The sequence below is a fragment of the Lagopus leucura genome, unplaced genomic scaffold, assembly GCF_019238085.1.
Source record: "Lagopus leucura isolate 7727_CA_CO unplaced genomic scaffold, USGS_WTPT01 Super-Scaffold_100002, whole genome shotgun sequence".
Taxonomy (NCBI): Eukaryota; Metazoa; Chordata; class Aves; order Galliformes; family Phasianidae; genus Lagopus; species Lagopus leucura.
This window is the reverse complement of record NW_024962263.1, coordinates 29130476-29195793: the sequence shown is the minus strand read 5'-3', so window position 1 is coordinate 29195793 and position 65318 is coordinate 29130476. Positions and strand designations below refer to the sequence as shown.

The window sequence follows — 65318 nt, the reverse complement described above, 5'->3', positions numbered from 1 at the left end:
CCCTGTTTAAACTCACTTAAATACATATATAACCCCAACAGATATGAAGTAAAGTGATTCCACTGGCCTTGTAAGTCAGTGGAGGCTTCATAGTTTTGTTTATTTTTTTTATTGTGAATATAAACTTGTGAATCATCATTCCATTCACTTTCCCACAGAATATGCTAACTACTGAAGCATCTTCTTCTTTCTCTGCAAGAGGTATGCTGTTAAATGTTCAGACAGAAAGGATGGAGAACAAAAGGGATTATAAAATTTACAATTATAAGCATTATCTACTTACCCTTACAACTAGTTTAGAACATCTTGTAAATGGACAGGAATCAAAGGTCCCTTCACCTTTTCAATGGCCCTATGATGGTCAGAAGGAAAAGAGAAACACTGGCTAATGAATATCACAGATACCGCTTGGGTTCCTCATCCTCTCAGTACAATCATAACAACACAGCTCTGTTCTTCACTATTATCAGTAGGTAAGTAGTTGCTTCAGAAAATACATGCAATATCTAACATGGTTTATGTCGTGAGAATTTTGTCAGCTAAGACCTACAGGGTGATCAATATAAAGAACTAGAAGGGATCTTCTATGTCCAGTCCCTTCCAAAGCAAACAAATACACCCCCTTGCAACATGTCGATTAAAATTGATTTTAATCCCTGTTACTTAAAGACTGATCTAGAATTTCAGCATTCTTATGCCTGCTTTCTGCTTTAAAGAAGTGAACTTGTCTCTATTTCTTTTTTTGATAAAAAAACTAATTTCCAGTCATATTACATATGAGTCCAGCTCCTTTTCATTTGTACTTATGACAGCCATAGGTCAGCACAGAGCTGATTCCTGCATTTGAACATCCTCAGTTTTACTTTTGCTAGGCTATATATAGCAAGGTGATTAGTTTCTTATGTGCAAAAGGGTTCTCCATTGTATCTCAAATAGAGAAATCACAAAAAAAAATCTTCATTCTTGACATGAAAAAGTAAAACCATATACAGCAGCCCAGGATTTTTCCTGTGCCTTGTAATCAGACACAAGTATTTCCTTACCTTTACTTGAAATATCTCTATAATCTTCCTAGTGATATCATTTGCCTTTTTCATGACTTCGTCAGTTTTGCAGATTATCTGTCTCCTGATTACCATTGGATCAAAGCTTTTCTTCTCCTTATGTGGTTCCTAACCTGCAGCAGAATACCTTTTTCTAAGTTACCCAAATATATTTTGAATTTAGCCCACTTCATGCAACTCCAGTACACTGAGTTCTGCCTGAATGATACTCCACTTTTTCCAGTATTTTTGGTACTTCTGAGCTTGTGTCATGGACATTTCACTAACATGCTACTACTCTTGTCCTTGGTCATTAGTAGAAGAGTGACAAAAGGTCTGTTTCTCAGCTTGAGCAAATGCACCAGTAACGTTCCCCTAGGCCATCATTTCTGCTTTTGGCCATCATCAGATTTACTCCTTTCTTTATTCACTTTATATCTCCAATTTAGTTCAGCTAATACACAGCTGTGGTAAAGTGGCAACTGCTTCACAGATATCCAAAACAACTATCTTTACTGTGCTTCCCTTGTGCAGAAGAAGTAATTTTCACTTAAAAGTGAGAATAGAGAACTTCCAAACTGCAGTACCTGTATTTCCAGACTCAGAGAAGAACACTGACCTTTTGGAAAAGGAGTAAGAAACTGCATGCTCATCCTGGGTTATTATTCCGCTCGAATCAGAAGGAGGTGATCCCAGGATTCACACTGTAGGAAATAAGAGACAGTAATAAACAATAGACAAAAGCAGTCAGGAAAAGCAAACATCTCCTGATTTATATTTCTAATTTCTCTGGCTTGTAGCATTTAGTTCTAGACTTTGTGAAGTCATACATAGAACCTTTTTCAGTATCTGAATCTGGTTATGATAATATGGTGTCCAAACAATTTCTATCATAGCTACATGTTAATGATGCTATATAATCATAAATCCTTGGTAATCGAGATTCTGTATGGAATTTATTAATGCTAAAATACCATAGTTCTCCTTCAGTGCCATGCAAGCTGATATAGGTTGTTAAGCACTGAAATAGGCCCCCTAGGGAGGTGGTTGAGTCACTATCCCTGGATGTGTTTAAAAAACATTTGGATGTGGTGCTCAGGGACATGATTTAGCAGAGGGTTGTTAGGGTTAGGGTAGTATGGTTAGGTTGTGGTTGAACTCAATGATCTTTAAGGTCTTTTCCGACCTGAGCGATTCTATGATTATATGAATATATGATAGCAGGAATAATCTTATCTTCCATTGGGAACCAAATTACTGGAGGGTTAACTGACATGATATGAAATAAATGACGTGGAATGTTCAGGTGATATGCAAATTTCTCTCTAAGTTTCAATTTGCATCAGGATCCAAGAATACATTTCAGAGTTTCTCTTACTTTGGTAATGCCAGGCTCCAGCGGCTTTTAAGTTGTTATACATGTGCAGAAGCAGATCTGCTGGTACAGCACCTAGCTCGACTTTATTGATGCACAGCTAATGGTGTGTCTCGGCAGCACTGTGCCTCTGCGCAGGACCTGCAGCAGCACTGCCACCAGCTGCGGCTGGCCAAGGGGCTGCCTACATTGCCACCCTGTGGATTGGAGCAAACAACGTACCGTGCATCGAATGCACTTGCAGCAATGGCTTATTCCCCGGAGTGTTGTAGGACAAGCTTTTCTCAACTCACACTGACTGCAGCACCAGGCTGTGCACTGCCGCACAGAGCCAGAGACACACAGTTATTTGCTTATTCAACAGGGCCTTTTCTTTCGCTCTGCAATTAACTTCTCCTTAGAGTTATGCAGGACTTTTCTTAGATCATAGAATTGCAGAATATCCAAAGTTGAAAGGAACCCACAAGAATCACCGAGTCCAACTCCTGGCTCCCCACAGCACTACCCAAAAATGAGACCAGATAGCTGAGAGCGTTCTCCATATACTTCAGAAATCCAGCAACATGTGGCCGTGACCACTGCCCTGGCGGCCTGTGCCATGCCACCATCCTCTGGTGAAGAACTTCTTCCTGATACCCAGCTTGAATATGTCTTTCACCTTGCAGGACAATGAAGACCTCAGGAAAATGTAAGAGAGGAAAGTAGAAGAATGATACCAGGGATAGAGATGAGTAAAACAGTAAGGAAGGGGTGGCCTGCTTCCTTCTGTGGGGACAGGTCCAGGCATGATGTACAGGGCTCCTGGCAGCACTCAACATGTTCAGCTCCTTTGGTTAACCTGGCAAGGGCCGGTGTGTCTGGTGAAGGCATAGGGCTATTTTCAGTAGGCATAGCCCAAGACGGTTTTGGTTGGCCTCCTTCATTCTGAGATGCAGATACATCCTGATACTCCTCCCAGGTTGACCACCTGCCAGCTTCTCCTGCTTCTGACCTTGCTCAGGTCTCACTTGGTGTTGGCACTCCTGGGACAGCGCAACTCACTAATCCTGCAGAAAACCATTCCCACTGAGAGGACACTGTCATCACTTCTGCGAATGAATTGAATCCATCAACTGAAGAAACTGCTGGCGCCAGCCAGGGCACCTTCTGGATGGGTGCAGTGAGTGGACGACAAGGATAACCAGGAAAAGAAAGCGAGTGTGCTCTTTAAAAATGAAATATTCCTTTACTTCAAAGCCACTGAGAGAAAGAGAGGGCAGTGTAAGAGGTTTGCATTCAGACATAGTTTCAGGAATGAAATTCAGAATGTTCATTTCTTTGTGATTCTATTGTCCTTGATATGATACAGGATGTCTGTAACTCTTCAAATATTTTGAGAGTGATGATTACAGAGCATTGCAGCTAAAAATCATAAACACCAGGTTTGCTCTCTAATTTTGCTTTACAATATTCAATACTATCAGAATGCATTTCATCTTCTGACCTTTCTTATTACTGTAGCAAATACTGGTATGAATCATAAAATCCTGGAATCATTAAGGTTGGAAAAGACCTCTAAGACCATCTTGTCCAACCATCCACCTACCAGCAATATTACCCATTAACCATGTCCATCCGTGCTACATCCACCCTTTCCTTTAAGCACCTCCAGGGAAGGTGACTCCACCACCTTGCTGGGCAGCCTGTTCCAGGGCCTGACCACTTTTCCTAGAAGAAATTCTTCCTAATCTCCAACCTGAAATCACTTCATGATTCTATAGCATTATCCACCAGTATTAATTAAACTCTTTTCAGTCAGCTTGTACTTCCCAAAGCAACATATACATTACACATTACTTTTTGTGTAGTTTTGGTCATTTAACTGTTGGTGACATCAATCTATATGTGTCATGGAAAGAATATGCAGATCTGTGCATGCCTGTGAAGAGGTGAAGAGTCATAGACTGCTGATGGGTTACATGTTACAGATTGAAGTTGCATTACTGTGAAGATTGTATTTTAGAGACAATCAAGAATATGGTAGATTCCTGTATGGGAACTGCTGAGTCACGGCCTGCACCTCTGATTGATCACCTGAGGCAAGCCATGAGTCAGCTACAGGAGCACAGGTGAAGGCAATTCTCCTGTGCTCCTAGACCTATTTAAGAGCTGGCTACCAGTGGGGAAGGGTCTCTTCTGGAGATTGCTTCTGCTGGTGTTTTGTGAGTGAGCCCAGGATAGGGGTAAGCTTTCTATTTATTCTCTTTTATTATCATAGTCTACTTTGCCTCACTCTCTTGTTTGTTTTGTGATTATAACATCCTAATATTCTTTGATTATACAATTCCTCACTTAATGCTTCCTTCCGTTCTTCCAGTGGTAAATCATGGTATTAGCTCTGGAGCTCCAGAGCTCTGAAAATATCCTGTAGGTATCCACTGTTAGCAATATGTTTTCCTTCTCTCTTTCAAAGTGCCCCAATTCATGAACAGATGGGAAGTTTCTAGAAGATATCCTTGGCAGGTCTTAGGAAAGAGATTGCCAGCAGTACAATTTCTCCCAAGACCCTACTGATACTGTCTCATCTCCTTTGAACATGCTTGTGCATGTTCACCATCTTCCCTTCAAAACAACACAATACTTACTCCTCCTGCACAGAAACCTTCAAGATGGAGAAACATCATTTATGAAGAGCTTTCTTCCACATCTAGATATTCCTGTGGTGGCAAGTATCCAAAATGAGAGCCAAGGCATGGTGGCTTAGCATCTGCTCCTCCTTCTCTTTCTGCTGCCATCACCTGGGGCAAAAATAAAACCTGACTCAGATATTGAGGGTAATAAAGTGGAAGATTGTGCAAAGCAGAGGTTGTGTGGTGAGCCTCAAACAGGAAAAGACAGAGATATAAAGAGAGAGGTAACTGTACTGCAGGATGCCTAGGGCATAGAATTCTTATTTGAAAGAGTGAGATGGAGAAGATGCAAGTGATGAAGAACATTTGGAAGTTAAACAAAATGCTCTCTGACAGTCTGTCCCTGGCAAAGTCTGGACCTTCTGTAAAAAATATTCAGAGAAATTAAGGAATACTTTTGTGAGCTAACAGGGGGCAAAATCCTTCACCAGATGTACATAGATGGAGCACTGATCCCCAAGTTGAGGATACTCAAAATCCTGAGCATAAGGGACTGTAACAATCCCATCAGAACACAAGATACACAGGCAAAATGTTTCAGTCGCTTAGTTTTAGGGGTAATATTCAACAGCAGGTAGTTATAGAGTTTGCCACACCAAGAGATATTCTGTAGATCTTTAACTTGGTCTAAGTTTTATGCTCTGTTGTTCTCCAACTCTAGGTGGTAAGCAGACAAAAGCACAGCTCCTCAGCTGTCAGGGCTGAATTCCTGTGTGTGTGCTCACACACACTGCCATCATCAGTACTACAGAAGTTCACACAGGGATACCTTGAAGGTTTTGGAGAAATTCAATATGTTTTGGAGACTAAATCTCTTCTAATGCATTTGTAAACTTTTCTGGATGGAAGAGAAGTAATTTTGTATAACCACAGAGGAGAAACATCAGATTGCTCACTGAAACTGCGTTTCAGGCTGTTGGGAACATAACAGAGGTAGGGTGTTATGTTAATTGTGTTAATTATGTTAATGATGATTTCCACAGGCAGCCCATTCAGGAAACTTTAGTGATGCCGGTGCTGTGGTATGCAATGAGATACTAGGATGCTGCTGTCATCTTTACACAAAGGTCTGTGATAAAACCTGGTTTGGTGTAGAAAAATTCATTCTGTCTTGGTCAACAAAAACCACATTGCTTCTTATCTTTCTTATTATTGTGCTCCAAGTGCACCTGGAGCAGAAAGATCTGCCCACAAAGTGAGAGTTTATAAAAACAGGAGGTTGCAGCTCAGGCTGCTGACAAGAAGTGTGATTAGCCACGTGAGGGGGTCAGCACTTAATAACATGAAGCACCAACTGCTTTAGCTGAGGATTTTGTTTGTGCTGTGTAAATCCTGTTCAGAAGTCAGGCGTCTAGGAAAAACAAACCTGCAGGAGTACTTGTAAGATGGGGGAAAGGAGAGGTTTTGCAGCAGTTGGCCAGTTCTGGTGGAATCAGCCCAGAGCATGAGCTGTTCAGGGTGTGTGACAATGAGTTGCAACCACAGTGCATCTCGTGGTCTCTCTGCACTCCTCAGTCTCTTCCTCAGGTTCAGTTTTTAGAGGCAGCATTTGCTTTCAGGTGATTGACAGCTCCCATTACTATCCATTACAGTAGCTAGCACTTCTGGGGTACTTATAAGTAATGCTTTTCTTTGCAAAGTAATGCTCATGGGGGAAATTGATTTCTAGACCAGGCTTGCTGTGTGCATACTGATGTTGCAAACATCCCTGCAATGGTGTCTTCAGCTAGATGGACTAAGACTCCCCAGATCTGTTCTGGTGAATACTTGCAATCCAATTGGCATGTGGACCTATGTCATGCTACAGTGCCTGCACATCAGTTATGTTATCTTAAAGTACATAGGCATCACATCTTACATATTAAACACAACTATGAACAAAAGGCAGTCCTATGTCTATCATAGGCTGGAACAGTTTCTATCGACAATTTAGAATAATGCATGGTTTGCTCAATTTCCTTGATCTTCCCCCATGAACTGCTCAAGGAAATCCCTAGTAGTGCACTAGATCCTTCACACCAGGTGTTAGGCAATGTATCTAAACATCTAGACAGCATCTGTTCATTTTCACACAGTGTGGTGGTCATCTGTAATCACTTCACACACCTGCAGAAAGCTTTCTGCATTTACACAGCCTTAAGATTGTGAAGTGTTAGAAAGTTGACATAAAATAGCAAAATCCTCTCTTCCCACCTACCTCACCCAAGTAATAAAACAGTGAAGAAAGGTGTAAGCATTTCTTTTATTTGTTTATCCTTGTTTGCTTGTTTAACATGAATGGTATTTTCATAAAATAAAAATAAAAAACAACACCCTTCATTAAATATTTGAAAACAAATTCTTCTTTCATTCTACATATATGTAATGGGCATTTTCAAACAAATAGCTAATCCAGAACAATAGTTGCTGAGCGACAGTTCACAATAGATCTCTCAAAATAACAGTTTACAACAGGGGAATGTTTCAAAAAAAAAAAACCACAACAAACTAAGAAACATGACTGATGCTTCTAAACTAGTTACACACATGGAAAAATGTTCCTGAAATAAACTCCTTGATCTTAATACACTGATCTGTAAAGTATCCGCGAACAGCAGTTCCCCACTTAGTTGTAGAAATAGCTGATAACTTCCAAAGAAGTGAGAGTGAATATCCAACATCACATGGTTGAAGATCAAACATATGAAGTTTCCTTTCATTCATTTATACTGAAATGAAAAAAAGTATTTTACCCTCTTGATTTCATTTTTTAATTTTGAGTTGATGTCAAGGACATGAACTGTGAAAAAACTGAAAAAAGCATAGCATCTCAACTTTTAATATTTAAAACTAGTGAAGATGTACAAAGTCAAGATATGAGGCTTGAATGTATGGCATCAATTCACTGTCTACTGTTTGCTAGCTGTGTTGCTGTAACTGCTTGGATGTACACATGAAACACGACTGCTGTGTGGTCACACTTTACACATCCTGAAGGAATTATACACAAGATAAGTTGTTTAATCAGATCTGTTCTACTGGGCACTTAGGGCATTCACATGTGGTCAGCTACAACAGCTACGCAAAAGTACTAACTCACATTTTCATGGTGGAACCTGCATAAGCTTGGCATCCAGATAACCTCTGGCCTTTCTGGTGACTGTGATTGTATGTATTTTTTCCCCATGATTAATCATTTAAACTTTATTTAAAAATAAAATAAAAAAGAACAGCCCATAAGAAGCTAACAAATTAGTACAACAAAATGAGTAACACCACAACAGTGAGCAAAAAGACAGATGGAAAATAGAGTACTTGGGAAACAAACGTGTTTAAGAATTTTGTTCCATGTTATTTTTGCTGAGAAACTGAATTAGGTTGTATACATTACTTCAGAAGATTTATCTTCTGTCCTTTGTTCCTGACTAAAATGCAACTGAGAGGCAGTAGTAAGAGAAAACTGCATCTGCTGGAGGTCTCTGTTAAATTTGGATGGGTATTCACTGAGCTGGACTGGTTTTGGGCTATGTGACAGCTAATTGCCTAGAGCAAACGTTTGGCAGTTAATAAAGAAATGCTAAAGAACCAACAACTTAACGCTAATTGAAGGCAAGTAAAGGCAAGTAACAAAGAAGATCGGCATTATACAAAAAGGTAAACACTTCCTATTTGGGCTCTCAGGCTGGATTAGAAAGGAGAAAGAAAAAGAGGTACACTATAACATACCTGGCACTTTTGAAAATGAAGGTGGTTCCAGTTTTCTCCATTGGCTAAAGAACAAAGCTTTAAGGGATTTCAAGCATGGAAATGTAATGTTTTATTTTTTTAATCTAGATCTGTGTATTGTGATAATAAAAGTAAAATGCCTTCTTTTTAAATCTTTACAAGGTTTGTACATCTGTAGGCTTTCACAGCCATGTGGACATGAAGGGTTACCTGTAAGCTCAAAATTTAAGAGCTGTGGAACAGTGCACTTCAGGTCTGGGAGCACAGAGACAGTCAGGAAGGGAATGGGTGGCTACCAGTGCATGGCTGCATTTAGACTCCTAACTGGGAACACTTGTACAAGAAGTACAGCCAGGTGCAATGACTATCATGGTTCCTGAAAGCTAAAAATGTACCAAGTGCACTGGGATGCAGAGGCAGCAGCAGAGCAATGTCTATAATGGAGACACACTGCTGAGTTACAACTAAAACTTTGAGGAAAAGAAAAAACATAAGTATTCTTAATGTGAATAATGTACGGTGAGAATATAACTGCAAGTCTACATACTATTTAATGTTCAAGCATGTCTCCCCAACTCCAATGTGACTTTAATCATTTCTTTACATGTTATTCTAATTGCCATCTTTTGGATGTTCATGAAGTCCTGTTTGTGTTTTAAGTCTGGAAGACAATGCAAGACTGGTTAATATGAAACATAATTATACTATTCCTTTCTTATATACACAAACATACATACATATTTTTATAAATGTATGTACATATGCACACTCATTATGTGACAGGCACCTTACTCAATTATGGCTTCTTCCAAAGTCTGCTGAAAAGTGAAAGATAGTGTTGAGACACTGTGCAGAACATCAGGAATAAGGAGCATGACATTATCATCTACTTAAGGAAGAAAAATTCCACTTCTTTGTTGATGGACTATGACCTGGGTAAATTACTCTAAATCAAATTCTTTTGCTGCTTCTGAGACCTACTGAAGCTTGTACTGCAGACTGCAGTGTAACACAGAGATACACAAACACAGTTTTAGAGCATGCACAGCTCACTGGAGCATCTATTGTTAAACAACACTGCACATCCCATGCAGATACAAATGCAACGAAGAGCAGAAACTGCAATGCAGAAAGAGAACTTATCAGCTTCAGACTACAGCTGTGGTTGTCCCTCATCTTCATAGTAGATTGTATAAATCACCATTATTTCCCCTAGCGTTTTCCTAACATTACATTTTCTACCCTTTTGAACTTCTGTAATTCAATAGCTAGTTCCCAATATCTCAAATACAGCCACATCAGCCTTCCGTTCTGACTTCTGCTTTTGTTCATCAGATTTCCACAATAGTTATCATGTTTGAAAATATCTTTTAAGCCACTTTCCATATGTAAAGCCATAGCAACCGGATCAGTTGCTGCTTTAACTAGTAGATTTTTCTCTATTTCTAGTCTCTGGCTTTTAGGGACTACAAAACTGCAGTAGATTTCCTGTCTTTCTTTAAGCCCATCTTCAAATTCTTTTAGTAAAGTGTTGGCTCTCTTCTGCCACTCCTCTTCCTTTGCCAGACAGCTTTGGTACAAGGTTCCTGCTGCTCCCGAGTGCAAAAGAACTTCTTTTTCTCTCTCTAACTTCTCTTGCTCCTGCTCTAGGATCCTTCTTTCTTCCACTAGTTTGCGACTCTGGGACACGAGGGCTTCACGGTAACTCAGGGTCCTATTGCGTTCCTTTTCAAGCTCCAGCTCCAAATGTGCAACTGCACGACGATTTTCTGTGATTATATCCCGGTATTTGGCTTCCAGGCCTTTCTGTAAAGACGACTGCTTTTTATAATATTCTCTTTTTTCTCTTTCTATTTCTTTCTGACATTCTCTGGTCCAGATCCAGCCTAAAACACATAAACGAGACTACAATGATCAGCACTGATGGGTATGGATAATTAATTTTGCCCCTAAAGAAACCTCTTTAGGTTTCAATGGTAAAAACATTCCTTCCTCCCCCCTCCCGCTCCATTTGGCAACACTGAGGAGTGGCCAGCAGGGTGATGGAAGTGATTGTTCCTCTCTGCTTTGTCCTTGTGAGGGCCCACTTGTAATACTGCTTCCAAATCTGGGGCTCCCAGCTCAGGAAAGATGTGAAGCTACTGGAGCAGGTCCAGAAGAGGCCACATAAATGATCAGAGGGCTGGAGCACCTCTACTATGAATACAGGCTGAGGGAGCTGGGCTTGTTCAGCTTGATGAAGGCTCAAGAGAAATGTGACAGTAGTCTTCCAATATGTAAATGGAGTTTACAAGCATAAGGGCAATCAAGTTTTTGCATGGGTAGATATTGATAGGACAGGAGGGAATGGGTTTAAAACTAAAAGAGGGGAGATTCAGATTAGATGTCAAGGGAGTATTTTTTACAGAGAGGGTGGTGAAGTAAGGAACAGGCTCCCCAGGTAGCTGTGGATGTCCCATCCCTGCAGGAGTTCAAGGCCAGGATGGATGGGACCCTGGGCAACCTGATCTAGTGCACAATTCAGTGGTTGTCAACTCTGCCTGCGTCAGAGGGGTTAGATCTAATTGATCTCTGAGTTCCCTCACTATTTATTTATTTATTATATGGTTCTATGATATTCACTTATGTTCACATATCCCACAAAATGTATTTCTGTAGGTCCACATTTCACAGCAGGTCTCTTTCAAGGATCATGTTTTGTTTGAACATATCCATTAGCCTTCTTTTTTTCCAAGTACATATACTTACTTGAGAAGGAAAAAGGAATTATTGGTAAACAGGATGGAAGTTTTTCATGCATAAACTGCACTGAGAAATTTTCAGGTCCAGTAAGCAGATATACATCATGACCTCTCTGGGGTTGTTATGCTGGGGCTCTCTAACATATTAGTTATGAGAGATCTTTCTGAAGTTTATTAAAAGTGATTGAACTCCATGCGTCAAAAACGGCCACTGCCCCAATGTTATAAGCGCTGTTACAGTGACATTCCCAAACACGGGCAGGTTCCGGGGACAGCGAACAGAGCAGAAGTCCCCAGCTGGGGCACTGCTTTGTTGCTGAGATTCGCTCCCGTTCAGAGCTTTCACTGCGGTCAGACGCCCAAACGCAACAACGCCCCAGTAGGGCGGATTTGTGCTACTTACGGAAGGCAGCCAAACCCAGCATGGGGACCAGCAAGGCATAATTCCACCTGCTGCCTTCATCCCTGGGCTCTCTGTGATGCGGCAGGATGTTCCAGTTGGGAGGATCATTTAAGTTATTCATGAAGACACCCTGGGTGAACAGGAGAGAAACACCACGTTAGCGCTACGCCCAGGGACACCGACAGCTCCCACGGCCACCGCCAGCGGTGATTCGCGGCCAGCTATTTCCGCCCCACACCCTGAGTCACACCAGACCGCTTCCAGAGGAACGAAACCCTCACGCACGCCGTCCCACACACGGGGAACGGCGCTGCCAGCCCCTCAGGCCTCACCGGCCACCTCTGTCCCCGCCTGGCCCTGCCACGGCCGGCTGCGGGAACAGCGCACGCCGCCAGCACCCCTGAGGCCTCCGCGCTGCCGGCGGGCACGATCAGGCAGACGACCGCAGAGCCGGAGCCTCACAGGGTCACCACGTACCGGCCCGGGGCCGCCGCCGGTGTCACTTACTGCCCGTCCCGCCCCTGCCGGGCCGGCCCATTAGTGTAGAGAAACGGGGGGTGTTGATGTGAGGGGACGGTCTGAAGGTAAGGCCGCCCAGGCACACCCTGGTCCGCCGGTTGGTCTGTCCCGCCAGGGCCTCCAGAGCAACGGCGCCGGTAGCGGCGGCCTTGCGCATGCGCGCTGCGGGCTCCTCCGGCGCTGCGCGAAATGGCGGCGGCGGTGGTGGGGGCGTCGCGCAGCCTGGCTAAGTGCTGGCTGCGGCCGGCGGCGCGGGCGGTAAGTGGCGACCTCACCCTGCCGGGCTCGACTGACTCCGATCTTCCTTCTCTTTCTTTCCTTTTCCCGCAGGCGGCCCGGCTGAGCGGGAAGCCTCCGGCCTCGGGGCTGGCGCGAAGATCCCCTCGGGCGGGGCCCGGGCACTGCGGGCACGGGGCGCTGCGTGTGCTGCCGCTGCCGGAGCAGCGCGCCCGGCCCCGTCCCGCCGCGCGCGGGGCGTCCCCTGTGCCGCGTCCCCACGGTGACCTTGGCGGGGGAACCGGCTCCGGGGCGCGGGACGAGGCCGAGAGCCGGGGCCGCGGGCTCTCCCCGGGCTGGGGGCTCTGTCTGCAGTTCTTTATTTTGGAGCGAGGCCCTGCGCCTTCGGGGGCTGCTCAGCGCGGCCCCGTTGCTGCTTCTGGCTGGGAGCCTGCGGGCGCGGCTGCGGTTGAAGGGTGTGCTGCGAAGGTCTGTTCCCTGCAGCAAGCTGGCTGATCTAAGTGCCTTCTGCCCTGGCCTCTGGGTAGAAACCGTGCTGCGCACTCCTATGAGCTCTTCGTGGAAAGCTGGACAGAATCCATGTTACTGGAGCTTGGCTGTGCAGGCAGTGTGTCTCAAACATCTGACAGCTTTACTTCAGCTCATCTGTAAGGATCATCAGTGAAGGCTGAGAATAGAACGGTTGGAAGGGACCTGTGAAGATCATGAAGATCCAACAGCTTGTTTTTTATCTTGAGAAATGGGAGCTTTCTGTTTGTTCTTGTTTCTGTGGGAACCTTGTGATGATAGAAGAGGCACAGGGAAGGAACGCTCACAGCACACCTATAGTTGACCCCATCTTGTAAGGTGGCAGTTGGCCTCTTCTCTCAGGTAGCAACAGTCAGATGAGGGATAATGGCCTCAAGTTGTACCAGGAGAGGTTCAGTTTGGGTATTTGAAGTTTCTTCTCAGAGTGGTGAGGCAGTGTCACAGGCTGCCCGGGGAGGTGGTGGAGTCACTGTCCTTGGAGATATTCAGGAAATGTGTGGATGTAGCACTGGGGGACATGCTTAGTGGGCATGGTGAGGATGGGTTGGCAGTCAGACTAGATGAGCTGAGTGGTCTTTTCTAACCTTAATGACATGTGCAGGAGAGAGACTTCTAATTGGAGAAAGAGGCTTAAAGAGTATATTTACATTCTGAATGCCAGTGAAATAGCTCTGATTGGACCTTTGATTTTTTTTTTTTTTTTTTTTTTCTTCCCCTAAGGCTCACAGTGTACCTGGTAGCATAAACAGCTCAGGGTTAATATGATCAATATGTTCTTTAAATTTGGTACTTTTTTTTTTTTTTTCTGGAGTTCTGTTCTTCACTTTGAGAAAAGCTTAATAGCAGCATCTGTGTAGATTTAACAAAATAGTGTGTGTGAATAGGAATAGCAGTTCTGAAAGCTTTTGTTTTAACAGAAGTTAAGATGTGAGAAGGAGTCCGCTAGACATGTGTGGTTTTTCTTTTTGCTTTTTTTAATGTTTCCAGATGGAAAATCATACTCCCAAAGTTAACAGCCCCAGGACTATGGAAGTGTGGTATAGCCACTTCAGAAAACAGATTTTTTTGAACAAGAAATTATTTTTAAGGCATGGCTGAAAGCCTTCAGAAATGACTCCCATTTTTGAGGGAGAAAATATGGGTCAATATCTTTTTATGCTTCAGGGCATAAAGACTGTTCACAGCTATTTTTTTTTCTTCCCTGTCACTTATGGTTTCTTTAAGCAACTGTAAGTATGTGCAAATCTACTTCTTGTGTGCTATCTTTATATGCAGCAAAGATCTTCTTTTGAATTGCTTTGTACAACAAACAGAACCGTAGAATTATTAAAGTTCGAAAAGACCTCTAAGATTATCTTGTCCAACCATCCACCTACCACCAATATTGCCCACTAAATAACATTCCTTAAGACCACATCTGTGTGTTTCTTGAACACCTCTGAGGATGGTAACTCAACCAGCTCCCAGGGCAGCTGATTCCAGTGCCTCTTTTTTTTTGTTTTTGTTTTTGGAGTATTCTTTACCTAAAAGAAATCAATTATTGTAGTAATTGGAGCTGTGCTGTTGTCAGAACAACATTTTGGAGATGAGCAATAGTAATAGGGCGTGCTATAAAATGCATGGCTGCCACGTTTAAAGCATGCAGCCCATCATGGCAATTACTTCTGCTTGTCTTACTTTGGTTGATCTTAGGCCTTTGAAGTACTTTCTGTATGGTGAGGGCATCCAGTTTTAACTTGGTGTGACATTGGTGGGTGAACTGTTCTGCAGATAAATAACTTCTGCTACTTCAGTTTCATTTGGTTGCCAGTCAATCACATAATCTGTTTCTGTATCTGCAATGTTAATGAAGATGACTTAATGTGGAAAGTCAGACGGGTATGGAATTGTCCCAGAGTGTGGTAACAGAGCAAGGTAGAAGCGGAAGAGTCATTTCTTTAGGAAGTGCAAATAGAATTAATTAGTAATAGCTGTTAATACTAATCTTGTTTAATTAGGTAAGAACCTAATTCCCTTGGCTATAAAAAAAAAAAAAAACAAAAACAGAAGTGTGTCAGCAAGTTTGATGACGCATCAGATTCAGCGTTGCGCAAGATCATTTGAAGGAACAGAAAAAGAGATGATAAAGCTGGGTCAACTAAAGGCTAATGTACTTTACTTAGAAAGTGGTCACTGGGAAGTGATGGAGAAGCAGGACCTGCTTCTTAGGGTTTGCAACTGCCAGGTGATTAGGCCATGGCTGTAACAATTGCTGGGAAAAGTCAGTTAAAAATGCTCCAGGGTGATGCCTCAAATAGAGAAGTGCTGATATTGTGTTACCAATCACTGTTATTACTGTGTTGCTGTTCTAATCAAACATATGTGCTCAGTTAGATACATTTTTTTTAACAATGTATGGTAGGAATAGTAGATGCTAATAAATTGGTGATCTATACTGTGAGCACTAAAAACTCTGATTCCTTTAACTTATTAAAGCAAAAGTGGATACTGGGTGGATTGAGGTATTAGGTTTGGTTGTTGTCTTTGTTTTGCTGGTTTTGAATGTGGTAGGAAAGAGGGAATAACATTACAGGAAGGGGTAAGTGCCTCTGTGCTTCATTCAGATATGAACAAATTCTTCTAAATCAGTCACTGATTGTAGAGAATGCAAACAAAAAGAACTGACTTGGCTTTTGAAGCAATGATAATCAGGAACAGCCTTCCCCACCACTGTTCATTTAAACTCATTACTTTTAAGCACCTGAAATAATTCAAATTCTCAGTGTTGTTTGTTGAGAAGTATTTTACAGTAATTTGTGTGATTGTCATAAAGCTGTCTTCATCTTTGCTTACATAAGAGAAAATTGGAATAATATACCATGTTGACTTTTATCACTGCAGCCACAGGTAGGTCTGAGAGACTGGTTAGTGATCTGATAGTTACATCCTTTTATTTGCAGGTTGGTCTTTCATCTGTTCAAAACTTTGAATGCTTTCATGAGTGTAAGAGAGCCCAAACTTCATTGCATTTATTCTGAAATACATTGATACAGTGCACAGCCCGATCTTGTGGGTGGCAAGGGCCGTGGACTTGGACCTGTGTGGGCTTTAAGGTCCCTTCCAACCCAAACTGTTCAATGATGGTTCTATGATTCTTAAATCAGTGATGAATAAATGGTTACTGTAACACTGAATAGTTGGGTATGCTGAAATTCTTCCTCATGAAAAGATTTGTTTCATAATAGTTGTCTTGATATTTTTTTTTTCTGCAGTGGCCAGCAGCATGCCAGACTCTTGCACGCAACTTTCACTTCACGGTCGATGGAAAGAGAAGTGCTTCTGCCAAAGTTTCTGATTCGGTAGGTTCATGCTTCTCTCTTGTCTCAAGTAACAGAGTAGTTAACACCTAATGTATCAGAGACACAGAAGAAAACAGCTTGCTGTGTTGCGTCCAGTGCTTGTGTTGGTGGCGTGCTCAAGTACATAGTGAGATTGAGTTGCTGAAATACATTGCATATGTATGAATAACTTCAAATTAGCTTGAAATACTTTTGATAATAAACACATTATTATTTTTTTTCCAGATTTCTACGCAATATCCAGTTGTGGACCATGAGTTTGATGCAGTTGTTGTGGGTGCAGGAGGAGCAGGCCTGCGGGCTGCATTTGGTTTATCTGAGGCTGGGTTTAATACAGCGTGTGTTACAAAGCTGTTTCCCACCAGGTCTCATACTGTTGCTGCGCAGGTGAGAAATGAGGTGGAACATATGCTTAGAGATACCTACTGTAAGAAAGGTGATAGGGATGTGCACAGGAGCATTGCATATCACTGTGGCCTCTCTCTCCAAAATAATTTCAATTAAATTTATACATGTAGCTTCTATTTAGTTCTTTTTTTTGTTGCCTTCCATGTAGCTTTGCAGTTTGTTTTGTTCCTCTAAACAGAGCAAAATAAATGTGGCTCTGGGCTGCCTGGTCTAGTGGTAGGCAACCCTGCCCATGGGAGGGGGGTTGAAACTGAATGATCTTTGAAGTTCTTTTCAACCCAGGCCTTTCTACGATAAAGAGCCATTGCAAAAATGATAACTTGCATGCATTTTTTTCACAGCCTCTTTAAATCTGTACTTGTATGTAGAGGCGTAAATGACATGAAATTCTAACGGAAACCAGGGAAATCTAATAAAGCTGTACTTCACAGATTTAATTCCAGGAAAATGTGTTTTTACTTTCAGGGAGGGATCAATGCGGCTTTGGGAAACATGGAAGATGACAACTGGAGGTGGCATTTCTATGATACAGTGAAAGGATCTGACTGGCTGGGTGACCAGGATGCCATACACTATATGACTGAGCAAGCCCCAGCTGCAGTGATAGAGGTGAGCTTTGCTGGCATTGATGGTAACTATTTACAACAGACTAGTGCTTTTCACTAGAAACACATTGAAGTAACTTGCTGCTTATTATGCACAACTGATTCTTGTATTTGATTTAACAGCTGGAAAACTATGGGATGCCATTCAGTAGAACAGAGGAAGGAAAAATCTACCAGCGTGCATTTGGAGGACAGAGTCTGCAGTTTGGAAAAGGAGGACAGGCTCACAGATGCTGTTGTGTTGCAGACAGGACAGGACACTCACTCTTACATACTCTGTATGGCAGGGTAAGGAGCTATGAAGTAAAACTTGAGTTGTTTGTTTTTTTGTAAGTTTTGGTGGTATTTTAATTCCTTTTTTTGAATGGTATTTTCTGGTGTTGGATGTACACAAAGAAACTTGCATGCCTATCAGTGAGGAATATGGGAAAACTTCCTTTTTTGTGCCTTCATGGTGCCATGGCAAGGCTCCATAGAAGGGTATAGGCTACGTGATGCTTGCTTTTTTTTGTCAGGAGGACACAGAAATTAGAATATATTGAAAGATTGTATTTGTTATGGATGTCTGTTGAGGAGACAGTGGATGTTAAGTAGCTGTTAGTTTTGTGGTTTGAAGTAGTTCTTTGTTTTTTACTGCTTCTCTATCTGTTCACTAGATCCAGATAGAGTTTATCTGAGCCTTCCTCAAAATCTCTTTTTTCCTCCAAAAAAGCTGATGCAGTGGCATGGGGGAACTCTGATAAAGGATACCAGGCAGCATTTTTTTCCCTTATTAGACGGAGCAGGGAGAAATTAAGCATAAATGCATAAAGGGCAACATGGTCTTCCAGAGTTTTCTCTATGGAAATAAATGAGTGGACTTGTAGTTGATTCTACAAACTGCAACTGTGAAATAATGTCATTCTTAACTGGTATTAAAGTACTTGAAACCTGAAGTTCATACCTAGTAACTAATTATTATTTACTTAGTGGTTAGCTAATTCCTGTCCTTCAGGTTACACATGCTGCTGCAGTAAAAACGCTCAGCAGTTCTGATCCTTGAGGGCATGAAAAAATGTCTTTTAGCTTGGTGATGCCTGCTGGCTGTTAATGGCTTCTGGAGGTGTATTCTGCTCTTCTGAGAGATCTCATAATACGTGCTTGTACAAGCAACAAGCACTGCAGCTGACTGAAGTGCTGCCAAACACAGTGAAAATTCATCCTGCTGACTAGCTATGAATTCTCAGAATTGAGTGGTTTGGTAACTATATGCATTTGAGCTACGTTAGACTTGTTAGTAGATGTTTATGGAGATTTCTAGAGGAAACTGGCTTCTCTGATGGTCGGTGGAAGGTTTTTTCCATTGTGATACAGTCTGTTTGCAGTTTTATAGTTTTGAGAAGAGGCTACTTAGGTGTGTGGGGTTGTTGTTGTTAAAATTCCTTTTTTTTTTTATTCTTTTTCTCCAGTCTCTAAGATATGATACCAGCTACTTTGTTGAATATTTTGCCTTGGACCTGCTGATGGAAAATGGAGAATGTCGTGGTGTTATTGCTCTTTGCATAGAAGATGGCACTATACATCGTTTTAGAGCAAAGAACACTGTCATTGCCACTGGGTAATGTAACATTTGTGGTAATCTTGAGAGTGCTGCTATTTAGAAGGCTGCGTGTCTTGTACGTGTGTCTGACTCCACAGTATGGACATGACATACTGACTTGAAGGGGAAAAAAAAAAAAGCAGTTATGTTTTTCCCCTTCAATCAAAATCAGCATTACTGTGAACTTCATCACTTCCTCGGGGAAAAAAGCATTATTACGTTTGTAATGAGGTATAAATTTAATAAGAAGCCTAACTGTAAATTCTAGAATAATGACATAAAATTGAAACGTGTAAGAGCATTATGTATGGTCCAAATGATCTTAAATTTCTAGAAAATGTGCTTTAGAAAGGAGAGACACTGTGATGTTGCCAAAGTATGTGTATGTATGTATATAAGATTCTGAGTTTCTAGTAGTAAACAGTTTTTTCAAGGTTCTTGAGAATCTGTTGTATTAAGATGACAAAACTGTTAGTCTGATCACTGTGGGATGAAACTGTCAGAAGATAAGTGTAACTTTACATCACTGGTTGCAGGAATTTGTGTATGTGTACTGGAGCACTATTTGGATCAGAGTTGTGCTGCTCATTGTTTCTTATCTGTTTCAGTATGATAGATAGGTTTATAAACATCTTGCATAGAAAAATGAGCTTGCTGGTTGAAATTTGGCTTAATTAAAATAACAGTGGCTTTAATACTGAGGTAATTTGAGCTACTTACAATAAGTAGTTTAATATTTCTTGTGAGATTTTATCCTGAAACTAGGGAGTATTGGCAGTGCTCAGAAACGTTGGAAGCGAATATCTTTGCTGTATGCATGAGAATTTACTGTTAGTGAATTTCAGGGAAGCAACTTTTCAGATCTAAGCATGTCAAGTCAGGGCCATACGTATACATATGTAAGTCATTTTGCTAAAACTGCTAGTAATAGTTTAAATGGAGACTAATCTTTCTCAAGTAACTGTCACTAGCCATTTTTCAGATGAGGCTGACTGTAACAGGACTACATCAGTTTTCTTTTGTTCTAGTTGAACTTAGGAAAAGCTAAGTATTTTGCTACTACACTTAGGTGATTATCCCTTAGGTGTTTTGTTTATTGCTCTTTTCTAGTTCTATCACTTTGCAGACAGTATAGTTAAAGAATAGTTATAGACAGTATAGTTAAAGAATAGAATAAAGATTGGATATTTTTGGGGGGTAATTCTGTTAACTGTTTGTGTTCTGCAGGGGGTATGGCCGTACTTACTTCAGCTGTACATCTGCTCACACTAGTACAGGTGATGGCACTGCTATGGTTACACGAGCTGGCCTTCCTTGCCAGGATTTGGAGTTTGTACAGTTTCACCCTACAGGTACGGAATATAATTGCAGACTATAAAGTAATACAGGTAACTTTTTTAGTATTATGATTTTTTCTTTTTTTGTGGTTTTAAAGTGTGCTTAAGTTAGTTTGCACTTTGTTAATTGCTCGTAGGGGAATGTTCAGACTTGTCTGCAGCTGTTGTAGAATGTAAATCTGAGAGTAAAACTATTCCCATATGAGAGGGCACAGCTGATGTAATACCAGTGTTAAATATTAAGGTGCTGCTTTTTCAAGTTGAAACCCCTTTACTTCTGAAATGTGTGCTGTTTCTTGTGCTCAAAATAAGAAGTTTAATAATAAATAAAGGAACAGTGGGGTAGATTCACATGCCTAAGGAGTTTCACATAAGAATATGCTGTGAAAATGGGGTAGTTGAAGTAAAGATGTATATTTCTGACCGGGGTTTCGTAGCAGTACCTAAACAGGAGGCAGCAGTGGTCACAGACTAAGAAATAAAGATCTGTTATTTTTTGCTTGTTGCTAAATAAATGCTGAGTTTTAACTTTTGGCAAGTGGTGATTTTTTTTTTTTTTTGTATTGTTTACTTCTACAATGTTATTAGTTAATCCTGTCAAGGATTATGTCAGTGTTCATTTGATGTAACTGAGGCTTTTGTAGTCAGAGAAGCTTTATTATTTGTAATTCTGTAGCTTTTAATATAATTATCAGGTGCATGGAATGTCAGCATTTTTATTTTTCTATGATGACCAGTGCTGAAGACTCTGATAAGGAAGGTCTTACTGAGTAAGCTTTTACATTTGACACAGTTTGAAGCCTTCCTGTGCTGTCTTAGCACAGGAGAAGAGGCAAGATGAGTAAGCAGAACTTGAGATGATCAATTTTGGGAATCTTGAACAAAGTAATTGATGAAGGTCTACAAAATCTCTGAGAATTCTCCTTACATATTGACAGGTGCAGATCTCTTCTGGTTGCAATACTTTAGATACCACAAGTCTTCCAAATGAACTTGCTCACTGTCCAGTAAGAATGCTTGATAGGAATAACTTTACTTGTTTCTTATTGGCCAAAGGTGACAGTTTTAGCAGGTAATACTAAGGTAGAAAAAAGTCTAGCCATGTGACTTGTTTGCATTACCTGGCTCCTGCAATCTTGCTTGTCTTGGTTAGGAAATTCTCAAATCTTTTATTCCATGGCTATTTTCTTTCTTTGCAGGTATCTATGGGGCTGGCTGCCTCATAACAGAAGGATGTCGTGGAGAGGGAGGTATTCTAATTAACAGTCAAGGTGAAAGGTTTATGGAGAGATACGCACCTGTAGCTAAAGATCTGGCTTCCAGGGATGTTGTGTCTCGCTCTATGACCATAGAGATACGGGAAGGAAGGTTAGTTAAATATTCTAATAAAGCTTCAGAATGAATGCTTCATCATACTAGGTTATATGCAGTGCAGTAGGTTTCTTTGTTAAATACCTGAATACTGCATTTGGCACAAAAAATTCTGCTTATTCTTTCCTAATGTACCTTAGGAAGGGGAGCGTAAGATGTTACGGATTTTATGATCTAATTCTTTGTGTCTGGGGACAGTTGTTCAATTATCACATCTGTCTGCAGAGATGCAGTTGTTTAAAGTCTTAAGTGCTGTGAATTGTTGTGGAAAAAAAAAAAACTGGATATTGAAAAATACACTTCTGCCAAGGCCGATGGCTTTAAAATATGCTAGATATTTTTTTTTTTGTTAGAGATTAATTTAAATTTTTTTTTTTTTTTTTTTTTTTGCAAAGGCTATATATCAGAAATGAAACAAGTTAGCTTAGAAAAATTACTAGCTTTTGCAGAATTTCTGTTATGTTCCAATGCTGAAATTTTTATTTTATAGGGGTTGTGGTCCTGAAAAAGATCATGTGTATTTGCAGTTGCACCATTTACCACCCCAGCAGCTGGCAACTCGTCTCCCAGGGATTTCAGAAACAGCTATGATATTTGCAGGAGTTGATGTCACCAAAGAACCTATTCCTGTTCTGCCTACTGTGCATTATAATATGGGAGGTATTCCTACTAATTACAAGGGACAGGTAAGTAATACAGATCATTTTTAGTGGCTGAATTTTCATCTGGTTTTAGGAAATTATTATCCAAATGTAAATGTAAGAGTGCTGAATAACATTAAATTAATGTTAGAGCATTTAAAACACACAGTGAAGCTTGATTTTGTAAATCACGTTCCAGTTCATCTGGAGATGAAGATCTGGGAAACTTGTAAAATAAAGTTAACAGTCACTGTTGTATCTGTCAGGAATTCTGACTTTCAACTTGAGGATAAGATGCAGTTGAGGGATCAAACTAGGACTCTGTTACAATTAAGTTAATGCATATTAATTCCCTTTACCTCCTGTAATCACAGATTCCTTTTACTCAGACTATTTAGATATCAACTTGATAGTGCCAGCTGTTGCATTTATTTTTTTCTAGTACACTGCATCCTGCTTTCTAAATACAGCTTTTCCCTTGGTAATGTGTACAGGTCAGATTTGTATCTTCCCCTTTTCTAACATTCTGCATAATTGTGAAGTAGTATATGCTTATGTTAAGTACTGTTGAATAAAGTATAGATTTTAGTGCTATCTGTATTTATGTAGTGTTATTAAACTAAGGTGTTAATAGATCTAGCTTTGGGGAAAACTTCAGATGGTGTTTCGTCCTTATTTGCACATGGCATTTGAAAAATGAGGATGCTTGCATTCTTCAGCTGTTTGAGAAATAAGTGTTAATTGGCTGTCTGCAATGGTAGGTAATCACCCATGTGAATGGAGAGGATAAGGTGGTACCTGGCTTATATGCTTGTGGGGAAGCAGCGTCTGCATCTGTCCACGGTGCTAATCGACTTGGAGCAAACTCCCTTTTGGATCTGGTGGTCTTTGGTCGTGCTTGTGCCCTTACTATTGCAGAGACCTGCAAGCCTGGTAAGTGTTAGTGTTTGTCTTACTATTATGGAGGTGTTTATGATTTGCTACTTGCTTTACGAGTTGCTACTTACTTCAAATTCAGAAGGCAAGACCAAGACTATTATTTGTTAGAAAATGGAAGAATCGGTATTTATACTACTTATATGCAGATTCTTAAGTGTGCTACTGCTTGTCATTAAGGCTTGCTTTGTGAGCTTATCCACTTTAAACTGGTACTCTCAGTGCTACTGGCAAAAACAGTTGAAATTTTGCACTTCAGTATAGTATGATGTTGAACATGAAGATTTCTCTACATTCTGCACTGCATATTCTGCGTAAGTGTCCTTTGCTTTCCCACTTCTTTCATTTAGTGGGATTTGCTGCCACCTTGTTGATATATGAGGTGGACTGCACATGCAAGTGATAGGAAAAAAAATAGTAAAACTTGTATTATGCTCTTCCTCTGTATATGTGTTATCACTGTTGTATGTAACTTCTTAAATGATTTGGTTCAGCAGTAGCTACTAAACTTGAAGTTAAAAACAAAACAAAGCGAAACCAAAAAACAGTGAAACATTCTAAGAGGCAGTTACATTGCAAGAGTGGCTGAATTCCAGTAGTTTTTAGCTGTTTTCTCATAGTTTGACCATGCAGAGTGAGACTGATAAAAAATAAACAGCAGCAAACCTCCACCTTCCTCCCCTTGCCCCCAGCACGTATGGAGTGGTCTGTGATGTAATGCCCTTGGATCTAGCAGTGCTTATTGGTTCTGGGTTGTACAGATGTTTTATTTGGATTAGTCCTGTGGCTCCTCTGAGTTTGAAATTGTGGGAAACTAGTCTGAATGCAGAACTGCACAGATGAAGTGTGTTAGTCAGATATTGCTTGTTTGTTTAGTTTAATGATGTTTGTCAACCAGCAACAGATGTTTTCTAGTGTTGGAGAGGAGATGCAGAAATCTCATGTAGCTGCCAAGTTCATTGGTTAAGTCCTGGTTGTAAACAGGGACCAAGAGAAGATGGGAGGTCTGGGGATGAGGAGACAAGGTAAGTATAGGAGGGAAATAATGAGCTACATCCAGTGAAAGTTATTGCACAGTTCAGGAGAATTTGCACCAAGTGCAGTTTTTAAGGAGTTAGCAGCAGAACTTAGCCTGACCTGGAATTTCCATACCAACTATCACAGGAAAATAAAAATAAAATATTCCACTAGGAACTGTTTTTTAAAGTGCTATGAAAACTATAGATTTGGGAAAATTGCAGTCAACTTATGTCTCAGACAAAGAAAACAGATCTGAGTTAGAGTCATTACGACTTTATGAATCTGCCAGAAACATTCACCTACTAAACTCACTGAAATTTTCTTAACAGGAGAACCAGTCCCCTCCATTAAACCAAATGCTGGTGAAGAATCAGTTGCTAATCTCGACAAATTAAGGTTTGCTGATGGAACCATAAGAACTTCAGAAGTGAGACTTAACATGCAGAAGGTAAGCTTGGTCAACTGTAAGGCAGAAAAAAATTGCTAAGTGACCACTTTTTTTTTTATTTGCCTTGCAGAAATAAAAAAGAGTTATGAGAAGATGTAGGTGTACAATAAAGCTGTATCTCTGTTTCCTTAGCTGTTTCTTTCCTTTGTGAATATTCTGTTATCCCACTGTATAATAGAGAGGATTTTCTTCTGTTTGGGGTAAACAGAGAAATGTTTTCTTCAGGCTGCAAACGTGCCTGAAGTCAGAAAAGCTCTGTATCAAGCTCTGCTAGAATTAAATTATGTGGAATATTATTTACGTATATGAAATTGATTATTTTTTTTTTATTGTCTTGCAGACAATGCAAAGCCATGCTGCTGTATTTCGTACTGGCCCTGTACTACAAGAAGGCTGTGAAATACTTAGCCAAATTTATCGTGATCTGGCTCATCTAAAGACATTTGACAGAGGTAATTTGGTAGCAAAGAGTTACTGAGAAAGGTGGCTTTGTTTGCTTTCCTTCCACAGACCTTCTGTTTTCTTTTGTTTAAAATTGACTCTATTATTTTGACTCTTTAGACTGCTAATTGCTAAGCATGGAAATCAGCAAAGTAATTGATCTTACTAGGCACTCTCTAATTGCGTACTACTTCAAGGAATGTGATGTGAATTTGTTCAAATACTAAGGGGAACTCCATAAATGCGTTTTGAAAAGGCCAGTGAGTTGCAGAAAGGTGGCGAGACACTTTATTTTTAGGTTGAATGCTCAATTTTATTTCTTCATCTGAGCAAATAGCTCTCACACAGATACTGTCATGTCTTTTAGTATTTCTTAAGATTTGATGAATTAAGTGCAATTGGTGGTGTAGGTTTTTTCTCCTCAAGCTGCGTATGTCTTTCCAGCTGCTATGTCCTTTTTTAGACATGTATTCAAACACTGAAATTAGAACAGTCTGTCCTGGACAACTCTCACCAAGCATCAAGAAAAGAAGTGTTGTGATATAACATAAGAAATAAAATGAAGTATATTCATGTAAAGAACGTGGGATCTGCATTGGAGATACTTAAGGGGAACCATGTATATCTAGCAAGTTGGCTTCTTTTTTTAGTCTGAGGGGGAGCCCCTGGGTTGTCTGGGTCTTTTAGACAACGACTTAAAAAAAAGAAAAACTTAAATAACCCTCTGGCCTCGTCCTGTCAACTGAAATGAGGTGTGGGAACTGAATTGTAAGTTGTACATAAAGCAGGTGAGAATCGGTATTATAACTTGGTCTCAGAAGTGCACGTGCACTTGTAGTGCACCTGGACGTTTTTTGTAATAGTTCTAGATTTTTTTCTAAGGCTGTAGGCATCAATGTAGAGCCTTCCTGGAAATACTGAGTAATTCAGTATTGGAGTACTGCGATTGCATTCTGTAGAGCATGGACTAGTTTGACTGTGTGTCTCAATACTAGATTAGAAGTAAATTAAGAAAAAAATGTTTTGTAGAGCACCTTCCACAGTGTTTCAAATTTTACTAGGTATTGTGTGGAACACTGATTTGGTGGAGACCCTCGAACTGCAAAACCTGATGCTTTGTGCTCTACAGACCATTTATGGTGCTGAGGCTCGCAAAGAATCCCGAGGTGCTCATGCCAGAGAAGACTATAAGGTATGTATTTTATGTGGCCTGGATGTAAGATTGCATTTGCTATCCTTGATGTTCCAATGCGTGCATTGGAATGATTAGGGAGATCTGGAACAGGACTACAGTAATAATAAAGTCGTGAATGTGCGAACAGGGTTGAAGACAGAATAATTCTATGTAAGGAACGTGATTTTAATACCAAAGCTTAACAAGAACTTTGAGTTTTGGCACAGGCAGTATTAAAATAAAGCTTGCTGGCTGTTAGGAGGTGCATTACAGTTGCAACCAATAATGTGATTCTAAAGTGATTTGCAGATGCCGATTTCTTGTCTGTTTTAACATTTCCTCCTTAGCTACGGGTCGATGAGTTTGACTATTCTAAGCCACTCCAAGGCCAACAGAAGAGGCCATTTGAAGAGCATTGGAGGAAGCACACCCTTTCATATGTGGATGTCAAGTCGGGGAAGGTATGCTGAGTCTGGTTGAGAGTCTCCTTGTCAGTAGGAAGCAGTTCTGTTGGTCAGCTGTTGATAGCATTCTTTTTTAGATATATAGTTTTCCTATACCATTTCTGATCAAGCTTTTGGTTTTAATAGATTCGGTTGGTAAATGGGTAGAACTTAAATGTTTATTGAGGGTTACCATATGTTTGTGTTCCATGGAATTAAATGAATAATGGGGAAATGGTTTAACATAAGTCATTGTTGCACATGTTATTTGGTCATTCCTGTTAACTAGCCTGTCTTTGTTACATATGAGATTCCTTTACCTTGATTTTTATTTCCCCCCCCCCCATTCTTTTTTATTTTAGGTTACCTTGAAATACAGACCTGTAATAGACAGAACTTTGAACGAAGAAGACTGTTCAACTGTTCCACCTGCTATTCGCTCATACTAGTAACTTAGATTCAACTTGCAGTCCTCTCCCAGAGAGGGCTGATGTACATATGCATAGCAGAAGCAAATCAAAATACTGCTCTTAATTATCAGTGAATGGAAAAATGTTGCTTCAAGGTTTTGCTAACTTATGTTCTGTTCTTTGGCTTACTCCGTAACTATGAAAGTGGAATGCAGAACAGCTTGTGTTGTTTCACTCATCTTCCACAACTCAAAGGGAAAACACAAAATGTGTCTAAATAAAGTCCTCAGAAGTTTTGTCCCAGTATTTGTATTTATTTTGAATATGCTGGTATGTATGTAATTATACATGCAAAATAAAGGCAGTTATTTGTGAATTTTAAAAACGAGAAATGTATTTTGAGTTTAGGCAACTGTCTAAAATTGCTGACTTCAGCTAATGGGAAAATAATATGGTGCTGAAGTAATTAATGTTAGAAATAAACCAAAAGTTATAAACTTGTAGAAATTGTCATATTTCTGTTTTGCAGAAGGAAGCAAGATACCCAGCTGGAAGTGTAAGTAGAAATTAATACTAGTACTCACTATTTTAAGTTGGCTTTCTCAGAAAGACTGGGCCAGGCCCTGGAAGGATGTGCAGAGATGGAACTGAGAAGAATATGGTTGAAGGGAATAGGTTGGTGGTTGAATTAGGTGATCGTGGAGGTCTTTTTCAACCTTTGTGATTCTATGATCTCTCGAACTTCTAAAGCTTGTGGCTCAGTCCTCTCTTTTCTCTCAGAGGAACCACTGCCTCCACCAAAGCGTGGAGCACTGCTGTACTTGCTTGAGCAGGAAGAAGAAAGGAATTATATCCGGACCTGGCCGCTGCGTAGCCGGCGGCTAGCCACCCGGTGCTGCCTTTAAATTGGAAGGAAGCATCGTTTTCCGACCGGAGCTCCTCAGCCATTCGGCTCCCGCAGCAGCCGATTGGTCGGCAGCAGCCCGCGTGCCGATGGCTGCCCTCCATCCTGACGCCCATCCGGGGCGGTCCGCTCCCTCCTCCGCCCCCGGCGGTCTCTCCCTCCGCCGTCACCATGCACCGCTCACTCCGCGCCTTCCGCCGCTTGGGCCGCTGCGCCGGGCTCCTGGCGTCGCCGCCATTCCCCGGCACAGCCGCCGACAACGCCGCTCGCTGGACCCCGCTGCGCGTCGCCATGGTGAGCATCGGGCCGGGCCGGGGGCGCCGTGACCTCTATCGGGACAGCCGTCCTCTCCGCGGCTCCGCCCCTTCGGCTCTCCGCCGCCTGCGCTGCCTGTGGGCGCCGGGCCGGGCGTTTAGCCGCGGTGGTGTGAGAGTGGCGCCGGGAGCGGTCCTGCGCTCCGCTCGCTGTTCCCTGCCTGCAGCGCGCGGCCTGCGGAGGCCCGGTGCCCGCGCTGCGTTGCCCGGCTGTTATCTGTGGTGCCCGTAGGGGACGGGATTTGATGTGAGCGGGGCCCGGAGCTGCCCGAGCTGCGGCAGAGTTCTGGCGTGCGGAGCTGCTTCTAGAAAAATCAGGAGAGTCTTGCGGGCTGCTCGAGAAGTAGGGAGGTGCTTCGGCTGTACCCGAAAGCGGTCTGTGATCTCTGCCAGACATCCTAAATTATTTATTGCGGCTTGCCCGTTGGCTGTTGGGCTGCTGGGGGAACGTGAATGCTATTCCATAAGGGTCTCTGAAGCTGAAGGAAAGCATTATGGATTTATGGATGTCCAACCTTTCTGGCTTGCCTGGGCTGCACTGAATGAAGAGGAATTGTATTGGGCTACATAAAAGGAGTGTAATATAATTATTATGTATAAGTAGCAAAAGTTTTTAATATTCTTAATTGCAACATAAAAGGGGGGCAACAAAAGCATGAAAACTAATTGGGAAGGAACTTTTGATAAAGGCAGGTAGTGACAGGATGAGGGGAAATGGCTGTAAATTAGCAGAGGGTAGATACAGATTAGATATTAGGAAGACATTCTTTACTGTGAGTGTGGTGAGACACTGGAGCAGGTTGCCCACTGAGGTTGTGGATGCCCCCTCCCTGCAAGCATTGGAAGCCAGGTTGGATGGGACTTTGAACAACCTGGCCTAGAGGGAGGTGTCTGGCAAAGTAGCAGGGGTTGGAACTAGGTATCTTAAAGGTCCCTTTCAACCCAAACCATTCTGTGATTTTGTGACATGTATGTTATAGATAGTGGCCTTCTTGCACTTGCTGAAGGCCCAATACGTATGCAAGGCAGCAGTCTGACAAGAAGTGCAGTATTGTGATCTTTGCAGGTCAGGAATATGCCCTGTGCTGCACGTAGGCATTATTAATTGCTTGAGTTTAGATAACGTGTTAGAAGTTAGAGCAAAATGTTCCTCCGAGGATTAAGAGTTCAAACTATGGGAAAATTTTGTGTGTTTTTATTTCCAAGAGCACTACCAAAAATGTACCAACCAATATTTAAATGAGGGTGGAGGGAAATAATGAACCAAAGCTCACGCTTTCTGAAGTTTGTAGAGAATTTCTTGGCAGCAAGATTTATATTTTGGAACAATTTATGTTGCATAGAATGTAGTGTGCCTGTGGCCCTATTGAATGGCTATTGCATTGCCTCAACTTAAAGCTAAATTGCACAAGCTGTTCCTAAAGAGTAAATATCAGAATTTGGGACTCAGTTGATAATATAAAGGAGAGTAGATAAGCACAAATTCCATTTTCTGCCAGTTTTTAAGGACTGTTTCTGACATGGTAAAAAAAAAAACAAACAACTATTCTTTGATCTGAAATACTTACATCCAAAAGTTGTTACATCTCAAATGAGAATATCATTTTCTACAGGAAGCATTACAGCAGCAGTTCTGTTTAAATTCTTCCAGTGTGTGATGGTGCAATCAGTCCTAGCTGATCAGTACCCTGCAACAAGGCAAGAGGACAGTTATGTTTGCCTAACTGTAAGCTTTGGACTATGGGTGCTTGGAATTTGGCAGAAACAGAGCACATCTCTATAGAAAGCCTTATGTTGTCTGCTTACCTGAAGTGTCCAGTTACCAAAAGCAGGGGTTTTAGAGACCAGTAGACCAGTGGATATCTGTGATGTGTTTTTCTTTAGCATATATATGAACATTAAGTGATTAAAACAGAATAGAGAGGCTTAAGAATTGTCAAAAAGGCATATTGATCTGTGCTCTGTGTACTCTTTCTGTGGGGTCAGGGTCTGTGGGAAGGTCAAAAGCAAGTTGTGGGGAGCAGGACAGCAGTACACGAGCTAACCCTTGGTGTTTGTGGGCTGGGCTGCAGTTTCTTCTGAGTCATATGCAACATCTGCACTGCAAGAGAGCCCTGAGCCCTGAGGCTGGTGGCTCTGTTACATGGTTGCTGGTGTACCTAATGGCAGAGCTTCTCCATCTGGCTGGAAACGCTGCCCAGGACAGTAAAATATGAAATACTCCCACCTACCGCTTGCTAGCTGTGATGGTATAGACATGGACAGACTGCTGGAGAGTTTGTGCTGTTCTGCACAAACTCAGCTGCGCTCCTCTCCAAGGAGTCCAAGACCCACAGAATAAGGAGAAAGTAAAGCTGACCAAGGGGAGAAACAGTATGGCTTCAGCAGCGGACACCTAGGGAAGAGTAAGAAATGTGCAAACATATAAAGTGTTTTCTTCTTTCACTTACACAGACTTCTCATTTTCAAATCAAGGACTTTTCCCGAGTCTGTGGTTTCTCTGTGTGATAACCCAGTTCAGATGTTTTTTTCTGAATGTGTATCTTGTCTGTCTTGAACACTTGCAAGCTTCTTGCATCCACAACATCAGTTGGCAAGCAGTTTTGTCAGTCTGCGCCATGTGTGAAGTAATGCTTCCTTCTGTTACCTTGAACCTCCCCCCTGCTACCCTAATATTGTTGCTCATATTTCTTGTACTGGAAGAGACAGTGAGCAGCTAGTATTTGCTGTCATTCTAGCAATTTTAGTGCTCTAGTTTTTCCTTTGGTCCCCAGGTTGTCTCTTTCTGAACTACACAATCAGGCTTGCGTAAAAGCTGTACCCCACTTTGATCAGCCTTACTGCCTTTCTTTGAACTGTTTCACATAATATGCTTTTTTGAGATGAGAAAACCAAATCTGCAACTAGCATTCAAAACGTACATGAACCATGATAACGTTTTCCTAATAGTTCCTAAAATTTGATTTACAGTTGATGGTCATTGTTAGGCCAAAGCCCATCACTGTGTGTGTATTACTATGAAGCTGGGATTGTTTTATTCCATCTATGATTAAGAATTCAAATAGTCTTTTTCCCCTCTCTGGGGACTCCATAAGAAGGTAACCTTTTCCTGTGTGGAAGGATGAGCATCTTTCTCATAGCAGATTGAGGCTTTGCTGACAAAAGTGTAGGAAGAGAAAGACTAAACTGCATTTACATGCTTCCTCTCCAATCCCATAATCTGCGAAGCAACATACAAATGTGATCATGTCATAAATGAATATATTGGATTTTTTTTTATTTAAAAAAAAAGGCTTTACTTTTCAGTTGGTGTACATCACCTAAACTTAATTTACTTCTGTGTTAGATAATAACGTGTATATAGTGTTCTTAGGCATAAGGTGAGAATTCACAATCAGCAGCTAGTAATCAATTACTCAGCTGCTCCTTTCAAGTATTTTAATTCCCATGTGCAGTGTGGATTTCTGATAGGGTTTCTGTTACGTTGCCTAGATGGATGTTGTGTGAACCATGTTAGTTCTAATGTTTGGCTCTAACAGCCATTCTGCAAATTGTAAAATGAGTTTCTGATTCTTCAAAACAACATGAGTCTTCACCAGGATGATGAGTTTTATGCAGTGAGCAGCCAAAGTCTGAAGTCTCTCAGTGCTGCCTGTCACCAGTGGGTTTGCTAGGCTGTAATATTTGTAATTGTGACTCTTGTAGCGACAGGTAATCAGACTAGAAATGTGTCAAAAGTTTGTAAGTATAATTAGAAAAATACTTAACACTAGTTGTGTATCTTTGTTACCCTTTTTTCCTCAGTTGTTTCTCCTTTCAAGAAAAAGATGCTGTTTGCCAGTGTTTGAAACATACTTTTTATTTCCCTTTCCTACAGTCCACTCAAGAGTCTTTTAGGATAGAATATGATACCTTTGGTGAACTGAAGGTCCCAAGTGACAAATACTATGGTGCTCAGACTGTAAGATCTACGATGAACTTCAAGATCGGAGGTGTTTCAGAAAGGATGCCAGTAAGTAATTCAAGCCTGTGTCCACTTACACCTTTCAGTATGTTTCTGGATATGAGTGAATACCTTTTCTTAATCTCTTTCTGGAAGTACGGTCACCTTTGAATTTTCATTGAAGTTAGAATTTTCATGGTGAGGTTTTGCTTTTTATTGTGTTGTTTTATTAAAACAAACAAACAAACAAAAAAACCCAAACCAACAGGATGAATAATTTGAATTACTTTTACTGTAATGCAGTGTAGTTTGTTGTTGAAGATATTTAAATGTAGGGAGTATCTAAGTGTATTGAAGGTTATTTAAGTGTCATATGTTGATAAACTGCTTTCTTGTAGATGTAATTAAAGCATGAGCGTACATGGACATTATCATTCTCTGTTTTTGAATGTACTGAAGCATAAGCCAATCTGCCTTCAAAATTCTATTTTAGAAACAAACCCAGTTCTTCTTTTCTGTTCGTTTTAATACATGTAGTTGGTTTTGATACACATAGAAAGAAAGGGTGAGTTATGAATTGCTTTCTGTACTGTTTGGATAAATGTTACCTGGAATGAGATGACACATCACGTGCTCTAAATTGCTCTCTGGTTGCTTGGTTGGCTGTTGCTGTGTTTAAGATTAGAAGGGATTTGAGTTAGAAAAGATCTGTGCTGTGGATTCCTAACTGTTCTTCATGAAAAAAGATTACATGTTTAAATTTATTCTTGTGTCTCAGGTTCAAGTTATAAGGGCCTTTGGCATCTTGAAGAGGGCAGCAGCTGAAGTAAATCAAGATTATGGTCTCGACCCAAAGATTGCCAGTGCTATTGTAAAGGCAGCAGATGAGGTAGGAGCAAATGCTGAAAATACTAGAACTGTCACTGTATATTTGGTTAGCTTCTCTTGGGAGCACTGTTTGAGGGCTTGATGAAGATGTCTTGCATTTCTTTCTTGAATTGTTAGAGCAAGTCTGCCATACAGGCAAAGCTTCCACTTTATCAAAGTCTCTAGTCTGTTAAGCAATTGTATCCCTGTATTTTGAAGACCACCTGCAGTCTGAATAGTTTTTCTGTTACTCATTTGTTTCCTCTTCAGATTTAGGATTGCTAGTCAATCCCTGCTTTTTCAAGTATCACTTTTATAGCTAAAGAGGATGATGTGAGACAGAAATATCTTCACTTTATCAGGATAAATACCACCCTAATGCACAGTTGTGAATGAGCAATAACTAAGGCATGGTTATACTATTTGTACTCCTTTGCATAGACCAACAGATATTTAGCTGGAATAATTGTTTTACAGAGCTTTCTTGTTCCTCAAAATCTTGGAAGTATGCAGAAGCCTTGTCTGCTCTCTATCATCTGTAGTACCATGAGTCTCAAGCCCCAGGAACTTTGGGGAACTCGAGAGTATAGCCAGTCTTTTCTAGTGAAAGGTGGATTAGAGGTTTTGGTGGCTAAAGGCTCCTTGGCTTAGATTTGTGAGTTCTGAAAGCTGTTTGAGGTTTTTTTATTGCATTTTTAAAAATGCCTCCTCAGTAACCTGAAAAAAAAAAGATAGAACAAAGAACAGAATTGCTTTTCAAAGTGGAAGCTCTGCCCTTGTATAAAATAGGAAATATCTAATAAAGCCTTTTCTTGAAAAGCATGATTCCAGGAGGACTGTGTTGTAAGTTGAACATTTGGAGATAGAGATCTAACCTCAGTGTTGTGACAACAGATCTCTTGTTTTGCATTCTATGCTTTTCTGAGGTTGATATGCATGGGAGAGATACTTGTGAGCACAGATTTTGAAATTATTACATCCCTAGAAAAATCTCTGTATGTGGATGAGGTTCATCAGGGTCCAAAAATATAGATTGAAGAGGAGAATATTCATATTTGTTGCTTTGCCTTGACTTGAGATGGCAAGTGTCACAACCTACCTACAGAAGGTATAAGTTGGTATAGACATCTGTAGCTGATCAGGATCTTCTTTCCATGCAAGTCAATACATATGAATCTTGCAATATATTCAAGTATAGCTGCTTCTTTCTTTTTTTTTTTTTTCTGGTAGAACAGATCTTCTCTGCTTTTCCATTACAGGTAGCTGCAGGAAAATTGAATGATCACTTTCCACTGGTGGTGTGGCAGACTGGGTCTGGAACTCAAACCAATATGAATGTCAATGAAGTCATCAGCAATAGAGCTATTGAAATACTGGGAGGCAAACTGGGCAGCAAAATTCCAGTACATCCAAATGATCATGTTAATAAAAGCCAGGTTATTATACTTGTATTATACTTCTTTTAATTTTTTTTAATTCTGAATTGTCTTACAGCCACTGTTTAGATTATTTTTGTATCTGTTTAAATAAAATATGGGATATAGAAAAAAAATATATATGTATATAGAAAAAATAGTTGCATTTGTGGGTTTAGCAACAATTTTCCAAATTTCAGGTTTTTCAGATTAAAGGAACTTGAAAATTTGGTCTGTGTCAGTAGGAGCTTTTCAGATTGAAAACTCTCATCTCGTTTATGACAGATGAATTCACAAGTGATACATCAGGCAGAAGTGGCCTGGTGATGAACGCTTCTGCAAGCAGTCATAAAAAAGTTCAATTTAAATCCAGTTTCTAGAGGTTGCATCCATGTAGATGTTATCTCCCAAATACACTCCATAAAGCATGTAGAAGAAATAATAAGGTGGAAGGTTCTGTAATTGGCAAGCAAAAGAGCCATTTAGTATTTGTTTACCCACTCTTAAGTAGACATGTTTATTATATTTCACCCTTAGAATTTTCTTCAGATTAGCTGAAGTTTGAGCCACCGAGTTGATTGTAGCTCTGATCTTTTGTGCTTGCTCGAAATCATATGGGACTATGGAATTATCATTACAAAATCAATATTTTTGACCTTTTGAAGTCAGCTATAATTTCTTAAAATTCCCAAATCCATTTGTTATCTATATTTTATATTTTGTAGCAGTTCTGTTGTCCTTTGGTGTATTTAGCTTCTGTGGGCATAAGGCATACATTTTATTAATAACACGCTTGATGGGAGTTTCGAAGATTTAATGATTCCTTCAGAGTGGCTTGTGGAACACTGCTAGGTTCCTTACTGTATTCTCAATTCCTTCTTCATAAAGTAAAGAGAATAAATCCATACATGTCAGTCTTAATATTGTAAGGTGTTATGGTGAGAAAACCCTGTAAATAAGTTTCTGAAACTTCCTTCACAGAGTTCAAATGACACTTTCCCAACAGCAATGCATATCGCTGCTGCCCAGGAAGTTAATGAGGTGTTGTTGCCTGGACTGAAGAAGCTACAGAATGCACTCGAAGCAAAATCCAAAGAGTTTTCCCAAATCATAAAAATAGGACGCACTCACACACAAGATGCTGTTCCGCTTACGCTTGGGCAGGTAAACAGTGAAAATGCACGTTTGTTTGGGGAAAAGTTGTAAATATATTGGAGGAAATGGGCAAATTTGAGGAGACTAAAATCAGTTTAAGATAAATTAGGCAATTGGCTGAATCTCTGAATATTTTCATCTTTTTTTGGAGTTTTGCTGAATGCTGTTCTCTAATAACCGCTTTGGAAGCGTTCTTAAAATTTTCCATATATGTTGCTTATGGTAGTAAAATATAAATGATTTCAAAGTGATGTTTGATTGCCAAGTAACAAAACTTATTTCTATTACACTGGCAACATGGTAAATTGGGCCTCTAATTTGTAAATTTATATGAATGAGGTTTAGACAACATACAGAACTACAAAATATTTTGAATAAAAGTATGTTCATGATCATATGTGTATGAGAAATCCTTGCTATTGTATTGTCAGGAATTGCTTAGGTTACCTTACTTGGTAAGGTATTAATTCTAACTGAACTGATAAAAAATCTCTGTAAAATTTGTGTATTTTTTTCCCCAGAAGGCACAGGTGGATTTCTGATTAACCAAAATTACATGAACAAAGTCCAGGATCTGTTTGTCTAATTGCACCTTGAGTCTTTGTTAGTGCAATCTGAGGTATGACCTACCTTGGATTCAGATTTTACAAAGTACATGAATAAGATACAAGGCAAGAGAAAGATGCATTGTAATATACATTTTTATATATGTAGGTTGCCTTTATGTGTAAGTTGTCCCTGCTGTGTGAGCAGTCTTCTAATATATGGGAATTTTCCCTCTTAATGAAAACACCTTTTAGCATCTTGGTGAAGTTCAATGCCTTCAGTAAGTGAGTATTGTTAAAAATCCAAAGAATTCTATTTTCTTATTGCTGTGTTTTTCTTCTATGTTTCATTCTTTCAAAGGAATTTAGTGGTTATGTGCAACAAATTAAATACGGTGTGGCTAGGATTGAGTCAACCATGCCAAGAGTGTATCAGCTGGCAGCTGGTGGGACTGCAGTTGGTACAGGATTAAACACAAGAATTGGCTTTGCTGAGAAAGTTGCTGCTAAAGTGGCTGAACTGACGGGTGAGAAATGATATTTCGGAGTTATCTATAAAGCAGTATATGTTTTGTAAGCCTTATACTTAAAATTATTTCATGCAGAGTATTTTTTCTAACAGTACTCAGTGCAGTGAGAGTGGTGCAATGAATTTGGCTTACTGGAGATTTAGTGTTTCAGACTTCTATTAGTAGCCCAGCCGTACTTCAGTTCTGATCTCTGTTTCTCTGACTCCCTTGATCTTCAATTACTTGCCACAAAAGAAGAGGAGATTAAACAAAAAAAACCCCAAACTTTTCCAGAACCACCAATTTATTTCATGTGAAGGAGTGAAGGTTAGCTGTTTGGTTTCTGATGCTGTCTTTATAGATCTTAAATCTTAACTTAAAGAGCCATTGAATTTTCTGATCTGTGGACCAGTTTTTCTATGTCATTTTTAAAAAAGGCCCCACAATGAATACATATGTATTTCACTTACATATACTGTAACTGCTTATCAGCAGTATTTTTGTATTAACAGATCTATTATTCACAATCTAGTAGAAGATTGAGATTTTCTTGTACCTTGGCAGGGAAGAAGTGATATAAACAACAGCTGCTGAGAAGCAGTAAAGGGCTTGTTTTGGTGCCTTGGAGAAGCCATCAGTGTTGTAGGAAGCTGTCCCATAGAATCATGTGGAATCACAGAATGGCTTGGGTTGGAAGTGACCTCAGAGATCATCTAGTTCCAAACCCCCTGCTGTGGGCAGGGTTGTCCATCTTACGCTCATTAGGTATACCATATGTGAGGGTTGTACAGGTTTAAAACAAATAGAGCAGACTGTTTAAATTCCTTACGTTCTCTCATGGGAAATTTATTGGCAAAGACAAAATGAAAAGTTTGGAATGATCTTGGCATCTGTGAAATGCAGAAGTGCATTCAGATAGAATGGGAGCCTGTGTCTGGCAGGGTCTGCAGAGCATGGTAGGAATTTGCACTTCCTCTAGGAACTGAGATTTTGCTACTCTTCTTGTTTGTACTGATAAAATAAGCTCAGGCCAGTAATTCTGTGGGGCACAAGTTCAGCATCCATATTTGATGTCCACCACCACCAATAAAATTTTGCTGAGAATTTACTTGCAGGGCAGAGTCCTGAAGAAATGTTTTTAATTATAGAACCTACACTCAGACTGTAGATTTAATTAACATAAGAGCTGTTGCTTCCATTGCTCCTGGGCTTTTGCTGTTGCCAGAAGTTTCAGGCATCCTAAGCCTTAATGAGCTTTTGCATGTTCCATCTGGCTGTTGTTCCCTTCCAGTGCTAATGCTTGATGCATCTTTTTTCCTTAAGTAGCTAATCCAATTGTGATTACTTCTTATTTGCCCTAATGGCTGTGCTGCAAAAACCCCTATTTCTATAACTGAGAGAAAGCATCCTTGAAATGGAGAGTGTAAACAGGAATTAAGATGGATACATTTGGGCTAACCCACAAGAGATTATTGAAATGTTTTAAGTATTGAGGTGCAAAGCAAATGGCTGCATTGCTTAGTATGCAATACAGCATGGAAACTTGAAATCCATATCTTTGCTTCTCAAATTTGAGTTGATACTTTAGTTTCACATTCTTGTCTATTTTAGTGACTTTTATTGTATTGCCTTTTGTATTGAATTGAATCCGTTTAAGAAACACATTTTTGAGGAAAGGTAGAAAGAGAGATGAGCTTGGTGTTACTAACATAGTTTTATGTTAAGTGTGGTTGGTTTTCTGGTTTATGTCTTCATGTAAGTGCCTAATAGGCTTCATATTCCTCACTGTCCCTGTAGGCTTGCCCTTTGTCACTGCTCCCAATAAATTTGAAGCTCTTGCAGCTCATGATGCTCTAGTTGAACTCAGCGGAGCTATGAACACAGTGGCATGTAGTCTGATGAAAATAGCTAATGATATTCGTTTCCTGGGATCTGGACCACGCTCTGGATTAGGAGAACTCATCCTGCCTGAAAATGAACCAGGAAGCAGTATCATGCCAGGTATGGAGAAAACATGCGGAGAAAAAATTCCTGTTTCTTTTGTTTTGGACTACTAACTCTTTGATGTCAGTAGGTCTGTGAACTGACACTTCTGTCAGTTTTTCTTCTGTTATATTTTACCAAAATTCGTGTTCATAAAAATGCTTGCACAGCTGTGTGCTGGCAAGCACATGAAGGAGAATGTATGTACTTATTCTTCTTGGCCAAGTAAAGGCAGTGTATTGATTTTGTTAGAAAATAATTTTAACAAGCTAGTAATACTTTTCTTAAGTTAACTGAGACTTGGCAATGATTTACCAGACACACCAACCTGCTTGAGTAAAGACAGGTAACAATCTCTTGATTATTAAGGACTGTAGTAATTAACAGCTGCTTAGTTCATGCCTGTTTGAGCCTACTCTCGAAAACTCAGCAAATTGCTAAAGCAGCCATCCGTGGGTGGCCTTCTTTAAATCTTTGCATTCTGCAGATTTTTCTTTCAAGAGAAGACAATATAATTGAAGGTTTTGCATTTTGCAGAGAATGGGGAATAAATAAGACTAGAGCAGTACAGTTAAATTTTAATATAGTTTACGGAAATAATTTCTTTTGTGGTGAACAGATAAAAAGGAGTACAACGTTACCTCCTACAAAGTATCTTCTCTTGAATGTGATTTGGTAAATGAGAAAACAAATGATTGATGGATTTCCTTAGTCATCATTAATGTTTTTGTCTCCCTTTCACAACCAGGAAAAGTGAATCCTACGCAGTGTGAAGCGGTTACCATGGTGGCAGCCCAGGTTATGGGAAACCACGTTGCTGTTACTGTAGGAGGTAGCAATGGGCACTTTGAGCTGAATGTTTTTAAGCCCATGATGGTAAGTCCTAGAAGTTGTAAAATATTTAGGACTTCTGATGTTGTCATTTGTACAGTCAGATAAGTAGAGAAAAGCTCAATGAATATTTGGTCAATACGGGGACTGGAGAATCTGATAAAATGTGAGAAAAAACGTTATTCTTTTGTATGGTAATTGTTATTCTGACAGGATGGTAGCAGTCTTGTTACATGAAGATATCTTATGCTGATAAGCTTGTATCTTAAAGATGTGTGCACATACTGCTTTTCCTCTATTTAGTTAAAAAATTATTTGAATGTCGCATATCACCTGGTACTGAAAGTTGGATGTTTTAAAATGAAGTCGTCATTTTTATTTTCTTCCTTGGGTTATTTACTTTTTTTTTCTTTTTTTTTTTATTTTTTTTTTCAATTAAACCCAAGAAACAAACAGGAGAATTGAGAGAACAAAAAAAAAAATGAGAGAAGATTGTGGAGACAATCTTCACAACAGTGAAGAACAGTGTATAAGATAAAGTAATATTGCGGAGGTTAGGGTAGGGATGATAATTTTAAAAACAACTAAAGTGATTTGTGAAAAAGACACTAATATTATATAGAAATAAAAGGAAAGCTGTAGAGTTTCTGTCTTTTTGTTAGAGATAAGAGGCACAAGGGAAGCAGAATGCTGTATGTTGTTTTTCTACACTGCATACACTTGCTGATGTCGCTTTTTTAGTTTACGTTAGGAATTATTAAAATATTTTTTTCTTTCTCCCATCTGAATGAACTTCTAAGCATACAGCACTTGTTTTTGAAGCTACCATGTCCTGCCCCACACCCTCCAAAAATCATATTGAACAGCTAAGAGATGTAACTAGCAGAATATAAATTCTCATAGACAAATAAAAAAAAGGAGAAGGGGGAAAAAAAAAAAAGTGGGATGTTATGGATTGTCAAAGCAGGAGGCTAATGCCAGACAGTGCTGTACTTTATAGTGTTAAATGTTGTAGTATTGGTACCTAGTGGTGGAGGAATGACGTTGAATGAAATACCTTCATTTCTTACTCAGTACTTGTGAACTGTTGTATCAAGACATCCTTACATACAGTGGTCTGTAGGCAAGAGTTCATCTCTTAAAAGATTCTCAGAAAATTACTTCAAGTGGGAGTAACTGAGCATAGCCTGCAGCAGGAATAGGGTGCATTATTTTATGTACTGCTTTGCTGCCAATCAGAGAGGTACATTTTGGGGGATAGAGAGATGCCACTTAGAAACAGCTGTGCCCAATTGTGCAGCTGCTAATATCTGAATACAATAATCGTTGGGTATTTTTTATTATTTTTTTTTTTTAGATTAAGAATGTTTTAAACTCTGCAAGACTTCTTGGAGATGTTTGTGTTTCTTTCACTGACAACTGTGTTGTCGGAATCCAAGCCAATACAGATAGGATCAACAAACTAATGAGTGAATCCCTGATGTTGGTAACAGCACTTAATCCACATATAGGTAGGTTTAAAGCTCAGAAACTTCTCAAAACATTGCACTTAAACACTTTTCAGAAACATTATTTTGCATGCATTGTTTGTATTGTCATAGTGCTAGGAAACCAAGTTCTGGGCCAGGCCAAAAGTTAGTTTCCTTTAGCATCATCAATTGCTGTTGGTGGTGATAAAGATACACCTTGCTTTTGCAGTACCATAACGGTGTGTTAAAGAAATAATTCAGAACAGAAAAGAGATTGAGAGAATTTGTGTATGTCATCCTGATTTGATTTCTGATAATAACAAAAAGTGAAACATGAAAATGGGAGAAAGTTGCATAAAACTCTTACGTAGTCTAAAACCTACATCAAGACTACTTTAAGTAAGGAGTTTGTATAATACATTCAGTGCATATTTACTGCAAATTGAGTTAAGTAGTAATAGAAGTATCTAGCAAAATTAATTCTCAGAAAACCGAGTGTCTTACTTTTTTCTCATCTCTAAAAAAATCTTCTGAAAGTGAACATGGCTAAATGGTTTCTTTTTGTTTGCTACAGGATATGATAAAGCAGCTAAGATTGCCAAGACTGCACACAAAGAAGGGACAACGTTAAAAGAAGCTGCTATCAAGTTGGGACTCCTCACATCAGACCAGTTTGACCAGTGGGTGAAGCCTAAAGATATGTTAGGTCCTCAGTAATGTCTTAAAACAAAATACCTGCAAAACAAACAAAAAACAAAGTGTTCTTAACTTAAAATAGAATAAAACAAAACAAGTATGATATACTTCTGCTTCACTTGTGTTTTCATGGTATTATTTGGCATATATATGGCATAAGCGGTATCTGATGTGTTAAAATCAACTGATCTTATGAGGAAGATTCTACTGCTTTTTTTTTTTATTAAATATTAGAAAATAACATTTCAATAATGTTGGAACTTAAATGGTGTTTTTCTAGGAGGGCACAGCAATTTGAAGAAATTAGAATCACTGAATGGTTTGGGTTGGAAGGGACCTTTAAGACATCTAGTTCCAACCTCCCTGCTATAGGCAGGGACACCTCCCTCTAGACCAGGTTGCTCACAGCCCCATCCAGCCTGGCCTTCAGTGCTTCCAGGGAGGGGAAAAAAGGGAAAAGCTGATGCAAGGCTGACATGACATATTTACAGTTGCACAGTACGTGGTGTGGGAGGGAACATGCATGGATGTAGATGTATCTTTGAATTTGAATACTTAAAACTATTGGAGCCTGCCTACTGGGTATTTCTGTTAACTGGAATCCTGGTGTGTTAAAAAGTAAGCCTTAGAACATATAGATAATCTCGTAAGTATTCCAGTTCTCCCAAAAAGCTCACAATTCCTTCCTTTTCAAATTCAGTGCTGAGAAACATCTTTTAAAGTTGCTTTTGAAATATTTTATTTGGTTGATTGACCAATAGTTATTTGATTTTGATGAAACCACTGATGAAATACAGCACATGCTAAATTATATGTGCATCCACTTCTTACGAAGAAAGCACTTATTTTTCATTACAGTCTTAAATCTATCCTGCATCCTTCCAGATGTTTTGTGTTGAAGAACAATATCCCGCCCTTCACGCCAAGCCCTGAATAAGATTCAGAACAAGTGCAGGTGGGACATCACCTACAGCTTCAATCCAGCCAACAGCACCAATCCTGCCAGAGAGACGGCTCCAGTTGCGCTGTACCGCGGTGCCCCTTTAAATGGGCTCTGCTTAGCACCGCCCACCCTCCGCACAGCCAATGGGGGTTCGCCGCCCTCCCCATGTGACCGGAAATGGTAGCGCTCCTCTGTGCAAGTACTTCCGCCTTTAGCAGAGCGCAGGCGCGAAGTGGGCGCTGTGCTTCCGGGCCGGCGCGATCGTTGTTGCTGCCGTCGCCGAGCCGCAGGCCGACCGCCGCCATGAACCGCTTCTTCGGCAAGGCGAAGCCCAAGGCGCCCCCGCCCAGCCTCACCGACTGCATCGGAACGGTGGGTCCGCGGTCCCGGGCGGGGCGGTTTGCGGAGGGGGGGAATGGGGTCACGGGGGCTGAAGTCGGTGGGAAGCGCTAGGGAACGGGGCCGGGCGCTTGGCGGTGTCAGCTGGGATGTGCCGAGCCGGGGCTGCCCCTGCACCGCGGTCAGCTTCCGCTGTTAGCAGAGCGTGCTGAGGTGCGTGTCCGGAATGCCGCCAGAACCCACCTGACGCATCGTCATTAACGACTGCGTTTGTCGTCTTGGCGATATGGGCTGAAGGCTGGGAAGTCTGTCTCTTATAGCAGCCGACTTTGTATTGATATGCGATTTTTCAGGGCTGATTTTGCCACTTCCAAGTTAACGCACGTTTTGTAACGCTGACAGAACTCATCTAATAAAAGCAGCCCGATTTAGGTATGCCAGCAGGCTGTATTCCTTTCGGAGCTAGGTCAGTCCAAGTGGATTTTTAGATTGCATACGATCATAACTGAAGCAGCTGCCTTGATAAACAGTGGCAGGAACTTGGGGTTTTTCTCTCAGAACGATGGTCAGCACCGCGGCTCACTAGGAGCTGCAAGCTGTCGTGAGCTTTTTTTTAGTTGCCTGTATTTATTATGTTTTCTGTAAATGTAGGTTGTATGAGACACCATCTTAACTGAAGAGCAGAGTTTCAGGTTAATCTGTAGTGACTTGGCCACCAACCACAGAATTGTAAAATTGTTTGAGTTAGAGGGGAGTGTTTTTTAAGATGTGAAATCGAGAGCCTGGGTTGGTCAGCTGCTTAGTGCCTTCTCCAAGCACGGGGTGTTTGGTATGAGGAAGTCTGTAAGCCAAGCCATTCCTGATGATATTCCTGAGCTCCATCTTTGCTTTTGCCTGTTTTGACAACATCAGTTTCTGTGGTTGGAACTAAAATTTAGGGCTGGAGGTGTTTAAGGCCAGGTTGGATAGAGCTCTGAGCAGCCTGAGCTGGTGGGCACTGCCCAAAACTGGGGATTGGAACTAGATGACCTTTAAGGCCCCTTCCAACCCAAGCTGTTCTGTGACTGTTTGGCTGTTTCACGTATTAGTAAGCATGGGCAGAAACGTACTTCCTGTTTCAAGTTTGTGAATGAACTTGTCTTCTTCATTTATATGAAGTGAACCATTTATTTGGTAAAATGCTCGCTCTGTTTTTGTAATATTTTTTCATAATATTTAAGATTCTAGAAAGTTAAGCATGGTTCCTACTAAAGGACTAGGGAGATCAAATGCAAAAAGTAAAAATAAGAAAAGAATTACTATTGAAAGGTATGGTATGAGATATTTGGGGGAAAAAAACATTTTCTTTAGCATGGTTAAATTCAACAGTTTGGAGATTTGGTGTTGTTTCTGTATTATTGTTGAGCTTTGATATGTTTCACTGCATCTTTTGAAAGAGTGGGATTGCCTTGTAAAATCTCTTATCCCATCACTTAATGGTATCCTTTAAAAAAAAAAAAGAAAAAAAGGAAAATAGACAACTGTTAAGCAGTGTCTATAGCTACCTTTGGATTGTTCTTTCCTTTATATACAAAAGTAGCATGACTGACAAAAGTAGTATGACTGACCCCAAGAAAGACAGCATTCAGTACACCTTTTTTCTTTTTTTCTTTTTTTTCTGCAGTGCTAGGACAGGCATCACATTAAGGCACCTAGTTGAAGGGTTCTGAATTCAAGGAGCTGATTATGTGGCTACTCTGACTGAAAGCAATTTACTGAAACCCAGGAAGCACTTCTCTCTACTTTTCTGTGCTGTTTGGCTACTGCTGGATTTTTCAGCTGGCTGTGCAGTGCCCTCCTGTCTCCCCTCTTGCTCTCCATGGGCACTTTTGTGCTCTCCCCATTTCTGCTTGCTCTCTTGCTGTGCTTCTAGTGCTTGCCTCGTCACTGCACCCAGTGGCAGATTTTATTGTCCTTGCTGGCTTAGCAGTCAGATGACTCAAAGCTGTCATGAGGCTGGTAGGAGGGATACAGTTCCTACTGTGGCATTGGTGTTCTTTTTAGTTCATTGGAAAAAAAAAAAGTATATAATTTTTAAAGAAGTAAGCATGGAATATGACCTAAAACAAATGGCTCATAGCTGTGGCAGCAATATTAACATTCAGCCATGTATGTAATGTATGTATTTCTATGTACAAAAAAAGCTTTCATTTTGCTTAATAGGTATTTGAGATATCACATTCACTTTTTTGTTTAAATTGGATGCCCTTCTGTTTCCCTTTTTCTGGACTGAAGCCAAAGAACCAGCACACTGTACCTAATTTTACACAAGCAGGGATACTGTGTGTGCACGGTACTCAATTTATTTTTAGGAGCTTACTTCCCATGTACTGTGTGTAATTTTCATGTAGGTGATGGATCAGAGAGCTTGCCTCCATTTCCTGCTTGCACTGGCTCTGAGAATTGCTCTAGCCTCTTACCTATGAGCTGATTTGTCCCCGTGCAGAAGGCTGGGTGTGCTCCAACATGTGCTTAACTGATCAAGATCTTGAGGAGGTGCTAGACTTCCAATCTACAAGATTTTAATAATCACAGATGGCTTATTTTCTTGCTAATGAGTGAAGTGCTTGGTATAAAAGAATCTTAATGCAAATCTTTCCATGCCAGATGTGCCTGGTTAGTTGAATCTCTCGTGTAAGGAATATTCCTATCAAATGGCCTGCTCAGAATGCCTCTGGCAAATGTATGCTGCTGCCATAGAATAGAGGCTTAAAAGGATCATCAAGACACCGAAGTGAATATCTGAATAACTGCATGTTTAACCATACAGACAGCAAGGCAGAATTGTAAATTTTCATCGATTGCTCTCAGCTTACGATTGGAATGTGATTATATTCAACCATCTTAGGATGCTTCTTGGGTGACAGTCCACATCGAGCATTGTTGTGATGCTGTGAGTGCTGTTAATAGCATCTGTAACCATGCTCAGTTATGTAGAATCATGTTTAACCCTCTTATGCAGTAGGCTGAAAATATTTCCATAAAAACAGATACGTTGCGTGCACTGCACCAGGACTTCTAGGGCTGGAGGTCTTTTATGGAGTCATGCAGCTGCCCTCAGGATTTGGAGTAAAGTGCACAGTTTGGAGTACTGCCATGGACTTGCTGTTCCCTGGCTTCCTTTGTGGGGAGTGATGAGGAAAGTGAATTTGGCATAAAAGTTTCAGAATCACAGAATGGTCAGGGTTGGAAGGAACCTCGAGGATCATGAATCTCCAATCCGCCTGCCACATGCAGGGCCGTCAACCTCCCCATTTAATACCAGACCAGGCTGCCCAGGGCCCCATCCAACCTGGCCTTGAACACCTCCACAACCTCTCTGGGCAGCCTGTTTTAGCAAGTTCCAGCAAAAGTTTCAGCTTGTTAAATGTAGCCAGTAATCCAAGTATCAAAGGAGAGCTATCTTCTGAAGGGTTAATGTTCTCAGCTCACCAAAGGTAAGCTTCTACCCTTGCTGAACACGTCCTTGTGCTTTTTGTGTTCCCTTCTTACCTACTTACCTACCAGCATGGTGCACCTATGTTTTTCTGTTTCAGTTTAGTCCCTGGCATTGCACATTATCACAAATGCCTGAACAGAGACTGTGACTTGATAGGGTATGCAAGGGAGCATCTCAAAATGGTGAGAATGTGTTACAAGGGCAGAGCTTGCTGAAACCTGAGAGTATTTCTTGTCTTCCTTGTAGCAGGTGTTTCTGCTTTCACATTTTCTACAAACTTTAAATTGCTCACAAAATCCTGAGTGAAAAAACAATTTTTTTGGTAGCATATTCAGACTAAGGCCATTCTTTCCTGTACGGTACCTGAATGAAATACTGAGTGTTTTGTGTGTTTGTTTTTCATGTCATGTATTAAAGGTGGATAGCAGAGCTGAGTCGATTGACAAGAAAATTGCCAGACTTGATGCTGAACTAGTGAAATATAAGGATCAAATGAAGAAGATGAGAGAGGGGCCTGCAAAGGTAACAAGTTTCTGTGGGATTTAAGCAGCAGAGGATGTGACTCGCACAGCTTGTCATGTAAGGGAGTGATTTATCCAGTTCTTCAGGTTTTTAGAAATGCATCTGGTCTTACTGGGAAGGGATGTAAGAACTTGCAGGATTATCTCTATTCTGAATCATCTCTTAGGCACATGTCTTTGAATGGTGTTTTAACTGGTTTTTAACTTTTCCAAAGTATACTGTAATTCGTCCATCAGAAGTAACTCCACTGCCTCCCTTCTTCCTTTTGTTAACTGAGTCAAGTCTGGTAGAGGCTGTTCTGTTCACCTGTCAAACGAAAAAAATCTGTGCGATTCAGAAAGGCTGTAGGAAAGCCTGGTTTTGAAAGAGATGAACAGGTAAACAGTATTTAATGATAAACGTATCAAATGTTTATTTAGTAGTAAACATATCCAGTATAAATGGTATTGATAAAGCTCTATTTTGCAATATTATTTAATGCCAACTGTTAAGATAAGTTTATAAAGATAAAAGTTCTGTTATTTAAGTCTGACTTCATATTCTACTCCTAGAAAAAAAAATCAAAAGCCTGACATTAGGAAAGTAGGAAAGCCTGAAAATAGGAAAGATACTAGAAGCATCGCATACAAGCCTGCTTTGTTGATCATTGATGCAGGGTTGTGCTCTAAAAGTGACTACTGTTAAACTGTACATTAGTCACTGGGGACTCTCAAAATTTAAATTGAATGTATTAGGCTTAAGCAGTATAATGCAAAGTAAAGTAAAATGCTTTGCCTAATATGTGGATATTCTGTCTTTCAGAATACAGTGAAACAGAAAGCGTTGAGAGTGTTAAAGCAGAAGCGAATGTAAGTTTTCATTTGGCATCACTAAAGGCTGGTTTGTTGAAGGAGAGTGGCATACTTCCATTTTTCTTTTCAATACTGTTGCTTCTGAGCATCCTCAAAAGAGAAAAGCTGAGCAAGCTAGTCAGCCCTTCAAAACCGTATTACAGATTTTCTGTCAGCATAGTTGTGCCTAATTTGTATGTTAATATATAAATTTGGACTGGGATAAGCTGACCTACACCTGCTAATCACTGAAGACGTGCTTGGCTTGTGAACTTTCTAAAAGAGATAAAGCCTATTTTTATATCACTGATTACTCTAAATCGTGTACTTTCTGATCTTGCTTTGGTTAACTGAAAATTTTCCTGTTCTGTGTGGACACCCTTTAGGATTTGAGCAAATTTAGCTCATGTAATTGTATCTATGCAAAACAACCACGCATGAGTGTAGTAGGCAATCCTATGGTCCAGCCTGGACTAGTATATTGTTTCTGGACACTTTCCAAGACAAATAAAATGGGAAGAATGTTGGAACTGTGCGTGGTCTGTGTTCAGGGGTTCTTCACTGGAATATATTATTGCCCTGAATAGCAAGTCTTTATGTTTAACCTGGCCTGCTTTACATTCTTGATTAGGTAGTACTTTAGCCTTGAGAAGAACTATTATTTGCTTTAAAAAAATTTTTTTTGGGGGGGAGGGAGGTTAGATGTAAGTTTTCTTTTTCCACTCTATTCCCACCTCTCCTCTCTGCCCCAACAAAACTTCAGTGCAGGGCCTTTGTGGATTGGACAACCTGCATCTCTTCCATTAGTAAGCCATGGTGTTCATCTCCATCCTACAGTGATTCAGATTTTCTTGATAACCTCACCAATACCATCAGTTAAAACAGAAGCTTAATTCAGAAGCAGCTCTATCAACTTTTTCAGAATGTTTTTTTTTTTGGTGGCAATAAATAGTGGTGTTTCAGCACTGTTATTTGCATCATTTTTAACAGGTATGAACAACAGCGGGATAATCTAGCACAGCAGTCTTTTAATATGGAGCAAGCTAATTACACCATTCAGGCACTGAAGGATACAAAAACAACGGTACCAGTATCTTAGTCTTACATTTACTTAATTTTGTGTATTGCTACATCGGATGCAAGCATATTATTTGATCATTCTAGGTTGATGCAATGAAACTGGGAGTGAAAGAAATGAAGAAAGCTTACAAGCAAGTGAAAATTGATCAAATTGAGGTAAGCTTACTATAGTTAAATTATTAAAGAATAGAAATGGTGCACTGAAATAATAATATATTTATTTTTCATTGGACTGCCATCTTAATTCCTTCCTTATTGCTCTGGTACTGCAGTTGTTGTCCTTCTGCTGATTGTTGTTTCCATACTGAGTTCACCTGTAATCTCCTTTCTTTTCCTTAGCACTTCAGCATAAATATTGGTGATACTTCCTGCTGTAGCTTCTTTGGCCTCCTTTTTTCTCCTTATGTTGCTGCTCTTACATGCAGATTAGTCCTTTGCTCCCCCTGCCTCATGCCAGTGCCAAGCTTAAAAAAATAAACACTTCAAAATGATCTGTATGACCTAGCCCTGCCTTTAGAAAATGCAGCTTAGAAAGATAAGAACTTAAAATATAATTTCAAGTATGCTGTACTTAAACTCTTATCAAATGTCAGTATTTAATTCCTCTAAGCTCCCTTTCCTATGCTGATTTTATTTATAGCTTACATTGTAAACCTTTAATAAGTATTGGTTCCTTACTTGTACCTAAGTACAATGCCATGGGTATGCTGATATATTTCCTCAATTTTGCTGTGGCACAGCTTAGGCCAGTCCTTAGATCTACTGTTTCCTGGTTTTCAGCATAACTCTGAGCTTTGGGTAACTTATTAGAGGCTTTCAGTTCACCCTGAAGAATATTAATTGTCATACTTTGTGTGGATGAATTGCCACCTACGCTCCCCATTAAAACAGAAAAACAAGGTTTTGCAGAAATGTTTTGCAGGGTTCCTCTTTCAGCCTGATATATTATTTACTATAATTTTAATAGTAATTTAATGGTATTGAATGTGTGTCTCTTGACTTTTATTAACACTGCTTCAAAAACTGATTTAAGAAGTAAAAATAATTATTTTGTATGCTAGAACTATTAAACAATTGATTAAGCTCCAACTAATTTAACTGAAACCATTGCATGTGGACTGTTGAAATTATTTGCTGCTCCAGGACATACAAGATCAGTTGGAGGATATGATGGAAGAAGCCAATGAAGTCCAGGAAGCACTGAGTCGTAGCTATGGAACACCAGAGATTGATGAAGATGATTTGGAAGCAGGTGAGGAAGGTGGAGGGGGAAGTGACATTTTAATTTCACTAGCCAAATACTGAAAAGTCTTTAGAAAATAGAACCACAAAAAACTCCAGCATAAAAGCTACATTTCCTGTAAGAGCAGTAATAAATGGGCAGACCTGAAAGGGGTACTGATAGGATGCTACAGTGAAAAACAGAATGTTGTCTTTGAGTGTGAGCAAGTCTTTGTGTATCCCTGATTAGCAGCTAAATAAGGGACATCAGGATGAATTGAAGCATTCAGTATGAATTGTGTTTCTCTTTAATTTTTCCGTTTTGCAAAAGGATTTTCTTACCTGATTTTTCAACCAAACTAATTAAATTTCAGAACTGGATGCGTTAGGTGATGAGCTTTTAGCTGATGAAGACAATTCCTACTTAGATGAAGCTGCTTCTGCCCCAGCAATTCCAGAGGGCACACCTGTTGATACAAAAAACAAAGTGAGTCCTTTCCTCCTTGAAGCCAATTACTTTTTTGTTGTTGTTGTTCTTAATGGAATTTATGTGGGTTGCTTGATTTTGACTCCAATATTTTGGACAAAAACGATACTTCATGTCTTGTGTGCTTTGGATGCTGCATATATATTCTTTTTATACTTCAAAGAGCTAAAACATCATTTTGTAAGTGCTATCTGATAACACCACAGGTAAACTTTAAAGGTACCACTACAGCTCTTAGTGTAATTATTCTTATAAATTAATAGACAAAATGTTTTCTTCTGTTTTTGGGGCTTTACTGTAGCTTACTACTGAGAATGCTTTTATTTTGATTCCAGTGATGTCACCGTGACAACTAGAGATATACTGCTTTATAAAACATATAAACTTACGCAATATATTATGACGGGCGGAGATCTCATTGAGATTTCTTTCTTTCATACAGGATGGTGTATTGGTGGATGAATTTGGATTGCCAAAGATTCCTGCAACATAAATGTTTCAAAAGCACAATGTATATAATGAACTCCACTTTAGAAATCAAGACTTTTTTTTTTTTTTTTGGTAAATCCTGGAGAACTTGTCCTTCCAGTGCAACCTTAATATCACTACATCCTAGAATGCAATATGGCTGGTGATGGTCTTTCTTTGAAGAAAGTTGTTCTACTACTGACTTTTCTATTAATGGAAAAATGTGGCACAGTTTCCTTCAGTGGAAGCAAACAGTCTAAAAGTTTTTGATTTCTTGTGTCTTATGGACAAAATAATATGTAAAGAATAGTGGTGGCTGTTTATAGTGGAGGTTTGCTTTGATTTTTGTATTGTTTCTCTTTCTTGAAACTAAGATTGTACGTCGCTGCTTTTTCTCTGTAAAATATCTTCCTTATTACTATACTTATTTGATAAAAAGAGTCAAAAACATTTTTAAACTACTTCAGTTTGGAGACTTTTATGCTATTGTACTCGTAACTTTGAAAGCTGTGTCAAATAGGGTTGTCATTATGTATTGAACTTAGACATAAAATCACTTAGATTAGCTGAGTCTATTGTGTGGTATTTGTAGTAATGGTCTTAGCCTGTCCTGTTCTCATTGCTGTATGCTGCTTGAGCTCAGCCCTGACAGTGATGGAGGCTGGCTCCAGCCCCAAAAGCACCCAGTGCTTTAGCAAGGCTGCACTCACACAAGGCTTGCTTTTGCCATGGTTCTCCTCCTGACAGGAGTTACTCAGCAACTAATTATGGTCAGATTTTTGGGTAGTCCTGTATGGAGACAGGAGTTGGACTCAATGATCCTTATTGGTGCCTTCCAACTCAGGCTATTCTATCATTTTACGAATTAGTCTCCTAGCAATAAATAATCACATAAAACCTTCTTTCTCCCACTAGCTCACCAGGTGTGAGCATGAGACTGCTGTAACGCTGAAGATGAGTTCTCAACACTGTGAGCTAAACATTGATTTGATAGAAAAGCTAATTTGTAAAGCCACGCTTGGGTGCACAAACATCTGTACAGAGCGAGCTCTGGCCAGCAACAGGTGCTTTTTACAGAGCAGCGTGGAGCTGCAGTCGGAAGCCGGGAATGCCGCATTCCTGCGCGCAGGTCACAGCAGGGCGGCTCTCCCACGACGCACAGCCCCCATCGCCGGCCAACATGGCGGAGTGAGGGCCTGCCTCTCACTGCGTACTCCCGGAAGTGACGCCACTCGTCAGCTAGATGGTGTTGAGAGGGCGGGGCCTCGGGCGGAAGTGACGCAAAACTGGTGCGACTGGGCCGGTGCCCGCCGACGACTGTTCTGTGGCGGCGCGAGATGGCGGTTCCCGGAGCCCCCGTTACTGTTACCGTCACGTACAGTAAGAGTCGCCCGGGGATGGTGGGTGTGGGGTGTGCGTGTCTTGCTTCTATCGTTAGCAGCCGACCGGCTGGTCGGGATGGGGGCGGCCAAGAGCGGCTGCGGGCTGCGGTGGGGGACTCCGAGGCCTGCGGGAGGGAGGGAATGGCCGAGTGTTACTGCGGCTTGCTGCAGATGGCACGGCTGCCCTTGTCAGAGGGCGTGGAGCGAGGATCTCTTCTAGTAGCAGTCTCCCTCTAAATAGTACTTGTCAGAGCTGAAGTCGGTGCTGTATAGTGAATGCAGTGCTACCTGATGGGCTCTCATAGAATGGCTTGGAAGGGACCACAAGGATCATCGAGTTCCTGTGGCAGGGCTCCCAACCTCCGGATCTGGTATAGACCAGGCTGCCCAGAGCTCCATCCAACCCGGTCTTCAATACTTCCAGGGATGGGGCATCCACTGCCTCTCTGGGCAGCCTATTCCAGCATCTCACCACTCTCTGTGTAAAGAACTTCCCCCTGATATCCACTGTGTTTGGTGGAATGAGTGTATGGATTTCGGGTTAGGGAGATACGATATTGTAAAGAAAAAGGTGAGAGAATATTTTTATCTTTCCAGTTGTTATCTGGTAATTATTTAGTTATTAGCTAATAGAAAGCATCCTTTATCTGCAACTGCAGCTTCTGGCAGTTTTTGTATTAACGTTGTGAGTGAATATAGGGAGAGGTGGAATTAAGGAGTAAGAAAGAAAACAACAGAACAACCATGTGTATCACTTCACCAGTAGAAGATACTGGATTGAAGCGTAAAGATCTTGGAAACATGCCTTAGTTCTTTTAAATTGGTATCGTTGTTTACTTATAAGCTGTGATAACCATTTCTAACCCATGTTGATTTCATTCTTGTGTGGATCAATGGTAGAGTTTTTCTTGCGGTCTGTCCAAAGTAGTTTTCATGATTTGTTTTTCAAAGTGTTTCTGTTGCAAGGTGAACTTCAGCTGTTCTCTTCCTCGTTTCTGTTTTTTATTTTCCCTCAAACGCTGATATCACAGCCTTTTACACAAGGAAGCTGTTTGTTTCACAGCAATCTTCTGAAATGCAACAAGATCAGGACTGAAAAGTTCCATTTATTGATGTGTTGTTGGCTTTCTTTGTTCATATGTTTTTCCTCCAAATAAACAGGGAAGAAGGTCTGTCTATGGAAAATATTTCAGAGTATCTTACTGTGATTTTTGAGCTTAAAACCATTTTGGAATTTAAAAATACTATTAGAGGCATTTGCAAGTTTTGCAAGTCCCCAGTGTAGCTTTATGCGTGACCCTTGGTAGGCTGGAGCATTTTAAAATTAGTATTTTTAATGCTCTTCTTTGCAGAAGATTAATGCACTTCAAGTTAGTGGCATAAGAATAGTTTTCTTTCTAGTGTTTGTTCTGGAGCTTTCTTTTCCTGTAAATTTAATTTCCGTTTTAATTTCCCCCGCACCCAATGGTGGCTGATTCCTGTGTGTACTTTCAAATTGACTGACCTTGAATGTGTGGGAGCAGAGGGTTGTGGAAAGTTTCTGTTGTGATGCAGAGATTAATAGACATCTTCCTTGTTTTTTTTTTTTCTTTTTCTTTTTCTCTGAGATCTTCCCACTGTTTGTGTGCAAGTAATTTAGGGAGCATAGGATGTGCCGCTAGTGAGAGGTGACATATGGGATGAGATTTCGCAAGGTGGCTAAGGCTGCATAGCTGTGGTATTACGGGCAAAAATAATCTTTGGACTGTGAGAATTCTTTCAGGTGGAGAGGAGACAGCGTAGGGATTGCTTGCCTTTTGTAAAGACTAGGGAGCAAAGGAAGTGATAAAACATCTCTGGTTCCCCGAGATTTACAACGTCAGAAGTTGCCTAGAAGTAGGACATTAAAGAGGTGAAGAGGGTGTGGGGCTTTTGTGCTTTAACTTGTGGGACATTTAGACCACGTGCACTGTTTAAAATTAGATGGGAAATGGTATGGAGAAGGACCACTGTGCCAGTAGAATGCTTCCAATTCAATTCTTCAGGTTATTAGAAAGTATGAGAAAATTTTCAGCTGAGGTGAGTCACTTGAAGAGGAAGGAGTTCAACAGAACAGCAGTAGTTATGGCACTGAGAGACATGGATTAGTGATGGGACTTGGTAGGTCAGGTTGATGGTTGGACTTGATGATCTCAAAGATCTTTTCGACCCAGGTGATTTCTATGATTCTAAGAATACTTTCATTTAAGATTAAAATTATGTGTAGGAACCACTGATTAGAGAATTTTCTACATTATGGGAAATACATATTAGAAACTGTTTTCCTGTGATATTTTCTAGATAGTAAGTATCACTTATTTTACCCATTATATTATTTTATTTATTTTATTAGGTAATGAAAAACACAATATTCAGGTTGCTTCTCAAGAGGAAGATGGTGAGCCTACGCTGCAAGACATGGCTGTGCTTATAGAACAAGTCACTGGTGTTCCAGTTTCTTTTCAGAAACTTATATACAAAGGTAATTTATAAATCTGTTGGTTTTTATAAGAAACAGTAGGTTTCATCTTAGTCACTTGCAGGTGTCCTTGTTTTGAATGTCTTTAAAAAGATGTTTGTATGGCACTAATTACAATTAGTAATGTTTTGACTGTTTTTTTTCCCCTTCCCTTCCTTTCCATTTAGGGAAATCTCTGAAAGAATTGGAACAGCCATTGTCAGCACTTGGTGTTAAAAATGGTTGCAAAGTCATGTTGATTGGGAAAAGGGTTAGTGTTACTTTCAGAATTGCTTTTTTTTTTTTTTCCATACGTCATCCTAATTTCTGTTAATGGTTCAGCTCCTAAACAGATACTGGTTACAGCATAAAAGTAATCTTGTTTACCTACTCACAAACCTGAGTTCAGTCTTGCGTTGTACTGCAAAAATGCTGCAGCTCGTATGTTTCTGAAATTGCATTATTGGCAGGCTTCTGCTGAATTTGATCTTTGTCACTGCTCATGAACCTCCCATCCACTGATGACCTTTTCTGCCCATTTTGTTTTTCTAATGGGGAAAAAAAAAACAACAACTGTTGGTACTGAATTTGCTGGATTGTTTCCAGCAAAAAGATCTGTGAGTATCTTTATCAAGTAGAGTATGAGGTAATATCACCTGATCTGTAAGTTACTTCTATTTACAAGATGCTGAAAAATCTGCAACAGAAAAATTGCTTGTGCTTTACGTCTTCCCTTCAAATTTGTATCATTAAATGTGTTTATATATGTCTCCACATTTACTGTATCTGTTACTAAGTTTTGGGAGAAGCTTATATGATAGGTGCTAAATTATGGAAAGGATAGCCACAGTGCAGTGTATATTTTAAGTCAACAAAAGCTTTTGTGTCTCTTACCGCTGTTGTTGCTGCTCTTTAGCTGCATACTGATTCTATTTGTTCCATAGTTGTGAATATTATACTTTTGAATACACAGAATAGTCCAGAAGAAGAAGCTGAATTAAAGAAGTTAAAAGATCTGGAGAAGTCAGCGGAGCAAATAGCTAATAAGTTAGAGGAAATTAATAAAGAGTTCACAAGTATCCAGAAGGTATGCCAGCTTTGTGTCCTTTTCTGTCTTTGTAAAATTGTTTTACAGGTATATACTTAAAAACAAAACAAAAAAAAAAACAAACAAAAAAATGATAACAGCAACAAAAAACCCAATAATCTAAAGTTTGCTTAAGTTTTTGAGTAGTCAGTAATAGGCTGCTCCACTTAGCTGTCCCTGGAGAAAATAGACATTAATTTTTTTTACTGAATTTCAGATGTCATTTTTGAGTTTCTGAAATGGAGAGATATATAACAGTGTTTCAAAAAAGGTAAATATTGTATCTTATTGAATGAATGTTATTTGTAGGTCTCGAAAAATGGAACATTTCTTTTATAGTTCAAAGGAAAATGCCTGTTACTTCGAGTTTTGTTTAACCTAAAAGGAAATATTACAGATTTTACTGGTTGATTTTATACATTGATAGAGTACAGATTGAGATGGGAGTTCCTTTTGTCCTTGAAACTACAATAAAATATGTTTTTTGCTGTGTTGTGTCAACAGATTTTTCGAGGCTGAGCATTCTGTAAGGTGTGGAATGATTTTCTTCCCTTTTTTTTCTTTATCAGGGATTTTTAGCAAAGGATCTCCAAGCAGAAGCTCTAAAACAGCTGGACAAGAGGATAAAAGGAACTGCAGAGCAGTTCATGAAGATCCTGGAACAGGTTGATGCCATTGTAAGTAAATGACCACAGAAAAGAATCAAAACCAAACAGAATTTTAAGAGTGCATCTTTCTTGTAAATTATTTGATATTTTAAAATATGAACTAATTCATTTTGGCTTTCAAATATAGTTAATTGGCTTGCAATTCTTTTCTTTGATAACCAGCTCTTGCTCCTGTATGTGTCCATAAGACTTCTTGGCAACATCTATTTGTAAGTGGTGGCCTTAATTCCTATGTATCCATCCCCATTCTACAGAAAACCTTCATTTGAGGCAGCCTGTTGAGATGACATGAAATGGGTATCTTTCATTCAAGTTCTACTCTTTTAGCTTGTCTTGGCAAACTTTACTAGTAAACTTTATGATAACGGTGTGATTATCTATCTACTCATATTCTTTCTAGTACAGGTCAGGGGACTTCCAGGTTTAGTACAAGATTTTGGAAGTCTTATAACCATCTTTAGGGAATAATGGAGTCCCTGTGCCTCAGTTTTGTCTCTTGTGGAAATCGTGGAAACTTCTGAGAAATTTCTGTGCAATCTTGTAGATATGTGTAGTTGAATGGAATCTTGCAGCCATTCAGTGTACTGATACTAGACCAGGTCAGGTGAACAGACCACCAACTTTGTGGAAGATCTCTTAGATTTACTGTAGCTGTGCAATGTGCAGAGGTAGCAGCACGGAGTGGTGGTGAGGTATGTGTGAGCAGTAAATGGACTCTACTGAGGTTAAAAAAAAAAAAAAAAAGCAGAAGAATCTAAATCTTTTGGAAAGTAGTTTGTCTACAGCTAGGAGTTTTGTCTGTATTTTATAGTTGCTTTATACAGTATTTAATATTCCTTTTGTTAATCAAGAAAAAAGCAAATCCTGGCAAGTGTCTTGAATATTATTCATGATATAGGTGTGCTGGAGATTCAGTCAGCATGGTTGGTTTTTTAGCAGAGACTGAGCTATTTTCTAATGACACAGAAGCATCAGTGCTTTGTGGAAAGCAAACAAATCAGCAGCTCACACTGTAAATGTTTCGGTTTGTTTATTTGGCAGAATTGTTGGGAGAGCTTTTTGAAGCGTCTGTCATACGTCCTTTGCATTGATCAGAAACATGGAGCTTGATACAAAATGAAGTTTGCGTGGTTACAGAGAGCCAAGGATGAGAAAGCAAGCATTTTATTTTTATCTGTTCTAAAAGTGTTATCTTACTGTCAGCAGGCAAACTCATTAATTAGGGGAGCTGAGTTTGGCACCTTTTTACTCCATGTCTGTACAGATTGTGAATTTGAAAGGTGTGCTCAGCTAAGAAATGTCAGAAGTAGTTGGGTTGTTGTACAGTATTGGAGTGGGACTAAAATATGGTGTCACTGCCTAAAGTGTGAAAACATAGCCTTGAAGTAGCTCAGTCTTGAAGCTTTTGGGTACAGTAGGTGTAACTTACACGTTTTAATGTTTGTTTAAAATAGCTACTGCTTCTACAGTAAGAGGGGCGGAGGGATCCTGTGATTGTCTAACAGATTGGGCCTTTCCATAAGCTGCAGATGTTTGAAGGATTTTATTATTATTCAGGAGGAACACTAGTTCGGTCTTGTTCAGCACTTGGTTTGTCTCTTTGCATCACCAGAAACGCATTTATTTTAGCAACTGGAGCATCTGGTCAAGCAGTAAAAGTCAAATCATGCTGCTTATTAAAGATCTCAGGGGAACACAGAAAATGCTTGACTTGACCACAGTTTAAAAAAAAAAAAAACCTGAAAAGTTTCTTCATGAATAAAAGCTTTTCTGAGATTATTAGGAAAATTTGAAATGGCAGACGTGACACTACTTACTTCTTATGATCCTCCTTTAATTTACATGAAGTCTGACATCAATATTGCAGTCTGAGAGATGAGATTACTTTGTTATCATGATGATGTTTTCATTAATGACAGATGTGGAATCCAGAACACTGCAGAGAAACAGTGTTCATACAAGTGAAAAAAACCTATTCTGAAATGCAAGACACTCATAGTTACGTTCTGGTGGCTCATGCTCCTTGAGGATTATTTGAGTTATAATTCCTCTGTAAGCCTTACTTAAATTACCATTCTGTTCTGATGAAGCTTTTTGCAGTCTCTTCGTTCCTGCTAATACTAAATTGACATTTCAAAGATTGAAAGAAGGAAATACTCCACAACTAATGTAATTGTGCTGTTAACATGCAATTTGCTGGCTTCTGTGAAGTTCTGTCACTTACACTTGGAATTATGAGAATTTATTACTAAATCTTTGAATATATTTGGGTAAATGAATATTGGATAAGCTTTTCATAATAGTAATTCTTAAATCTTGTAGTATGAATCATAAGCCTGAAATCAAAGCCTTGGGAGAAATTTTTTTCTGAAGCATAAGCAGCATAAAAATACTGTCATCTCTTCAGTGAAAGCAGAGCTACCTTGTTGTTACCATTTGTGCATTCACAAATAAAACAAGCTGCCATTTAATGGCTTGTTTTAAAGAAGCTGCTATTTACTTAGATGAGAAAGCTTCAGAGTTAACATAATGTGCTTACCCAATGTACTGATCTGTTTAATTTTAAATTTAAAAATGGAAGGACTGGTACTCAATTCAAACAAACCAACCAACAAGCTATGCACTAAAATACTGAAATACATTGTTTTGGAGTTCTGAAAGAAACTAAGAAAAACAACAACACCAAAAATGATGTTACATAGGGTGTCAGCAAAAATCCTTGTTTACAACTGATCAGCATGGGTGATGTGTGGTAGTTTTTGTAGTATCCTGAAAATAGCCTGTGGGATAGGATTAAGGTAGTATGCATCAACTATGTTCTTTATGCTAAGTGTTTCTTGTGATTGTTTCATTATCATAAAAGTGAATTGTGTTGTTGAAAACAAACAGAAAATAGGATTTTTTGTGTGGTTACAGGGTGTCATTTCTAAGATCTCTTACGATATCTCATATAACCTTGTAATATGTTTTAATCTTTGTTTTCCTCTGTGAAAGCTCTAAATACTCCAAAGGCCTTCATTATTGTTTATGAATTAGAACTAGTGTTTGAGGAGTAGTCACACACAGCATTAAACTAACCTTTTCAAATGTTTTGAAATGTCTCATCAGTTTCTGAAAGAAAACATCTTACAGGATCTTTTCACAATGTCCTGCTTATTGGGAGGAGATTTAATGTGCTGCAGTGAACAAAGTCTTAACTATAGTACACAGTGCTAGAAAATAGAGTTGTAAAGAGCAGTTTAGCTTGTAAAATGAATAGTGTGAAAGCATTGTGCTTTCAAAAATTCTCATTTTAGACTATTGTAACTATTGTTGAAAATGTGACAACAATTTCTGAAACCATTTCATGCTGTAATTCTGTGAGATAAGATGACAGAACATATGAAGAAAGGATTGTAGGCAGAACAGGCTCCTGTAGGAGAATTTACATTTTGAATGACACACTCCTGGACTTAACCTGATAACTTACTTTCAAAGGTGCTTCTTGAATAAGAGCATTATATTTCTAAGAATGTTCATGCAAGTTTGATAAAAATAATCTGTATGGATGTTCTACCTGTTTGAATAAAAAACCAACAGCATAAACCTGAGTGCTTTTTGCACCAACACCCCAATTTACCAAAACAGTTTAACAAAACAACCAAGCACCTAACAATTGCTGAGCTGATGTTACATGAGCATACTGGGTGGAAGGAGTGTGGAAAGTGATGCAGTTTGAATTAAATTAAGAGCTGTCAGCACGTAACACTTCACATCTGCTACCTTCCATGAATAAATTGCAGAGAATAGCAGACATGCAGTTAAGCAGACTGCCAATGCCTGTGTTACTGGTGACGTGTTCTAGTTCTAGCAAGTGATTGAGTTAATGTGTTTGTAAGAAATTAATCACAGAATCACAGAATTGTAGGGGCTGGAAGGGACCTCCAGAGATCATAGAGTCCAATCCCCTGCCAAAGCAGGTTCCCTACAGCAGGTCGCACAGGTAGGCATCCAGGCAGGTCTTGAACATCTCCAGAGAAGGAGACTCCACCACCTCCCTGGGCAGCCTGTTCCAGTGCTCCGTCACCTCACTGTAAAGAAGTTCTTGCACACATTTGTGCGGAACTTCCTATGCTGCAGTTTCCAGCCGTTTCCCCTTGTCCTGTCTCCACTCACCACTGAAAAGAGTCCGTCCTTGCCATTCTGCCCCCCACACCTTAGATATTTATAGACCTGGATCAGGTCCCCTCTCAGTCTTCTTTTCTCAAGGCTGAACAGACCCAGTTCACTCAGCCTTTCTTCATAGGAGAGATGCTCCAGGCCCTTCACCATCTTCGTGGCCCTGATTAATTGAGTAATTGAATAATAAATTAATCCGTTTTAATAGTCTGTAAACAAAATGAATTTGATGCTCAGCAGGAGTTAACATGTGCCAGAGTAGACGGAAGCAGTGTATATACAAGAAAGACAGAGAGCTGTTGGAGAGGGTCCAGAGGAGAGCCACAAAGATGATCAGGGGACTGGAGCACCTCCCCTGCAAAGGCAGGCTTGTTCAGCCTGGAGAAAAGAAGGCTGCAGGGTGACCTCATTGCAGCCTTTCAGTAGCTAAAGGGAGCCTACAAACAGGAGGGGAATCAACTCTTTGAAAGGGTTGGCAACTGCAGGACAAGGGGAAATGGTTTTAAGTTGAGGGAGAGAAGATTTAGGTTGAATGTCAGGAGGGAAATTCTTTACAGAGAGAGTGGTGAGGTGCTGGAACAGGCTGCTCAGAGTGGTTGTGGATGCCCCGTCCCTGGAGGTGTTCAAGGCCAGATTGGATGGGGCCCTGGGCAACCTGATCTAGTATTAAATGGGGAGGTTGGTGGCCGTGCATATGGCAGGGGGTCTGGAGATTCATGATCCTTGAGGTCCCTTCCAACCCTGGCCATTCTGTGATTCTGTAATTACTGCTTTATGTTACCTGAAGATGTGGTAGATTTGCTAGCTCAGCTGTTTACAGTCAGCATGCTGTATCCCTCATTTTCTGAATTCATGATTTTTAAGTCCTTGTGTAATTATCTTCACTGCAGGCATGATGTTTTCAAGATGCCTGTTGAGAGGATTCAGATCTTTAAATACATACAGTCTTTGCAGTATGTCTAATATGTTAGCTTCAACATTAAGTACATCAGCTTGTTTATTTTATTGCAGAATCTGCCAGAGAACTTCAATGACTGCAGACTGAAAAAGAAGGGATTGGTGAAAAGGGTTCAGGTGAGTTTTCTTTCTTTTTCTTTTATCCCCTCCTTCTTCTTTATTACTGCTGGACACTTGTGTATCAGTGAAGATGAGGGTTCATGTTGACTTGGAGTCTTGAGAAATAGATTCATCTTTGATTTAATGACAACTTACTTTAGCTTTTGACTGGGTGTGATCGTCCCTCCCAACTGTGGCTACAGAACTGTGGTTATGTATTTTAGGAAGGATTTTAAAAGTGCAAACCCATCTGAAGCTTTGTGATTCTTACTGTTGATTATGAACTTTAACTCAAATAGTTCAGTGGTTGGACCAGTGAGGTTTCTTTATCAAGCCCTGTGTTTCTGTTAGATTCTGAGTAAATGGAATTATTAAAAGTAAAAAATGAAAACTGACCACCAGAAGGTGGTCACTGAATTGGCATCTTCATATTTATGATGGAAACTTTAGTTTCTGTTCTTAAGAAGCAGTCTACCATTGCTGTAATTACATCCTCTGTAACACTTTTTTTTTATTATTATTTTCAGGCTTTTCTTGCCCAGTGTGATACTATTGAAGGAAATATTGGACAAGAAATGGACAAGCTACAATCAAAGAATTTGGCACTGGCAGAATGAGGCATTACCCTTCATAATTAGGAAACATAATTGCTCTATGAGCAAGAAAAAAGTTTGCTCTTTGTTTTGGAGCACATATTCAGCTTTTTTGTTTTTTTTAAAGCCCAGTCTTTTAGACTGGAAGTAGTCAATTATTTCTTGCTGGTTGTCTTGTTTGCCACTTGGTTAGGCCTACTGTTTTGAAAAGAAAATCCTTCCTGAAGAATTGCAGAAATAATCTTTGTGGTGAATTATGTATCTTATGGACAATTGTTTAGTTAACTATGTAACAGAGTTTGCAATGATGGGCAATATTTTCTGATATGTTTTTGAATTTATTTACAACTGAAATGAAAGAAGGTCTATAACCATGTAAGTGCCATATGTTGCAATTTTAGGACTTCAACTTGATTGAAAAAACACTGAGACAATATCTGGGAAAGTTCAACATTATAGTAGACGGTTCAGAGCAATAAGAAAAACCCTACACGTTTATATTACTTAATGTTTGTATGCATTTATAAATATAAGGAAGCTTGACTGTAAGGGAGTCGTACCTATTTTAGCCTTAAATTGTCATAATAAATGGAATGTACTGTAACATATATGGTACTGAATTCTGAATGGTGCTTTAAGTTGTTAATGAGCTTGATACAAGTGTACATGTTTATTTACATGTAATTCTGATGTACTGTGTCTTTTATAGCTTATTTTGATTGTTTTTTTTTTCTTGATAGGGGTTGAAATGAGATCACATGCTGCTCATGCACAAATGGGGCACTTAATACAAGGTATAACTAAGGAGCTGTTTTGAAAGGTTCTTTATTTTTTTCTGGTTTCACTGAATTCAACGCGCTATATTTATTGGAAAGATTGCAGTGATTATTCTGCTATGGTAACTAGTAAATTTTTATAGAATGTTGCAAAGTGGCATAAATTTATTTTAACAGTGCTGTGTGAGAATCAGTCATAACCTCAGTCGCATTCTGATACGTGCTATGCTTTGCCTTCTGTGTTAGCTTAAAAAAAAACAAAACAAAACAAAAACCATAAGCTTTTGCTTGAGATAACACATTTCAGTGGGGGCAGCCAACTGTGCTTGCAGCTGTCAGTCAGAGCCCACAGCTGATGTAAGTACAGTAGGAGTTGTTTTTTTCACTGATGCTTCTGATAGATTATGGCATTGGCTGGTGAAATATTGACTGCACTGAGCCTGTTTCTGTAAAAAAAAAAAAAACAAAAAAAAACAACCACCACAAAAACAACAAAACAAACACACAAAAAAAGACCACAACAAAACATTGAGCTCATAAGCAAAAAACTAAGCTTTATAACTTATTAGAAGTTAAAGTGTTTCTTTGGTATTTGTAGTTGGAGGAACATTTTAGTGTAAAATGCCATTGAATGAATGAAGGGATATCCACATGTTAAAAAGGTTCACTTGTGTTCTAAAAATGTCTTTTGGCCTTACTAAGATTGGAGTTGCTGTATTCTTGCTGTTAACCACTTTCTTGAAGGTTGTAGTTTTTGCATTTAAAACTCTGTCTTTAGCATTTGTGGAAGACTTTAAGGCCTAAGTTCTTTCTAAGTTTTACTATCTGGAGTTAGAGAATGATATGTTTGGTGAGTGTGCATTTTTTTCCTAGGCCTGCTATTCTGGTCCTGCTGTATTTTCCCAGCATTTCAAGGTTACAGGGAGGAACAGTTTGTTGTAGCCATTTTTTGTGAAGCCCTAACTTGGTGCTTCTGGGCCAGATTTAGCTGACTCTTAAACCTCCAGCATCATTGTTGCTTAAATCAGAGGAAACAAACTTACCCACTTTGTTGTGATGCCAAGGATCCACACCTTCTCAAATAGGTGTGCTCTAATGCACTGAACTTTTACAGAAAAGCATTCTTGTCTGCCCGTGAAGAGAAACGGGAGCTGTGGGCATGGCTAGCAATGTCTTCTACTTCTGCTTGATATTTTTCTCTCAGGTAAGAACATAGCATCACCTTTTCAATCTTTCCATCAATGGAAAAGGCTACTGGCTTCAGCTGTTTTCCATCTCTCCTACCCAGAAGTTGCTGTTTCTGGAGATGTGTTTGTATGAGGGTGTCCTTAAGCCATGTGGGCTAACTGCAAGATTTTACACAGTACTGCTTTTGATAGTCTGGTACTTGGAGGCAAAAAGAGGGATTAACTTCTCCCGCCAGCACCCCTGGATTCAGCAAAGTGTATGTCCTGAGCTGAAGACCTCAGGCAACTCTTCCTATCAGAGTGTTTGGTTTCTAGGACTAAAGTGTATGTGTATGCAGACAAACTCCAGCAGTATAAAATTGTTTTGACTGCCAGGTACAAAAAAGTACTTCTTGTGGAAAGTGGATGGTTGCATTTAGCGTTACCTCTGTGATACCTTTTTTGATGCTGAATCAACCCACGTCAGAAGACAGCCAGGCTGCTCACCTCGGCACTGCCTTCACTTTGCCTATCGTCTTCCTCCCGCTGCCACTCAGGCAGAATATCCTGCCCTAAAGTTTACGTT

The 65318-nt window shown here is 39.8% G+C and overlaps 5 protein-coding genes across 9 annotated transcripts; 4 read left to right on the top strand and 1 right to left on the bottom strand.

The window, feature by feature from the left end:
* Positions 1-9823: 9823 nt before the first annotated feature.
* On the bottom strand, positions 9824-12566 carry CCDC127 (coiled-coil domain containing 127). Of its 5 annotated transcripts, none has more exons than XM_042870369.1 (3): positions 12444-12566; positions 11937-12066; positions 9824-10678 (listed from the first exon to the last, which is right to left on the bottom strand). In XM_042870369.1, the coding sequence occupies exons 2-3, from the start codon at positions 12055-12057 to the stop codon at positions 10005-10007; spliced, it is 795 nt and encodes a 264-aa protein (XP_042726303.1). In that variant the 5' UTR covers positions 12058-12066; positions 12444-12566; the 3' UTR covers positions 9824-10004. The 5 variants fall into 5 exon arrangements, with proteins under 5 accessions (XP_042726303.1, XP_042726301.1, XP_042726302.1 ...); XM_042870367.1 differs by having other exon boundaries at positions 12414-12565; XM_042870368.1 differs by lacking the exon at positions 12444-12566 and adding an exon at positions 12269-12355.
* Positions 12567-12611: 45 nt separating this feature from the next.
* On the top strand, positions 12612-27674 carry SDHA (succinate dehydrogenase complex flavoprotein subunit A). The gene is made up of 15 exons (XM_042870365.1): positions 12612-12713; positions 16472-16558; positions 16784-16945; positions 17432-17575; positions 17695-17859; positions 19020-19168; positions 20378-20502; positions 21687-21855; positions 22349-22544; positions 23261-23432; positions 24785-24903; positions 25244-25355; positions 26406-26536; positions 26866-26979; positions 27324-27674. The coding sequence occupies exons 1-15, from the start codon at positions 12645-12647 to the stop codon at positions 27408-27410; spliced, it is 2001 nt and encodes a 666-aa protein (XP_042726299.1). The 5' UTR covers positions 12612-12644; the 3' UTR covers positions 27411-27674.
* Positions 27675-28431: 757 nt separating this feature from the next.
* Positions 28432-42122, top strand: FH (fumarate hydratase). The gene is made up of 10 exons (XM_042870366.1): positions 28432-28569; positions 32467-32601; positions 33311-33421; positions 34659-34835; positions 35796-35978; positions 36876-37041; positions 38821-39024; positions 39755-39882; positions 41195-41348; positions 41881-42122. Exons 1-10 carry the CDS (start codon positions 28447-28449, stop codon positions 42021-42023), a joined length of 1524 nt encoding a protein of 507 aa, XP_042726300.1. The 5' UTR covers positions 28432-28446; the 3' UTR covers positions 42024-42122.
* A 1056-nt stretch (positions 42123-43178) lies between these two features.
* On the top strand, positions 43179-51831 carry CHMP5 (charged multivesicular body protein 5). Its single transcript, XM_042869327.1, has 8 exons — positions 43179-43317; positions 47180-47284; positions 48086-48132; positions 49105-49198; positions 49279-49350; positions 50338-50446; positions 50790-50902; positions 51345-51831. Exons 1-8 carry the CDS (start codon positions 43249-43251, stop codon positions 51393-51395), a joined length of 660 nt encoding a protein of 219 aa, XP_042725261.1. The 5' UTR covers positions 43179-43248; the 3' UTR covers positions 51396-51831.
* Positions 51832-52548: 717 nt separating this feature from the next.
* On the top strand, positions 52549-63720 carry BAG1 (BAG cochaperone 1). The gene is made up of 7 exons (XM_042869328.1): positions 52549-52750; positions 55124-55252; positions 55417-55499; positions 56202-56315; positions 56885-56992; positions 62153-62215; positions 62725-63720. The coding sequence occupies exons 1-7, from the start codon at positions 52708-52710 to the stop codon at positions 62812-62814; spliced, it is 630 nt and encodes a 209-aa protein (XP_042725262.1). The 5' UTR covers positions 52549-52707; the 3' UTR covers positions 62815-63720.
* Positions 63721-65318: the final 1598 nt, after the last annotated feature.

What these genes read in the sequence shown, in the direction of transcription:
- CCDC127 (XM_042870369.1), bottom strand. Translation starts at nt 12,057, where the DNA reads ATGAATAACTTAAATGATCCTCCCAACTGGAACATCCTGCCGCATCAC. An exon ending in GCTGGGTTTGGCTGCCTTCC is followed by an intron (nt 10,679 to 11,936) that starts GTAAGTAGCACA and finishes TATGTGTTTTAG; the next exon opens with GCTGGATCTGGACCAGAGAA.
- SDHA (XM_042870365.1), top strand. Translation starts at nt 12,645, where the DNA reads ATGGCGGCGGCGGTGGTGGGGGCGTCGCGCAGCCTGGCTAAGTGCTGG. An exon ending in TGTACAGTTTCACCCTACAG is followed by an intron (nt 20,503 to 21,686) that starts GTACGGAATATA and finishes CTTTCTTTGCAG; the next exon opens with GTATCTATGGGGCTGGCTGC. An exon ending in TCTAAAGACATTTGACAGAG is followed by an intron (nt 25,356 to 26,405) that starts GTAATTTGGTAG and finishes AAATTTTACTAG; the next exon opens with GTATTGTGTGGAACACTGAT.
- FH (XM_042870366.1), top strand. Translation starts at nt 28,447, where the DNA reads ATGCACCGCTCACTCCGCGCCTTCCGCCGCTTGGGCCGCTGCGCCGGG. An exon ending in GTGTTTCAGAAAGGATGCCA is followed by an intron (nt 32,602 to 33,310) that starts GTAAGTAATTCA and finishes CTTGTGTCTCAG; the next exon opens with GTTCAAGTTATAAGGGCCTT. An exon ending in ATCATGTTAATAAAAGCCAG is followed by an intron (nt 34,836 to 35,795) that starts GTTATTATACTT and finishes CTTCCTTCACAG; the next exon opens with AGTTCAAATGACACTTTCCC.
- CHMP5 (XM_042869327.1), top strand. Translation starts at nt 43,249, where the DNA reads ATGAACCGCTTCTTCGGCAAGGCGAAGCCCAAGGCGCCCCCGCCCAGC. An exon ending in TGAGAGAGGGGCCTGCAAAG is followed by an intron (nt 47,285 to 48,085) that starts GTAACAAGTTTC and finishes TCTGTCTTTCAG; the next exon opens with AATACAGTGAAACAGAAAGC. An exon ending in TGAAGATGATTTGGAAGCAG is followed by an intron (nt 50,447 to 50,789) that starts GTGAGGAAGGTG and finishes ATTAAATTTCAG; the next exon opens with AACTGGATGCGTTAGGTGAT.
- BAG1 (XM_042869328.1), top strand. Translation starts at nt 52,708, where the DNA reads ATGGCGGTTCCCGGAGCCCCCGTTACTGTTACCGTCACGTACA. An exon ending in TCATGTTGATTGGGAAAAGG is followed by an intron (nt 55,500 to 56,201) that starts GTTAGTGTTACT and finishes TTGAATACACAG; the next exon opens with AATAGTCCAGAAGAAGAAGC. An exon ending in GATTGGTGAAAAGGGTTCAG is followed by an intron (nt 62,216 to 62,724) that starts GTGAGTTTTCTT and finishes TATTATTTTCAG; the next exon opens with GCTTTTCTTGCCCAGTGTGA.